Genomic DNA, 52259 nt, shown 5'->3' on the forward strand with positions numbered 1-52259 from the left:
TTTTTTCTCAAAAATGAAAAGTATCATTTTTTTTTAATTATGACAAAATTCATCTGCAACAAATGCATAAGTTTTAAGCGTATGATTCCATGAATTTCGCCAAAAGTATACACCTGTGTTCCCCAATCAGGACCCCAGTGAAGGATATGGAAATTTCCCATCACAGCAGAAAGATCCTGGCTCCCATGCCCAGTCATTCCCCAACCCTCAGAGCCAACACTTTCTGATTCCTATCACTAGACATTACTTTTCCATGTCTTTAAACATTATATAATTTGCATTATATGGTATGTATTCTTGCGTCTGATTTTATTTTCACTCAGCATTGTATTTCTTGAGATTGATCTGTGTTGTTTCATGTGTCAGCATTCTAGTCCCTGTTATTGATGAACAGGATTCCAAAGTATGAGTCTATCACAGTTCCTTTATCTACTTTTTGTTCATGAATATTTGCTTTTATTTTTTGGCAATTACGAATACAGCTGCTGTGAGGGTGTTGGCAGAAGACTGTGTTGAGGTGTTTTCGTTTCTCTCGGGTGTTGGGGGCAAGGGAGACATGGGTGCAATGAGGGCAGATTCACATGCTGGAAGCTACAGAGCCTCCAGGATGTGCCTGTGGAGACCAGCATCCAGCAGCTCATGAGGGGAGGACTGGAGATGGACACTGGATAACATCAGGGGTCTCATAGTCCTGATCATGAACCCCCATTGCTGTGGGTTGAATATTGTCCCCCAAGAGCTATATATGTTCAAGTCCTAACCCCTGTAACTGTCAACCTGACTTACTATGGGAATGCGGTTTGCAGATGCAATGCAGTTAATATGAAGTCAAACAGCATCAGGGTGGTCCCTAAGTCCAATGCCTGATGTCTTGATACAAGGAGGGAAATTCGGACACAGAGACACACACAGGATTGAAGGCCAAGTGCCAATGGAGGCAAAGATTTGACTTATGCTGCCAGGAGCCAAGGACTGCCAAGGATTTCCGGCAACCACCTGCAACTGGAAGAGGCAAAGGATTCTTCCCTTGGACCTGCTTCAGAGGGAGCATGGCCCTGCTGACACCTTGAGTTTGGACATCTCCCTCCAGAACTGTGAAAGGATCTATTTCTGTGGTTTTAAGTCACCCAGTTTGTGGCAATGTGTCCTAGCAGCCCTAAGAAGCCAGTGCAGTGAAGGCAGCACCCCTGCTGGGCACCACTGTGCATGGGATCCTGCACCTGTCCTGTCCCATGCAGGCTTCACAGTCACTCGGGGAGTCACAGAGCCACACAGGACACAAGTGCAGGGACCGGTGGAATCCAGGCAGCTTCCCCAAGCCACAGAGGGGAGCTTAAACAGTGGGCCACAGAACTGCACCTGAGTGAGGGATCGCCTTGTGCCAGGCACTGTCATAACTGTGAGCATTTGCTCACTGCTTCCTCCCTGCAGCCCTGTGAGGAGGGTGCCCCACAGTGAAGCTGCTCCTGAGAGCAGGAACTGCAGCCCACACAGAGTCAGACTCAGCCAGTAAAGAGCCTCTGTCCTCACCCTCCCTTCCACATTGCCTTCTTCCCTCCCCTTCTCCTTCCCCACTTTCTTTTTTTTGTCCAGTTGTAAATGCCACTATTATGAACACATTTGCTTAGACATTTAGGAGCACATTGAAGAAGACAGGTCAGACAAAATTTCTAGAAGCGGTATTATGAACTCTGAACTACGTACTGTTTCAACTTTATTATATTTTTTCTATTTATGAGAACGATTTATGGAATTTGTGGGATGAGGGGGCCCAGCTCCTTCCACCACCCAAGCCCTCCCCAGGTGGGGCCCTAGGAAGTGGGGGAGGTGGATCTGGGGCTTGGCCTCCACACCAGGAGTCGTCAGCATCCCACACTTTGAAAGTTTCTGAGGTCTTAAGGTCACTGCAGGAAGACGCCATTGGGTGGGGGCTGGGGAGGAAAAGAGGTTGCGTGAACCTGAGGAAGGAGTGGGCACTGCCGTCTTAATTACCAGTGGTGACAGTAACAATAATGATAATAGGGATAATAATAATTTAATTCACACCTATTATATGCCTGGTTCTGTAGTAGAGAGAAATGATCTTTAACCCTCCCAATAGCTACACCACAGAGACACTAACCACACTGCAGATGATGAAATTGGGTTCACAGAGGTCGAGTTATCTGCCCAAAGTCCCACTCCTAGAACATGACAGAGAACACAGCTCTCAGCCAGGCTTCTCTGACTGCCAGACGCCTGCTGTCATGTGGACTGGAGGCTCAGACCATGGAGCATGTGGCACCGTCAATAGGAAGGGGACGGTGGTGTTGGGGGGTTTTGGGTGTGAGGAGGTGGCTCTGCCAAGTAGGGGGATCCAACCAGGTTCTGAAAGGAGGGTTCACTGAGTCTCTTGGAAACACTCTAGAACTTTCTGGATTTTAGCCAGTTTGGGATTGTGCATTGAATAGTTTAATAGCAACAATACTACCAAAGATCTTATTGAGTGCTGACTGTGCAGCAATCCTTGCCCCAAGCCCTTTACCAGTAAGCGCTGACTTCACCCTCACAGGTCCCATGGGCCTCCTGCTGCCCAGGAGACGTCCTTGTGTGAGAGCTGGGGGGGCATCTGGGCAGATGTGACTGCAGGGTGGTGAGGGTGGGGGTCCAAGCTCATCACTCCTGGGGTGCATGGAAACCATGTATCTGTGGGGTGTGTGACCCTGTGTGTGTGTGTGTGTGTGTGTGTGCCCATGTTCACACAGCCGTGTGCAGGTGTGTGTGTGTCAGTGCGTGTGATGCTATGTCTGTGGGTCTGTGCAGGTCTGTGTCTATGGTGAGCTGTGCCCAGGCATCTGAGCCCATGACAGTCCTACTGAGGGTCCTGTCCTTCTCCCCACCCCCACCCCTGCTCTAGGGGTTTCAGCTGTGTCCCTAAATGGGACGGTCCTAGACCCTCCCACCCTTGCTCCCAGCTGCTCTTCCCTCAGCCCTGGGAAGGTGGTCAGTGCTCTCTTACCCACGAGCAAGAGGCCCCTCTGCAGGCTGTACCTGGTGCTGGAAAGGTGCACGAGCTGCCTGGGGTCCTGCAGGAGGAGGGTCTTCCCAGAGACGTGGCCGCCCCCTCTGCCCTTCACAGACCCACGTCCCAGGTCCCAGAGGCTTCTGGTCGTGTCTCCTGAGCCCTCTTGGGCTGCCTTTCCTCCCAGGGTGGACTCTGACCAGCAGGGCTGGGGCTTGGGAAAACAGGGCTCTTGGGAGTCAACTCTTATGTTTATGGCTTTATGTTGCCTTCATTTAAATTTATCTACCTTATTTTTCGATTTACTTATATTATTTTTTCAGATTATTAAAAAAACAAAACAAAACAAAAGCTTACTGTTGGGAGAAGCAGGAAATACAAAAAAGCATAGCAAAGACAAGACACAAAATTGCTCATCTTTGTCCTGTTCTTTCGTTTGGATTTCCTACGCACTGCCTCACCCACTTTTTAAGGTGCCTCATCCTGTGTTACAAGTGGCTTCTTTTCCTCAACAGTGTACTGTTGCCCAGCTTCCTTAAATATTCTCCATGGCCATTCTGAATGTTTGCAGGGCTTGTTATGGACCTGAACCAAGTGTGTATAACCTGTTCCCTGTTGTTGGAGTTTCAAGGTCATCCTAAAATTCACCTTTACGGGTAATTTTTTAGTTTAGGGAAAACAGTGTGTGGTCCTTGCAGAAGGGAGTGGAGGAAGAGGGAGTTGAGCCATACACAGATGGAACACTGTCTAGGCGTGTTGAGACCTAACAGAGCGAGAGACACAGAGAGAAATAGTCAAGTGACAAGGTCTTTCATTCTAAAATTGGGAATGTGTTTGTATTTTATTTTAATAACAACACGCACTGCTTTTTAAATTATAAAATGAATACATTTGCTATAGAATTTGGAAAGTCCTTCAAAACGAAGAAAATTATTAAAACATTTTAATAATTACTATATATTCATAAATGTAAGAATATTTATAAATCACTAAACGTATAAATATTCATACTCAGTTGGCCCTTGAACAACACAAGGTTAGGGGCACCAAATCATCCGTGAGGTTGATAATCCATGTATAACATAATGACTAATAGGTTACTGTTGACTGGAGGCTTATTGATAACATAAACAGTCAACTAGCACATATTTTGTACATTATATGTATCACATACTGTATTCTTACAATAATGCAAGATGGAGAAAAGAAAATATAATTAAGAAAAATATCAAGAAGAGAAAATATATTTATAATTCATTAAGTGGAAGTGGATCATCATAAAGTCTTCATCCTGGATGTGCTGAGCAGGAGGAGGAAGAGGAGGGGTTGGTCTTACTTCTCTAGGGTATTTTAGGGCACTTAATGGATTCTATGCATTTATGACATAACTAACATTTTCTTAATATTTTTATTGTTAGTAGACTATGGAGTTCATCTGTGAGCTTTTCAAAATTGTTACACTCTGAAAAAATTTTTCCATTGTATTTCTAGGAAAAAAAGTCTGCATAGAAGTGGATCCATGGATTTCAATCTCATGGTTGCCAAGGTTCACCTATATTTGTTCATGTACATATTTTAAGAAATATAAATATGAGAAATAAAACTAAAATGATTCATTATAATATAATGAATACAATAGTTACAAATCACTTGCCATAATTTGACCACAGAGAGACAAATCCAGCATTTTCCTCTGTATATTTTCAATTTTCATAAGTTACATGTACTCATGATGCATATATCCTTTTTTTTTTTTAACAACGTGGAATGACATCATTAAATGTCCTTCTCTATTAGGGCTTCTCAAACTTTAACCCGTAGGTAGGTGCAGGAAGGTGAATCTACATCTCTGGGTATCTAGCGCTTTATAAAATATCTCTGAGGTCTTCTGCTGTACCCTGAAACCTCATAAGAATATTTGCAGCCTATACAAAATACATCTCCATTGGTTATGATAGGAAAATAAAACATTACTTACCACTGAAGCTACTTAATGGTCCTGCTCAAGTATTTGAGTATAAGTGATGCCCCTAGAAGTTATGCAATCGAATCTTGTGTCTCTGGGTCCTCCGACACTGCCTACCACCACCTGCCCTCAGTCCTGGACTCCCATGGGAGAAGCAGGACTCTGCACCATCACAGTGAATCCCTCATGACTGCATCGCATTCCACTGAACTGGATATGGTTTGAATTATTCAACCAATCTCTAATTGAGAGCATTTAAGTCTTTTCAATTCATTTTAAAGAGACTTTTTTTTTATAATGGTTTTAGGTTCACAGCAAAATTGAGTAGAAGATGATAATTCATTTTCATTCTGGCATTATCACCTGGAAATAGCATCAGGAGCCACAAGTTAAGAGCTCAGTCCCACAACAGTGCCCCCACTTCAGATGCCAGTTCAATTAGCAGGTTGCTACCTGCACTTCTGATTGTCCAGCTATGAATTGGGGTTCCCACAATCTCATCTTTATGTTGGATTAATTTGCTAGAGTTGCTCACAAACCTCAAGGAAACATTTACTTACTTCTACTGGGTTTTCTGGTTTGTTAATAAAGGATATAGATGAAGCCCCAGATGGAAGAGATGCACAGGGCCAGGCGTGGCAGGTAGGGTGTGGAGCTTCCATGACCATGTCATGGACACCACCCTCCAGGAACCTCCACCTGTTCAGCTCCCCAGAAACTCAATGAACCCAACCCTTTGAGGTTTTCATAGAAACTTCTTAGGTATAGTTGATTATATGGTTGACCATAGGTGATCAATAACCTTCAGTCCCTCTTCCCTCCCCAGAGGTTTTCAGCTGGAATACCAATTGAAAGTTCCAATCTTCCAATGACATGGTTGGTTCCCCTGGCAACCAGCACCCCTCCTGAGGTCTTCTAGGGGCCTCCCACCGTCATCTCATTAGAAGAAAAGATGCTCCTATCATGAAGAAAATTAGAAATGTCTCATGGGTTCTGCATCAACCAGGGGTCAAAGACCAAATATTAGAACAAAAAGTTCTCCTAGTGCCCCTATCTACCAGGGTTTTAGGAGCTGTATGTCAGGAAGTAGGGATGAAAACCAAGTATGTATTTCTTAATATCTCACATGTGTGCATGGGGTGGCGGGAAGTGAGTGTCTATGGAGCTGGTGGGGAATCCCCCAGCTGGTGAGTCCGTGTGAGCCCTTCAAACCTGAGCATGGCAACAGTGCACGGAAAAGTCTCTTGAGGATATCTCGGTGTCTCAAATCAATCCTCAGTTTATTAAAGTTATAGACCACCAAACCTAGTTATTCTAAACTTTAAAGTTCAATGTACAAATTCTACATTTGTTCATAGACTTAATAAATTTTAATAATAACAGGTTGACCAAATGGATGTCAATAGAAAAAATCCTTTTAAAAACATCAGTGACCTTTACAAATGTAGTTAATGAAATTCCCATAAACATGTTATCCTGCTTTTATAATTTTTGTTTGTTTTTTACTTCAAAATTAGTTTCTGATATATGACTTGAGTCAGTGTCTAAATGTGCCCATCACCCATATGGTGTTCACTGTACTGGTTAGGTGGGTTTTTGCCCTTCCCCTCCTCTCCAGTGACTTTTACTTTGCTCTATGTACTTGCGTGCTTATCAGTGAGTTCCAATTTATTAGAGACTACACGTGGTGTGTGTTTTTCCATTCATGTGATACTTCACTTAGGATAATGGTCTCCATTTCCTTCCAAATTATTGGAAAAGGCAGTAATTCACTTTTATGGCCTAGGAGTACTACCACGATACACATATATCATATTTTGTTTATGTACTTATGAATTGATGGGCATTTTGGTTGATTCCACATCTTTGCTATTGTGAATTGTGCTGCAATAAACATTTGAGTTCAGGTGTCTTTTTATAAAATGACCTCTCTTTCTTTGGGTAGATACCCAGCAGTGGGATTACTGGATCAAACGGTAGGTCTAATTTTAGTTCTTTGAGAAATCTCCCTACTGTTTTCCATAGGAGTTGTACTAAATTGCAATCCCACCAAGAGTGTATAAGAATTCCTTTCTGTCTACATCCATGCCATCATCTAATGTTTTTGTACTTTATAATAAAAGCCATTCTAACAGGAGTAAGGTGTTATGTCATTGTGGTTTTAATTTGCATTTCCAAGATGGTTAGTGATGTTGAGCATTTTTTCAAGTTTGTTGTCCATTCGTCTACCTTCTTTTGAGAGAATTTTTTTCTTGTCTTTTGCACACTTTTTCATGGGGTTGTTGGATATTTTCTTGCTGATTTTATTTCTTTTTAGATTCCAGGTATTAGCCCTATATTGGATGGGTAGATTGAAAATAAATTTTTCTCATTCTGTAGGTTGTGTATTTACTCTTTAGCTGTGCAGAAGTATTTTAATTTAATCAAGTGCCATGTATTTCTTTTTGTTGCTGCTGTAATTGACATTGTGGTCTTGATCATAAGTTTTTTGCGTAGACCAATGTCTAGAAGAGTTTTTCCTAAAATTTCTTATCAGATTATATGGTTTTGTGCCTTACATTTAAGTCTTTTATCCATCTTGAATTAATTTTTGTGAGTGGTGGGAGATAGAGCTCCTGTTTCATTCTTCTGCATGTGGCTCTCCCATTTTTTAAGTGAACATTAACTCCACAGTGGTATTTCCTGGAGAGTGTCTGATTTACATATTGTGGGAGAGGCTACGAAAGCAGCCACAAACCCCATGGAGATGGAAATTGTGGAACCAGCAAAAGGTGAAGGGCTGGAAGACTTAGAAAAATCGTCCTGATTAATCATGATGACATTTCCATATGCAATCCTGTTTCCAGAAAAGGCACATTCCCATCTGTTCAATGCGATTGATCTTTCTCAAATCTTCCAATGGCATATTGCTTGGTAAGAAAGGTTTTCTGCATGTTTATTCATCTGCTCCTTCTTATTCATCAGAAGGTATTTTTCTATGCATCTCACATTGTCTATGATTACTAAGATGGAATTCTTTTACTTCTCAAGCTTTTATTAACTCACACTGTATGCAAGAAAGTCCCAATGTCTCCTTCCAGTTCCACAGACAAAGCCCTGGGAAATTCCAGCTTTTAGTGTCAGGGAGATGAGGTGTAAATGGCAAGAAGACTGAGATGCAGCAGCTAGGGAAGAGGAATGAATGACCAGGAGATCACAAGGGTCGGGTCCTGGTGACCAAGACAACATGGAACTTCAGGGAAGAGAGACTAGTCATTTGTTTCGAACACTGATAAATCCTGTAAGATAGGGACTGAAAATGACCAATTGAATTCCCGTAAGTGGTATCACAGTGTATTTGGCAAAAAGAGTTCTGGTGGCCTAGTGGAGATGTATCTTCATTGCAGAGAGTTCAAGAGAGAACGGAAGGGAGGAAGTAGAAACTGTGAGTGCCAAGGACTCTTTGGAGACATGTCACAGTAAATGTAGAGGCAAGAAATGGGCCTGCAGGAGAAAATGGCTACACTCGCTAAATCTTTGCCATTTCTGGCAGAATCTGACTTCCTGTCTCCCATGACACCAGATGGGCTAATTTCCATTGGGCTTTTCACTTCTTGTGGTGACAGTATTCCCCTGACTTCCCAGCGACACTGTGAGCTCCACGAAGACAAGTTTGGGTCTGATAAGACCTTTGTTCTACTCTCTCCTGTTCACCTGCACCGGGTCACAATTTGCAGTTGCATGAGTATTACTACTCTGCTTTTGTCTTCATCTCCTTCAGTACTGGAGGTCACAGGGCCACCTCTGCTTTGCACCCTGCCTGTGGATTTAGTTCCCAGCACATAGGAGTTCTCAGCAAGCTCTAGGGTTGCGTTCATGGTCAATAAATGTGTCAGCTAGGGAGGTATCTAACTTCTCTTAGACGTCGTTTCCCTATCTGTAAATTGGGTAAAATAACAGTGTTTTCCACATACATCTCTGTGGGTGTTCAGGAGAATTGGAATGAATCAGTAAGTGCTCTATGTGTTCATTAACTGAATAAGTGGACCTTAAGAAACGTTTGATGAAAGAATAGAAGGGTGAAGAAATGTCCTCTCAGAATCAGACTAAGTTCATGGACCCTCTCTGCCTTCTCAAGGTCCCCCTCCCACTGCCCCTCTCTGGCCCCTTCTCTCCTCTCCCACAGGAACACCAGAAGTCATCCAAGTTCCATAGATCCACTGACCCATCAATTTTGGGGGGCTGCCTCCACCATGGGGATGGAGGAGGAGTTGTGTTATGCCTCCCTCAGCTTCCCTAGGATGAATCCTTTGGAGGGCACCTCCAGTCACTGCTCAGAGAAGAGGAAGTGACAGGTCATTGGACTGAGTGACAAGATCACATCCTCTCTGGGAAGGAAGACTGAAGGCTGGTTCGTGGAGAATTAACTCCCCATAGTCAATGTGTTAATACACTGTTTGTGAATTTCCTGCTATATTGATATTATCTTTTGTACCCAGAGGCCTGGGAACCAATCTATGCTCTTTTATATGCTAAAAGCATGACATTGGGTGAGCTACTTTTCCCTCCATGTCTCAATTTCCTGCTCTGCAAAATGAATGCAAGATGTCCTATCTCACAGGGCTGCTGTGAGGATTAAATAAGGATGCACATGGAAAACACCAGTCTTGGAGCATAGTGAGAGTTTCCTGCATACTGGTTACTTCTCCCTTAGTGACACTTGGTCCAGAGGAACAGTGTGGACATTCATATAAACTGTATCATCAATATGTGAGTCTCACTGGCTGCTCAAACTCCACCAGTGATCCCTTCCCTGACTTGCCCTCCCACATCATCGCCCTCCACTCCTATTTTGCTTCCTCCAAATTTCCTTACAATTTTCAAATAAGTGTTCAATGAGCACCTAACATATGCCAAGCTTTTTTCAAGAAGGGCATACTGAGCAATAAATAAAAAGACACAAAATCCTTCATGAAGCTTAATTTTAATAGAGTGAGAGAATGGTAAAGAATAATTAAGTAGATGATATTATATTGATCAGTAATAACAAGTTTGCCCTAAAAAAGATAGTAAAGTTAGATAGAGAATAGGGGATAGATTCTTCACTATGTTGTCATGACCTCATTCATCACTGAGAAACTGACATTGGAGTATGCACCCATGTACACACACACCATAGGCACTTACAGAGACACAGAACTCAGACATGCAGAAAAAGACCCGAGACACACATATATAGACACAGCCACACAGACACATACATATTTTAAACACACAGCACACAAACACACCCATATCCCAGATGCATGCATATAGTCCACAGACATGCACAGAGACACAAACAACATATGCACATAGACACACACCACAGATACAGAAACACTGACAAGGGAATCATACACACTCACATTACAGACACACAAAATGGGGTATCAGCTACCTGGGTCCTGAGACAGCTCCTCCCTGGGATCTTTTCCCTGGGAAGACTGGAGCCCTGGTTCCCAGTCCAACCAGACCCAAAGCCCCAGCAGGAAACCAAAAACAGTGCTGCTGATGAATCTGAGCAACCACTTTCTGTCATCCGGTTGACCTTTTCGCTTTCAATACCCACCCACTCTGGCTACTGATGTCACAGTCTCCCTGTCCCCACTGCCTGAGGTCCAGCGGATCCTGCTGGCCTGGCCATTGTGGTGCCGGCCGGTCCCTGCAGCAGCAGCTGCATCCACACTCAGACTGACCACTGGCGGTGGGCAGGGCCCTTGGGCTTGGTCAGGAAGGTGGGGATGGCTCTGGACCTCAGGAAACACAGACATACAGGTGAGTCAGGGGAGAAGGGAAGAGTCCCCTGCACGGACACCAGGGAGTCCTGCTGCTGCAGAGCTGATCCGCTGGCTGAGTCACCACCCCATTCCCCAAAAGAGGAGTAGGAGGAGATGGAGTGTGAGGTTCAAGCTTGGATTTCCTCGGACCCTGGAGCAGAGAGGTTGAAGGTGTCTGAGGCCAAAGGGGTGAAACGGTGGGTGGGGCTGCAGCCCATCAGTACTGACTTAGGGATGACTGACCTGAAAACTGAATTTCTAGGAAAACCAATGACTGACAGTGTGAAACAATTACCTGGCACACACGGGAGGGGCGTGAGTAACCCCCGGTGCCCTGTCGGGACGGCCTCGCTAAGAGACCGACTTCGTGGGAGCCTGACTGACCGACGACAGGGCAGGAAGGGAAGGGTGGATTATCTGATTAGCTGGTTTGCAAGTGACCCGGGCTCTGACCCAGGAGGACGCTCACCTGGTCCCTAACCCGGCCACTCACCTGGTCCCTCACGGGGCGGATGACCCGCTGCCCTCCGTGCTGGCCGGGCGCCCCGCGCGGTGCCGGGCTGAGGAGCACAGACGGGCTGCTGTGAGCCACCGACGGTCCGCGGTGTGGCCGCACGACGGACGCGGAACCGGGCTCTGCGCCACCAAGGGGCTCGGCCGCCTCGGCTCAGGGAGGTCAGTGAGTCCCCCGCCTGACGGGGAGCCCCGCTCTCCGGGAAGCCCAGTGTGTGGAGCCCCAAAGCAGGTCCTCACCTGATGAATGCCGGGGACACCTCCAGACAGCTCGGGCCCGGTGGTTCCAGTCACCGTCTGTCCCGTGCGCCGCGAAGGTGGTGTGGACGCCCAACTGTCACTGTGGGTCCTGCTAGTGATTCTCACAGAGAGCGCGTCCGCCCCACAGCCAATCAGGGGCTGCATAGTCCTACTTTAGCCAATCATCAGCTGGATGCTCCTCCTCAGCCAATCAATAAGGCAGATGGACTGTTGCGTACAATGTCACGTGCCCCTGGGAGGTAGACACAGCTGCGAGAGCCAATCAGGAGCTTAAATAGCAAGTCCCTCCTCCCATTGTGAGCTTCCCAGATTCTTGAGGGCTTGGCCAATCAGAAGCCGTGGGCGGTGCCATGCCTTTTGGGCCCTTATTCTTTCATCCAGGACTTGGGGTACCAAGCTGGGAAAGTCAGTCTACTGTCCCAACCCCCCCCTCCCCCCGCCGTGACTTCCCTGTCCTCTCGATTAACGCTGCTTTGTTTCCTCTCACGGGCCCCACTGCGCACCTTGGAACACTTCTTCCTACTCGATTACACTAGGACGTGAGCTCGCTGTGGGCAGAGTGTTGTCATTGCTTTTTCTCACTCATGTCTCCTCCAGGGTCGCTGGCTCCGTCCGTGCTCGCTGCTGTGGGCTGAGCGCGCGTCCCCGACAGCCCTGCTCACCTTTCTCCTCCCCGCTCACCTGTCCCGGCTCCGGCAGGTCCTCACTCCCTCCCTGGGCTCCCGCTGGCTCAGCCCGATCACTGTAGGCCGTGACCCTGTCTCTGCCCCGCTGGCACCGCGGGTGCCCCTCCAGGGTCGGCCTCACCCCACCCGGCCCCCAGGGACTCCACTGCACAGGTGGGAGCCCGCGCCCAGGCTGCGGGAGCAGTGCGGGCCACGGCCAGCAGAGGGCGCTGTGGCGTCGCGGGGAGGGGAGGGCGAGTGTGGCGGGGAAGTCCCAGCTGTGCGGAAGTCAGAGCTGGTGCAGGAGGAGCCCCAGACCTCTCACTTCCCTTTTCTCCTTCCACCCTCTCAGCCGCCCCATCTCCCAGACTGGCCGCTGAGCAGTGTGTGGCCTGCGAGGTCCACTGTGGCCAGACCAGGCTGCTCTGAGCCTGCACTTGCAGGAACACAGTGAGCCCTCTTGATGACTCCGTGTAGACTCGCTAGGGGTGGGGGCTGGGCTGGGCAATCCTCACTGCCCCACAGGGAAATCCTGGCTCAGGACTTGAGATTCGGGCTGGAAGTGCCAGACAGGGACAGTGCAGGAGGGCCTGAGCGACTGTGCGCTATTGCATCTTCAACACAACAGGCTCCCAGTGTGACTCTAGCTGAATGTGAGTCAGGTATATAACACAAAATGTCTATTAGTCATATTATAATATCAGAAAGAAACATGTGAGACCGATTTTCATTATACCCAGAGGACAGATGCTGGTGAGGAACCACCCAGGGCTTCTGGCCTGCTGTTGGAGCCCAAGTCCTGTCTGGGGAAGGGACATTTCACACACTTGTTCTTATGGAGTAAATGTGTCTCTCCTTAATAGTTGAGAAATTATTTCTGGGACGTGTTTTGTATAGGAAAAAAAATACATGTGTTAGAATAAGGGAAGCTTGGATTCAATCCTGATTACTAAATCACTTCACCTCTCTGTGCCTCAGTTTCCTGCTTGCTAAGTCAGAAATAATAAGTGCCAGCTCACAGGGATGGTATGACTTGTACAGATCATCCTATATGTGTCTTAGTACAAGGTGTGGGTTCCTAAGTTCTAGGTTCTTACCTCTCTGGTAGGAAGTTCCTGGTGTCAATGTACTCTGATGCCAGGAGTGCCAAGTCGCTTAGTGTATTAAATGAACACATGACATTTAAGGAACAGGAACTAAAATTTTCACCAGCAACAACCAAAACCAGGGCCCAATAAAACATAACGCCAGATACTTCTAAATAAATCAGATAGGAAAGAAATTGAAGGTTATATGGTGGCTCTAAAAATTCTATGCCCCAAAATACTTGCCTCTTCTCCAGAAGCAGGACTATGGAAAGAAAGTTCAGCTGTGAAAACTCTGAAGATGGTCACTGAGACAGATATGCTCATGTGCTCACTCACCTGGTGGACAGACCTGGCTGAAATCAAAGACTAGAATTTCATAGGAGAAGCCGTACAAACCTCAGCCATACATGTCACAGGGTTAGCAGAGCTCACCGCCTTCCACCACCCAGTTTTTAGTTGGGATTTTTGAGAAATCCCACTCTAAAAAACATACCCAGCCACAGTGCGTGTGCATACTAGAAGACATGGTCTCATCAAAGCCTGCAACTGGAAATTATCTAAATAGCTCCCTAAAGTAGGAGGGTTGGATCCTGTGTGGCACAAACACACATTGCGATTCTTTTCGCAGTGACAGTTACTGACGTGTGAACTAATGGGGAGAGATTTTACAAGAGTGAGTACAAAAGTCAGAGGCAGAAGAGTACACACAGAAAGGTTGTGATTATGTAAAATAAAAATCATCACAGGGTTTGCTCTGGGGGGAGGGGCAGGAACTAGGAATGGGGGCTGGGGCCTTCCTGGTCTGCACCACTGTTACAAGAATGTTTACATTTCATGAAAATTGACCAATAATATGTGCATGGTCTCTACAGCAGAATAGTATGTTCTGCTCTAATATCTTTAATTATCACACAAATAAATGCTAATTAATGATAAAATTTAGATGATATAGAAAAACTATACGAAAATCATAATTAACTTTGATCACTTCAAGAAGAGCAAAACAACCCAAATAACCCTTTATTCACTAAGGAATTGATTTATTAGCTAATATTACATTCTACGGATCAAAATCACTGGCAATTTCTTTCCCATGTGCAAGGCAGAAATAATTCCAATTTCTCATACACTCTTCCAGGTAAGAGGGGCAGGAGCAGCAGTGTGACCTTGGGGAGTGTTTTGCTGTCTCCAGACCGTGCTGTGGGCTGCAGGGGGAGGAAGTGGGGAAGGCTCAGCTCCCAGAACCTCCTGTCTCGGGCAGCCGTGGGCCTGCAGCTTCCCTCACGTGCACAACGACTGTTTCGTCCTCACACTCTGGCTTCCTGTTGTGGTTTTCTCTAGTTTTTCCCAGCCTGTTCCTCCTCCACCGAGTGACCCTGTGACCAGACAGTCCCAGGATAGCGCCTGTGCTCTGGGTGCTGCTACCCGAGTGACTAGTCCTTTCCTCTGGGCTCTGCCCTGATGCCTCCCCCACTTGCTGCCTCTCCAGCCTCCTCCTGCACCTGTTGTCACCAGTCCCTGACCCCTGTCACCAGGCAGAATGCAGGACTTACCCCACATGCCTCCTTTTTCCACCCACCGTGATCAGGACTGGGTGTGTCCTGTGTCCTTCATTCCAAAAAATGTTGCCCTTCAGCCCTTTCTCCTTCCCTCCCTGCCTCATCCCCTCCCTCCATCCCCATGTCCTTTTCTGTCCTGGATAAGGTGCCCTCCCACCCAAAGCCCCTCCCCTCATGCTGTGCCCCTCACAGCACCCAGGCCCAAAGAGAGTTTCCTGCACCCACAGCCCACCATGCCACTCCCTGCTCAGAGCCCCCCATGCTCTCCAAGCACCCTCAGCTCACCATGTCCCAGCGTGTCCCCCTGGAAGATCCCGGATATATTTGCAGGTCCCCTCACCTGCCAGGCTGTCTCAGTGCCTTTCTCCTCTTCTCCACCCAGGATGCTCTGTGACAACTCCCCTCCTTCCACCCTCAGCTCAGCCTCTTTCCCTTCAGGGGCTTTCAGCTTTGTGAACTCATGGACCGTTTATTCATGAGTATGGGTCAAATATGGGCCTTCTGTTTGTCTTTGATTTGAGGTAAGGGAGAGACAGGCCTCCCAGCTCAGCCTCCTGCTCCTTCTGTCTCTCACACAGCCCTGACGACCCTGAACAATGGAACGTCCCTGCCCATCAGGGGGGCCAGTCCCTGCGCCTGGTGAGTGTGGCTGGCAGTAACCTCTGCCACACTGAGGTCCCAGGAGGCAAAAGCCCTGAATCCTCCCCAGCTCTCAGCACCAGGGCCTTGGAGCTGCCCCATGTAGAGGATGGAGAGGCAGGTGCTGGTCAGGTGTTTGGGCTGTGGGAGGGGCTGAGGCCTGGGGGCAGATCCTCACCTCCTCTCCGCTTCCCCAGGGGCTCCTCTGGCTGCACATGTGTGACTGGGAACCACGAGGGCTCCTGGGTCCTTGGTCCTCACCCTGATGGGGGACCCCGATCGGGGCTGGTATTCTCTTCCCCTGTGGCCTCACCTGGAGCTACTGCAGCAGGTGAACAGACCTGCCTGTCTCCAGGGAAGCACAGTAATGAGCTCCTGAGTCCCAGGTGGGGCTGAGCTGTCCTCACCCACCTGGAGCCAGAATTAAACTGACCAACTGTGACCGGAGACCAGTGTTGGCTGTGCAGGTGTGGGGCCCCCAGGGGAGCTGGGCTGGGAGGCCTGACTCACCCCTCCTTCTCCAGACAGAACTGAGATGTGGACACCAGGCCCTGAGGGACAGACTTGGGACATCACTGTCAGCTTCTCTTTGGAAACTGTCCACTAACGCCCCACCGCTTGCCCCTTTGTGTCTTGTCTGCCCCTCTCCCCATGTATGTACCTCCCACTGTCCTGCCCATCCCTGTTCCCTCCTGTTCCCTGTCCCAGTCTTCTGATGGCAGAGCAGACTTCAGGACCTTGTGCTCCCACCACTCAAAAGTTACCTTGTTGCCAGGCAGGGCGACACATTGCTGTTATCCTAGCACTTTGGGAAGCTGAGGCAGGAGGATTCACTTCAGGTCAGAAGTTTGAGACTAGTCTGAGTATGAGTGAGATCCCATCTCTACTTAAAATATAAAAATTAGCCAGGCATGGTGGCATCTGCCTGTAGTCCCAGCTACTCAGGAGGCTGAGGCAGGAGGATTGCTTGAGCCCAGGAGTTTGAGGTTGCTGTGAGCTAGGCTGATGCCACAGCACTCTAGCCTGGGCAACAGAGGGAGACTCTTCCTTAAAGAGAAGAAAAAGAAGAAAATAAAGTTACCTGTTATCACTATACAGTTTTCATCCAAACCTGGCTCATACTGTTTTCACCCAAATCTGGTTCCTATAGTATATTAGATTTGTCATTTTTCACCCTAAATCTGTGCTTTGTATTTCTGCGTTTGTAGCATCTACTATTGGCAAAGCCAGGCTCAATATTCTCAGGGGTTACTAATGTGAATGAGGTCGTTCTGCATTGAGTGACAGCAGTCCCCGCCCACAGCATTTGGGATGATAAGGGGCCCCAAACTCCTGCTGGCTGTCCTATTACCCTCCAGCTGGCCCTCCTGCTCCCTGTCCCCACAGGGTAGCCAGAGTGGACACCTGAAAACACAGATGTGACTCTGTCACCCCCAGCCTCTCATACTTAAACAGCCCTTCCCTGGGCCCTATTTCTCACTGAAATAATGTCAAACTAGGAAAGTGGCCCATGAGACTTTCCTATCTTTCCCCTTATGGCTGTATCAGTCAGTTTTCTCCAGAAAAACAGAACCCCTCCCATTATGGGGTACATATATGTACACGTGCATGTATGTATGTATGTACATGAACATACATTATCCTGAGGGATTGACTCAGGTCATCTCAGAGGCCACGATGTCCCACAGTCTGCCACCTGCGAGTTGCAGGGCCAGGAACACCGGTGGTGTCAGTGTTGGTGCAGGGCAGCAGAAGGCGGGTGTTCCAGCCCCATGGAGAAGACGGGAAGGAAGGAATCCTCCCCTGCTCCAGTTTTAGGCTATTGAGGCCTCAGAGGTGTAGGCGATGCCCATCTACCCAACTGATCCTCTGACTCGTATGCTAATGTGGTCTGCAAACCCACTCACACACGCAAAGAGAATAAGCTTTTATCTGAGCACCTCACAGGTCCATCAAGTTGAAACATGAAAGTAACTGTCCCACTGTCCTAGGAGGCCGATGCTCAGCACGTGCAGACTCACAGACACACAGACAGACTCAATCTCTCTCACACATTCAAGGTCTCTCTCTCCTCTCTGTCTCTCACACTGGCACACTCACACACTCACACAGAAACACACACACCTGGACGCTGAGCATTCTGAGTACTGAGGGGTTTCCTGCCCTTGGCCCTGGGAAGATGGGGATCCCATGAATAGGCAAATAGCTCTACGTGTCAGGTCAAAGGAAGCTGAGACAGTGTGTTAGGAAGAGTGGAATATTAGGGATGCCATTTTCCTGGATTCTTTGCATGACACTGCACACTGTCTTGGACACCTGTGTCATCAATGCATGTGTCACTCAATGATTCTCTGCTCCCTCTTTCCCAGCCTGTGGCTGTTCCCAGCAGCCTCCTTGCAGCCCAGCAGTTCAGCAGCTGCTATGCCTCAGCAACGAGATGGGCCAGCAATCAGCTACCATGTGTGATAGCTGCAGTAGCACCTCACCATCTACTGGCACTCAGAGCCTTGTGGCTCCTGCTTAAATTTCCTTCTTCTCTTATGTCAACTTCAACCTGGAAGCACATGGGGAAGGAGATTCTGGGAAATGTGCTTTAATGCAGGCTTAGTTGAAGTGAAGACACTGAAGACTTTGAATTACCTTTGACAAGTAATCCGTAATCCTTTAAATACACCATGTAGATAAATTAGTCAGGAAATTAAACCCCCAACTTTCCGTTTCCCTATTAGCAATGATTTGTGTGGGCTAATGTTTTAGTTATCTACTGCTGCACATCAAACCATCCCCACATTCAGTGGCCAAAGCGATCATTTCACTGTATGTCATGGTGCTGCCGTTTGACTGGGACTGAGCTGGGCAGTTTCATTAGTAGATTTTCTTTGAACTCTTTCAGGCAGTTGCATTGAAGTCATGGCCTGGACTGTGGCTGGATGTCTGAAAGCTCAGTTCTATTCCATGTAGTATGTCATTTTTAGGAGTGCCCTGATATGCTCACATAGAGGCTTCAGGATCCTTAAGTCTAGGGAGGAATCTTCCAGGCCTGCTTACTGTCTGATCCACGGAAGTCTCAGAATGTATTGTCCTCCACTTTCTGTTTGTGAAAGCAGTCGTAAGCCCAATCTAGACTCAAGAAGAGGAGACAATAATAATGATAAACTCCCTTGTGTAATGACAGGAACACTCTCTTGCACAGGGTGGACTGACATTGTTAGGGGCTGTATTTGGAGACAAGTTCCTACAGCTGCACAGGGTCTGAGTGTCAGATGCCCCCTCTATCTGTTGAGGGGTTTGCCTCTCTCAGTCAGGGATGTCAACAGCATGAAGTGGGAACATGTATGTAGAGGGGCTGAATAGAGCCTTCCCCTTTTCTGCCCCTGGAGCATGACAACAACCTGGCATTGTCCATCGGGCATTGCTGAGTGGGACTGAAGGACAAGGCACAAAAACACAGGCCAAACCCTCTCCCCAGTGCCTCGTTCCAGATTGACCTACACTCTCCCAGCACATCTGACATGTGGACTTCAACCTAGGGCCACTGTTCTGTGACCAGCCCCTCCCCAAGCTGCAGACAACTCCCAAATCAGGGCTCAACTCTGAATCAGCACCACGGACAGCACCTCCAGTCAGACTTAGAGATCTCCAGGAGCCAGAACTATCCCGGGCAGAAGGACGCCCCCTATGGGTGGTGACCTCTCCCACCAGGGCAGAGGTGGGGTTTTGACACACAGAGGGCAGAGCTTGGTAGCTGCCTGAGGGTCTCTAGGGCAGTGGGAGGGTGAGAGGGATGGAAACACAGCACCTCAAAGTGCAGGGATTTCTGATTTCCTAGATAATCACACCCACAGTGACTGCCTGAGAGTCCCTACTGTGTGTCCTCTGCCTGTTCCTTCCTGAGAACTCACCCTCCACTCCAGAAGAGCAAGATCCCCCCATCAACAGTCTGTGCCTCCCCATCACAGCCACCCACCCTCTGACCTTAGAAATGTCAGGTGATTTGTCTGTCTCCAAAGCAGATGTCGCTCTGCTCAAAGGCAAGGACTGGGTCTGTGCTATTCACACCTTTCCCTGAAAGGTCGAGGCACAGCATTAATGCTTAGTGCCTGGCTGCTGAGCGAGTGAATGAATGAATGAAATCTCTTCCCTCATCTCATGGGAGAAACTTTACAATTCTTCCCTATCAGATTAACACAAGGTTCCCCTCTCCCGGCCCAGTCAGACCTGGACAGACCAAGCTTGACAAAGTGTCTCCTGAGCAGATAGTTGCACATGAGACAGGGCACCCATGGGATTTGAGAAATTCAGTGAGAACCTTAGTCCACTCAGGTTGCTATAAAAATATCATAAACTGCATTTTTCCTTTAAAGAATAGAAATGTATTTCTCACAGTTCTCCGTGCTAGGAATTGCGAGATCAAGATGCCAGCACGTTTGGTGTCTCCTGAGGGCCTCCTTCTCTTTGCGTTCTCAAATGGTGGAAAGGTAGAAACAAGCTTCCTCCATCTCTCCTATAAGGACACAAATCCCATTCATGGGGGCTCCACTGTCATGATCCTATCACCTCCCAAAGACCCCACCTTCTGAAACCGTTGCCTTTGGAGTCAGGATTTCAGCATTTGGAACTGGGGAGAGGGGGCCACAGACACTCAGGCCGTAGCACTTGTCAGTCGGGACCTCAGTGCCTTCTGTCCACATTTGGGAAATGGGGCCAGAGGCCTCCCAGCCCTCGTGGGTCATAAGTGGACCATATGTTCCTGTTTGGCACAGGGTTAGATTCTCTGTGGCGTCCCGATGTCTCATCTCCCTGTTTTGATTTTCTCATTTCAATTGCAAATTGGGGACTCTTGGAAACAGAGAAGCCACACACAGCCCTTCTGACCACTGCACTGCTGCAGCTTTCTCCCTTGGAGAGAGCCACTGGTCAAAGAAGAGGTCCAGGGTGGGGGCACAGGGGGAATGAGGCTGCAGGAAGTTACACCAGCTGGAAATGCAGGAAATGGTAGTGGGGGCGGCTGTGGCTGCTCACACCCTGCACTGTCCCTCCTCAGTCCTCACAGACAAGGGATGCCCCTGGTTATGGGCAGTCAGAGCACAGCAGCGGACAGGACAATCCATGAGGCCGAGTAGAAGAAAAGACTGTTTTCTATGTGTCCCACGGTTCAGGAAACCATTCTCAAAGTCACATGATTCCAGGCAGCATGCTCAGATGCACAATTACACACAAACAAACAAACAAACAAAATGCAGGAGGATAATTAACATTACCATCTGGCATGGGCTCCTCCAGGAGGGAGTGGGGCTTGGACCACAGCAAGGGGGAAAACAGGTGGTCCTGGGTGTTCATTTCTGCAAATCACTGAGAGGTTCATTTGTGGGCACTTTTGTCTATGTGTCTTGTATTTCCTCCCAGAAAGACTTTAAACAAAATCTGACCTGGGCCAGTTTTTCCCCCCTGACAACTACCTCACTTCCTGCCAGCCTATAGCCACACAGTTTAAACTCATCTTCACTTGAATTCAAGTGCAAGTTTCTTCTCCCCGTTAACCCTGACATCCCTGAGGGTGGGCAGCCTCAAGGCTGGTGTCCCTCGCCCCGTGTCTCCAGTTCCCTGGGCCACTCCTGGGAGCAGAACCTGCAGCAAAGCTCTGAGGTAGGGGGACCCATCATGCTCTGGAGGAGCCAGAATGTGGCTGAGTGAGGTGACAGGGGTGACAAAATCTGGTCTGACAACCAGAATGTGTTGACAAAAATAGAAGTTTTTACCCATGTAAAAATATTCCTTTCCCTTTCTCACTTTCATTTCTGTAAAATTGCACTGAACAATCGCAGGTTCCCAGGCCTCCCGTGAGCCGGGCTCCCTTCTGTGCCCTTGTAGAATCCTCAACCTGAGCCCCATGTCCCTGTGCCCAGTCCTCCTGACACAACACCTTCAGCCTCGGGGGAGCCACCCTACCCTGCCTGTGTGCCCCCGTGAACCTACTGTCACAGGGAGGTCAGAGGTCCAGAGATTTATTGTCTCTCCCTGGACGGTGACTCCATGAGGACAGGACCCAGGTCTGCTGTGCTGACCTCCATGTGCAGAGGGACGGCCACATGGGGTTGGTGACAAGGGAGGAGGCTGCTACTCTCCGCTCGGGGGCCTCCCCCATCACCATGTCCCTGAGCCCCACCCCTGACCTCCACAAACACCCACAGCCTGAAACTCAGGGGTGGATCCAGATGGGACCCATTGTCACCTTTCAGAAAAGGTACCCAAAAGAGAATAGTGTTGTTAGAAAAGCAGATGTGTTTGAGCCCTTCATGGGGTGGGAATTGGGTGACTCTTGCCCTCTTGGGCACAGGGTACCCAGGAGTGGATGTGGGTGGTGACACTTGATCTGAAAGTCCTTCCCAGGCCCTGACAGTGTCAGGCTGTGAAGTTCCTCCTTGTGAGGAGGGTCATGGTTCTGACCTCGCCCCCATCTTCCTGTGGGGCCTCCTCTAAATCCTGCAGCTCTCAGTTCCCGAGAGAAGAACCCCGAGGAGCAGACTGTCCCCGGCGGCCCTGGCACCTGTGCCCGGACATGCTGCTGCTGCTGGCCCTGCTCTGGGGGATGGCGGGGGTGGAGGGACAGGGAGGGTACAGGGGAGGTTTCAGGCTGGAAGTGCAGAGGGTGGTGAAGGTGCAGGAGGGCCTGTGTGTCCATGTGCCCTGCTCCTTCTACTATCCCTGGTACGGCTGGAACCACTCTGACCCAGTTCATGGCTACTGGTTCAGGGAAGGGGCCAATCCACACCATGACGCTTCAGTGGCCACAAACAACCCAGCTGGGAAAGTGCAGAAGGAGACCCAGGGCCGATTCCTCCTCCTCGGGGATCCCAGGAGGAACAACTGCTCCCTGAGCATCAGAGACGCCACAAGGAGGGACCAGGGCTCATACTTTTTTCGGGTGGAGCGAGGAAGGTTGAAATGGAGCTATGTAGAAAAGAAGCTCTTTGTACATGTGACAGGTAAGGCTCCGGATCCCCAGGTGCCCACTGGGGAGGTGGTGGGGGCCGCAGGGTGGGCAGGGCTGGGACCCTGTGCTGGGAGGGGCTGGGGGTGAAGCGTGTGGGGCTCAGGGCAGGAGCTGGACCAGAGCCTGAGTCCTCTCAGGGCCGCACCTTGGACCCTCCCTCCTGACCCTGCGTGTCCCCCTCTCCTCCCCAGCCCTGACCCACACGCCTGACTTCCTCCTCCCGGGGACCCTGGAGTGCGGCCGCCCCAGCACCCTGACCTGCTCTGTGCCCTGGGCCTGTGAGCAGGGGACGCCCCCCAGGATCTCCTGGGAGGGGGCTTCCGTGGCTCCCCAGGGCCCCACCACCGGCCGCTCCTCGGTGCTCACCCTCGTCCCTCAGCCCCAGGACCACGGCACCAGCCTCACCTGCCAGGTGACCTTGCCTGGGGCCCGTGTGACCACGACGAGGACCGTCCATCTCAACGTGTCCTGTGAGAGCTGCGCTGGGAATCCTGGGGTCCTGCTGGGGTCCCCAGGGCAGCGGGATGGGGTCAGGGCTGCATACGGGGTGCTGGGCTGTAGGGTCCGGGGGGGAGGGTCAGGAGGGTGTTGCCTCCCCCCTCCCCCCTGATGTGGCTCCTGGGGACAGAGGCCAGCGTCCACCCAGTTGTAAGAAGTGACGTGGGGCTGCCGTGTCTCTCTGCCCCAGACTCTCCTCAGAACTTGACGGTGACTGTCCTCCGAGGAGCCGGCTCAGGTAGGACGGGGCCCTCCCTGGGCTACGGGAGCTGGGTCTCTTCCATCAGGGCAGGCGCGTCCTTCTCACCTGGACTCACAGGGTCGCCTGAGACCTCCCTGCTGGTGACCCAGGGCCCCTCCCTCCCCTCAGACACCTGCACACCCCTCGGCCCACATCAAGGACAGGGCGACACTCACAGCAGGGCCGACCTCCAGGCCCCTTGTCATCCGTGTCCTGAACACTCCTTCAGCCTCGTCTGTCTATTTCCCCAATAGCTTACGCACTTATGGGTGGGTGATACGGTCTCATGGGCGACAATTCCAAGTGCACAGCAAGGTGAGTCCTCAGAGTCCCGTCTCCTCCCCAGAACCCACCAGGCCTGCACAGGCTGCTCCGAGCCTTGGCTTGTTCACCTGCAGGACCTCAGAGGTGGTTTGACGTCAGTCGTGCAGACTGTCCCCATGCTCCTCTGGGGCTGTGCGGTGTCCCACTGCTTGGGTGCACTCTGAGTCTGTATACATCTTATGCTGTTGGGAAAGCATGGCATTATTTCATCATATCAACAGACACACTGCAAAGAATACCTTCTATCTCCTTTCACACCTGTGTGTGTTTGTGGGATAAATTCCTAAAGACAACAAATGGATCCTACATTTTCTTAAATTTTGAGAAATATGGTCAATTGTTTCTGCAAAAATGGGGTACAAGTTAGATTCTCAACAGGGAGGGGTGACAGTGTGTGTTTTCCTCCACTGCAGTCCCTGTCTGTTGTCTGTTCACTCATCAGTGTCATTCTGTGTCCTTCCTTCCTGTCTGCAGATCTCTCTGTCTCTCTGACCCTCTGTCTCTTTCTCTACAGCACCCACTGTCCTGGAGAACGGCTCATCTGTGTCAGTCCTGGAGGGCCAGTCCCTGCACCTGCTCTGTGCTGTCAGCAGCAACCCCCCTGCCAGGCTGAGCTGGACCCGGGAAAGCCTGACCCTGTACCCCTCGCAGCCCTCGGGACCTCTTTCGCTGGAGCTGCCTCGAGTGCACCCCAGGGATGAAGGAGAATTCACCTGCCGAGCTCAGAACCCTCTGGGCTCCCAGCACATCTCCCTGAGCCTATCCTTGCAGAGTGAGTACACAGGTGGGTGGGGGAGGAATAGAGAAGACACACCTGCCCCACCCTCAGGGTCTGACCAGCAGCCCTCTGAGCTACAAAGGGAGGCTCAGCTGTGAGGCCTGGAACTTTCCTGTGACCCTGAGCATCACTGTCCTCTTCCTGCCTGGCAAGGGCCCTGGGGTGGGGTGAGGGGCGGAGGTGGACCTTGGAGGGGAGGGGCTGGGGCTGGACAGGGGTGTTTGGGGAGACAAGGTCCTTGCTCTGCAGGGCTGGGACTAGGGTGAGACACATCAGGAACTCAACTTGGGTACAAAATTTAAGAAGAGAGAACGACAAACTAGTCAGCAATCAAGGAAAGTAATATTGTGATGCGATGATCTTGTTAAAACAATAAAATTGAACACAAAGAAATCAATGATGAACAAAATTTCAAAATCTTAAATAAAGAAAGGCTGCAGCAGCACTTCCATGTGTCACTGGTCCCACCAGCAGCATCCCCCCTCCTCCCTCCCATCTAGGTTCTTTGCCTCTGAGATGGGGGAGGGGAGTAGAGCCCAGGGCCCTACAGGGCTGGGAGGAGGAGAGACCCAGCCCTTGTAGGTGAGTCACCAGAGTTGCTCTCCTGCATCTGCAGGCAAAATGCAGCCTGTCTCAGGAGTGACGCTGGGGGCTGTCTGGGTAGCTGGAGCCACAGTCCTGGTCTTCCTGTCCTTGTGCGTCATCTTCATCGTGTAAGCACTGACCTTGGGGGCAGGGATTGGCGGGAATAGAGTCTCTGGGGCTGGAGTTGGAGGGAGCCTTATGGGCCATGAGCTTGAAGCAAGGACAAGAAGGATGTGAGGGATGCACAGTGACAATTTCATGAGCTCCCTTGTTTTGGGGATTTCTGGTCTATTTCAAACCTGGGACCCCCTGTATAGGAGGGGAGGTGCTATGTTCTCAGTATTGGCATCTATGGGACTGGTAACCTCTGTCCCACCAGGTCACCCCTCTAGTCCCTTACTAGGAAACAAATGGGTCACCCTGCCCACTGTGCCCTCATCTGCCCAGACTGAGGCTCTCTGGTCTGTCCTCTCAGCGTGAGGTCCCGCAAGAGGAACTCGGCAAGAGCAGCAGCAGGTGTGGGGGACCCGGATGTGCAGGAGGCAGACGCTGTCAGGGTCCCAGGCTCTCGGGTAAGTGACATGGGCCTCTCCACATCCAGCTTGCAGCCTGGACACCATCCCCTGAACATCCCCACAGGATGGCCTCCAGGATTGCTCAGCTGGGCATGGCCAAAGTTGCCGCCTCATCTCCTCCTCCATAAAAGCTGCTCCCCCTGCACCATTCCCCATGGTGCCCAAAACACAGAAGTCCACCCTTCTACATCCTCCACGGCCAGACACTGGAAGAGTTACCTCCTGTATGTACTTGCTTTCTTCTCCTATGGCCAAAAGTGCACCATGTCTTGCCCATTTTTCCCCTAAGAACAGCCAGCATTGGTCCCCACTCTCCATCTTGACCCCTCTCATTGCTGAGGCCTCAGGTTCTCTTCTTGGACTCCCTCACCTCTCTGCCTCTCACCTCCCCTTCCCTACCTGGAGGGATTGTCCAAAAGCCATCACTGCCCTGTCCCCTCTGCATTTGAACAGCTGCTCCCCCACCCCCAACACCGTTAGAACAGAGGCTGGGAAACATTTTCTGCAAGGGCCAGATTGTAAATGTGTTTGGTTCTGTGGGCTGTATACTCTCTGTTGCAGCTACTCAACTCTGTTGTTGTAGCATGAAAGCGGCCATAGACCATGTGTAAATGATGAGTTTAGCTGTGTTGCAATAAAACTTTATTTACAAAATCAGGCAGTGGGTAGAGTTTGACCCAAGGGCTGTAGTTTGCCCATCCTTTGTCTAGAGAATGAAGCCCCGACTCTCCAGCCTGCAGCTCTGCCCTTCAGGCCTTTTAGGTAACTACATGTCCCCTAAGGATTGAATTTTAGTGAGGCGAGTGAGACTCTGCAGCTAGATGTTTTGTGTACGGTAGAGCTGGGCTCCAATTTGCTCAGGAAAGCACACTCCCTAATCTGGGTTTATTTCAATTTTTATTCTCCATGGATCTTTAGCATTAATTTTCTTTTTCGTTTTTTTTGTTCTTTATTTTTTTAAATTTTAGCATATTAAGGGGGTACAAATGTTTAAGTTACATGTGTTGTCTTTTCCCTTCTCCGCCCCTGGAGTCAGAGCTTCAAGTGTGTCCATCCCCCAGATGGTGCGCATCATATTCATTATGTATGTGCATACCCATCCCCTCCTGCCCCCTCTCATCTGCCTGATGCCCGATAAATGTTATCCCTGTATGTGCACTTAGGTGTTGATCAGTTAATACCAATTTGCTGGTGAGTACATGTGGTGCTTAATTTTCTATTCTTGGGATATTTCACTTAGGAGAATGGTTTCCAGCACTATCCAGGTAAATACAGGAGGTGCTATATCACCATTGTTTCTTATAGCTGAATAGTACTCCATGGTATACATACACCACATTTTATAAATCCACTCATGTATTGATAGACACTTGGGTTGTTTCCACATCTTTGCAATTGTGAATTGTGCTGCTATAAACATTCAAGTGCAGATGTCTTTTTAATAGAATGTCTTTTGTTCTTTCGGGCAGATGCCCAGTAATGGGATTGCTGGATCAAATGGTAAATCTACTTGTATCACTTTAAGACATCTCCATATTGCTTTCCACAGAAGTTGAACTAGTTTTCAGTCCCACAAGAAATGTAGTAGTGTTTCTATCTCTCTGCATCCACGCCAACATTGATTGTTTGGGAACTTTTTAATAAAGGTCATTCTCACTGGAGATAAGTGATATCTCATTGTGGTTTTAATATGCATTCCCCTGATGATTAGAGATGTTGAGCATTTTTTCATATGTTTGTTGTCCATTATTCTGTCTTCTTTTCGTAAGTTTCTGTTCATGTCCTTTGGCCACTTTTTGATAGGGTTGTTTGATTTTTTCTTGCTGATTTCCCTGAGTTCTAAATAGAGTCTAGTTATCAGCCCTCTATTGAATGTGTAGCATGTGGAAATTTTCTCCCCTTCTGTTAGTTTTCTTTTTGCTCTCTTGATAGTTTCTTTGGCTGTGCAGAAGTTTTTTAATTTGATCAGGTCTCATTTACTTATTTTTGTTGATGCTGTGATTGCCTTTGGGGTCTTCTTCTTAAATTCTCTGCTTAGGCCAATGTCTAGAAGAGTATTTCCAATGTTTTCCTGTAGAATTCTAATAGTTAGACACTTTAGGTGTAAGTCTGTTACCCAATGTGACTTGACTTTTGAGAGAGGTGAGAGGTGTGGATCCTGTTTCAGTCTTTTACATGTGGCTATCTAGTTTTCCCAGCACCCTTTATTGAATAAGGATTATTTTTCCCAGTGTATACTTTTGTCTGCTTTGTCAAAGATTAGATGGGTATATGAGGATGGTTTTACATCTGGGTTCTCTGTTCTGTTCCACTGGTCAATGTCCCTGTTCTGATGCTAATCCCAAGCTGATTTAATGACTATAGCCTTGTAGTATAGTTTGAAGTCTGGTAAATTGATACCTCCCATCTTGTTTTATTGCCTCCATAAGAAGTGTAAAATTATTTTTTCTATATATGTGAAAAATGATGATGGTACATTAATAGGGGTTGCATTGAATCTGTAGATCACTTTGGGTAGTACTGACATTTTAACAGTGTTGATTCTGTCGACCCACGAGCATAATATGGTCTTCCACCTGTTAAAGTCCTCTGCTATTTCCTTCCTCAATATTATTTTTTAAAATGTTGCATTGAAATATTCTTCATCTCAATCCTGGGATCTTTGCCTGCCTTTTCATTTTGGACTCTGGCGAGTACCGCATTTCTTCACCTTGGCCCAGACCTTCCCTTGAGCTACTTCCTGCCTCCTGCTTGGAGCTCCACCCACACTGGGCTTTTCACTATTGTCACCCACAACAAGGTGATTAGCAACTCTGCATCTTTGCACTGGCTGTTCCTCCATCCTCAAATGCTCTTCCCTGCTCATTTCACTTCCTATAGAGGATTTTGAGAAAGAGAGTGACAACATCCTTTCATTCTTTAATTTGGTCAGAAAAAATTATTGAACACCTACCAAGAGACAAGCTCTGTATGTGCCAGGGTCCCATCCATGAAAAGCATTTAGAAATCATGGGCTCAGTGAAGTCTTCTTTTAGAGAGAGGGATATATCCACGCCAGTCCCTAACTAACCAAGCAAACAACAAATAAATGAAGGAAATGTCAAGACTAGACGCATAATTTAGGAGTAATCCAGGTTACAGGAAATAGAAAAAGCTGAGGAGATGGAGATTGCCTATGGTGTCTTGTGTTACGTATGATCTACATATCATCTATCTAGAGATTTACATATCTATGCGTCTACTATCTCTGTCTCTCTAACTCACTCTCTATCTTTTCATCCTTCCATCCAGTCATGCATGTATCTGTCTGTCTTCGTTAAAAAATAAAGCACACAACACAAATTTGAACATCTTAACCATTTTTAAGTGTACAGCTACACAACAGATTCTAGATTTTCACCTTGACAAACTGAAACTTTATACTCACTGAATAACAACTCCCCACTTCCCCACCCCAGCCCTCCTCTTTGCAGTGAAACCCTGGAGACCACCATGCTACTTTCTCTTTCTATGAATTTGATGACTACATATCTCATTTAATGATGACTACATATTTCATATAAGTGGAGTCATACAGTATTTGTCTATTTGTGAGAGTCTTATTTCCTTAACATACATCCACAGGATTCATCCACGCTGTAGGATATTACAGCATTTCCTTCCTTTCAACGAATGATTCCTAATATTCAATTCTGCATATACACACTGCTTTTTAAAATCCATTCATGTATGGACTGGGATTGGGGTTGCTTCCACATTGGCAATTGTGAATTATGTTGCAGTGAACCTGGGTGTGCTGATATCTTCTCAAGATCTTGCTTTCAATCCTTTTGGATATGTGTACAAAAAGAGGAATGATGGATCCTATGTTAATTCTATTTTTAATTTATTAATCTTTGGAGGAACTGCCATACGCTTCCCCATACTGGCTATATCATTTTATGTTTCCATCAATAGTATCTATGAGTTCTCATTTCTGTACATACTCACCAACAGCTGGTATTTTCTGTGTTTTATTTGTTTGTTTTTCACAGTCGCCATTCTATGTTGCTGAATTCAATTTATCTTCTAATTAGTGATCCAAGCATCTTTTCATGTTTAGACCATTTATATATTTTCTTCTGAGAAAAGTCTGTCAGGGTCTTTTACTTACTTTTAAACCAGTTTAATTGGTTTTCATTGTGGAGGTATATGAGGTCTTTATATATTCTGGATATTCACCTCTAATCACATGTAGGATTTTCAAATTTTTCTGCCAATGATACATTGACTAGTAGTTTCTGTTAATGATTTTTTTTTTTTTTTTTGAGACAGAGTCTCGCTTTTGTTGCCCAGGCTAGAGTGAGTGCCGTGGCGTCAGCCTAGCTCACAGCAACTTCAAACTCCTGGGCTCGAGTGATCCTTCTGCCTCAGCCTCTCGAGTAGCTGGGAATACAGGCATGCGCCACCATGCCCAGCTAATTTTTTTTTTATATATATATCAGTTGGCCAATTAATTTCTTTCTATTTATAGTAGAGACGGGGTCTCGCTCTTGCTCAGGCTGGTTTTGAACTCCTGACCTTGAGCAATCCGCCCGCCTCGGCCTCCCAAGAGCTAGGATTACAGGCGTGAGCCACAGCGCCCGGCCTTCTGTTAATGATTTTTGAGCAAAGGCATGAAGGAGGCTCAGAGTCTGGCACTCGACTGTGTGACAGTAGGAAGGGGGAAGGGCAGGGGCAGTGTCAGACACAGGAGGCTGAGCGGGGAGTGGGGAGCCACAGGGAAGGCCGTGTGGTTAGACAGAGGGAGGCAGGGGCCCTGAGCAGGAAGTGAGTGTGGACAAGCCCAGCCTGTGTGGGGGTCATGTCTGAACGCACAGCCACTGTGAGCATCTGGAGATTTTGTGTAGAAGAGAGCAGGTGTGGGAGAGGAAGAGCAGAAGCGGAGAGTCAGAGAGGAGGCTGGTGGACATTCCAGGCAGGAGATTTTGCCGCTGGAGGATGGCCATGGAGGCTGGGCTGGACTGGATTCTGGACAAATTTGAAGTGAAGGCTCATGGGAATTGCTAATGACTTAGGAGTGGGCCATGAGGGACAGAGAGGGTTAGGGATGTCTCCTGGATTTTTGATCTGAGCTGCTGGAAGAATGGAGGTGGTAGTCACTGAAGGTGAGCATATTGGAGGAGAAAGAGATCTGGGGGAGAAAAGAAGACGTTCAGTGTAAATAGGCTGAGGTTTATGTGTCTTTGGAGCAGGGAGTCAGAATTTCAAGTATACTGTTGGATCAAAGTTTGTAACCAGGAGAGGGGAATGTGATGGAATTCCGGATTTGGGGATCATCAGTATATAAGTGTCATGAAACCAACATAGTGGGTCAGATTACAAAGCAAAGTTGAAGAAGTAAAATTCTGGGCAGCTCTGCTATTTAGGGGTCAGGGAGATGTGGTGTAACCAGCAAAAGGGCTTCCAAGGAGGTGGGATGGACCCAGAAAATGTGATGTCCTGCAGTTGAGTAATGGAGGTTCTCTGTGCAGTCACCATGTGCAACTGGGTCCTCTGCTACTGCCACACCCAAGACGGGGAAGACTGACACATGGGCATTCGGATTAGCCAATTGCGGATTGTGGTGATCTTGATACTAGCTGTGCTGAAAAGTTGTGTGTGTGTGTGTGTGTGTGTGTGTGTGTGTGTGTGTGAATTCTAATCTGAATAATTTAAAGAGAATGGAGGAGCAAACTCACTTACAGTTCTGTGCACATGTTCCGGTGTTCAGGGGGGCAGCTGAGAAGGGCTCAGGTTAAGCAGACGGCCTCGCAGGCAGCCTCCATCACCTCTGCTATGGCTTCAAACAGCATAAATGTGTTGTCTTACAGTTCTGGTGCTCAGATGTCTATAGGAGGTTTCCCTGGGCTAAAATCAAGGTGTTGGCCGGCAGGGCGGTGCCTTCTGGCAGCTGTAGGGAGGACCTACTTTCTTGGTCTTCCAGCTCCTAGAGGTGCCTGCGACCCTCAGCTCTGGTCCCTTCTGTACCTGTCCCCTCTTTTTCTTGTTAAGACTCATTGATCACATTGGGTCCATCCAAATATTTCAGGGTAATCTTCCCATCTCAATGTCCTTAACTTGACTCTATCTGCAATGTCCCTTTTGCCACGTAAGGTTACATACCCCCAGGGTCCAGGGGGTTAGGGTGGGGACATTTTTGTGAACCATTCCTCTTCTGATGAGAGGGATATGCTTGTTGTGACTGGCTTGTCCCTACACCGGCCCCCTCACCAAACTATGAGCTTCCTACAGGCAAGTGCCATGTCTGAATCAACGGCCTATAATTATCACAGACCTTGCTTTGGGCCACCATAATAATTCATAAATGAGCTTTTGTTTGTTTGATGGCTATTTATTGCCACTTCCCTCAGTTACAGAATGAGCTGCAGGAAGTCTGGGCCCCTGTCCACCTTGTCCACCCAGCACACCCGGTTCCCAGCTTAGGGCCTCACACAAAGGGGCCTCCGTGGCACAGCAGGCTGTGGGGGCAGAGAACTGCCTGGGTCGGATCCTGGTGCAGCAGGGAGTTGGGCAGGCTGCTTCCTGCCTCCACTTCAGTGCTCGGATCTATAAAATGAAGGCAATTTAATATTTCCCTCATCAAATTGTTGTGAGAATTTAATGAAATTGATAAACACCTGAGGAGGTGCTCATTAAGTACTGAATGTTTATAGAAACTTGGAAGAAGGAGATTCCACAAAAATGCCTGAAGGACGAGTAGGGGAAGGAAATCATGGTCTTCCTCCCTGGCCTCCCTGCCTTGTTCTGTCCCCGTTGCCTGCTCTCACTCCCTCCTTCTCTCTTCACACAGGAGTCCCTGACTGGACCCCAGGCAGGTGACAGCCCCCCAGACCAGGCTCCCCGAGCTGTGGCCTCCCCCTCCTCAGGGCAGGAACAAGAGGTGCAGTATGCATCTGTCAGCTTCCAGAAGAGGAAGGCTCAGGACACTGCAGGACTGGAGGCCACAGGCAGAGAGTACTCAGAGATCAAGATCCGCCAGTGAGAAACTGTGGAGACCGGGCCCTGGTGGGGGGATCCCGCCCCTCCTTGCACGGGGACGCCAGAGGCTCATTCCTGCAGAGTCCAAGCCCTCCACAGCCCCTCGCTGCCCAGCAGAACCCCAGAGCTTCTTCCTCCTGTGAAACTGAAACCTTGTGCCCACTGACCCCTGTCTTCCCTTTCTGTGTCCTGCTCGGCCCTGTCTCCCAGCTTCTCATACCCACTATTCCACTTTCTGCTTCTGTGAGTTAGACTGTTATAGACTCCACATGTAAGTGTGAATAAAAGGTATTTGTCTCTCTGTGCTTGGCTTATTTCACTTAACATAATGTCCTTTAGTTTGATCCATGCTCTCTCAAATGAGAGAATCATGTATATTTCAAAATAGGTAAAAGAGAGGATTATAAATGTTCTTACTAAAAAGAAATGATAATAGGTGAGTTGATGTTAACAAACAGATCTGGGTCCTTATCTTCATGCACAATGTAAAGGCAAACATGGAAGCACCAGGTTTTTGCAGCAAGGAAGGTTTATTTCCAGCCAGCTGAACGAGGAGACAGGAGTCAGGCCCAAACCTGTATCCGTGAGCAGGGGTTAGGACAGGTTTTATAGTGACAGGGTAATGAGAGGTGACTGGATCCTGACATGGAGGTGACTCCAGGGCCCAATCTGATTGGAACCTAGATCCTTCCACGTGTTGTGCGCTTCTGAATTCAGTCCCCACTCCTCGGCCCAAGCACTTAGGTTCTGCCTGTGGTTGCATGCTCAGGGCAAACTCAGGTTATGTGATCTTCAAACTGGGGGTTCGGGGCAACTGCAAAACAAATCACAACTTTGTTACATAAAAATTGAACCAGATTGATCTGATGCAGTTTCAGTGATGGGTATACTCACTCTCCTGACCTGATCATTCCACCAGGTTTACATGTATGGAAACCTCACTGGGGCTGTCTCAAGGCCACTCAGCTACTCCGGGCAGGGCTGGGGTTTAAACCCCACCTGATTCTGAGTCTCTGCTCTCATCTAACATTGAGTCACGTAACCTGCAAGCCTGGCCCCCTTTGGCCATAAGTTAGCAGGAAATAGTATTCCTGAATGGTCTTGATATTTGCTAAAGAGGTGATAGTAAATCGTCCAGAGGCTGAGGGAGAAGAAAGGTGAAGTTGAGTAGATAAGGGATGGGAACATCTCAATTTTTTTGGCCGTTCTTCTATTATTTGTTCATTGTCACCCAGTTATTAGCTATTTTAATTGAAAGTTGTTTGTTTAATTTTTTCTTAAAAATGAAAAGTATCATTCGTTTTTTAAATTATGGCAAAATTCACCTGCTACAAATACACAAATCTTAAGCATGTGATTCCATGAGTTTTGCCAAACCTGTACACCTGTGTTCCCCAATCAGGACCCCAATCAAGGAAATGGAAATTTCCCATCATAGCAGAGAACTCCTGGCTCCCATGCCCAGTCAATCCCCAGCCATGAGAACCAACACTTTCTGATTCTTATCTCTAGACATTACTTTTCCATGTCTTTAAACATTATATATTTGGCATTCTATGGCATGTATTATTGTGTCCTATTTTATTTTCACTTAGCATGGTACTTTTTGGGATTTATCTATGTGGTTTCATGTGTCAGCATTGTAGTCCCTGTTATCACTGACCAGGATCCCACAGTATGTCACTGTTCCTTTACCTACTAGTTTTTGTTCATGAATATTTGCTTTCATTTTTGCAATTATGAATATAGCTGCTGTGAAGATGTTTGCAGAAGACTGTGTTGAGATGTTTCCATTTCTGTCGGGTGTTGGGGGCAAGGGTGGCACGGGCGCAGTGAGGACAGATTCACATGCCGGATGCTCCAGAGCAGGGGTCCTCTACTATGGCCCTCGGGCCACAGGCCACCCGCTGACGACATTTATCCTGCCTGCCGGGTGTTTTTGCCTTGGCTGCCTGTCCTGCTTAGCAGCTGACTCGTTCCGGGCTCACAGTGCGCATGTGTGGAATGTGCGTCACACTCTCCAACAGCCCTCCAACGGTCTGAGGGACAGTGAACTGGCCCCCTGTTCAAAATGTTTGAGGACAACTGCTCCAGAGTCTCTGGGATGTCCCGGTGGAAACCAGCATCCAGCAGCTCATGAGGGGAGGACTAGAGATGGACACTGGGAAACATCAGGTGGTCACATAGTTCTGATCATGAACCCCCAGTGCTGTGGGTTGAATATTGTCCCCCAAGAGGTATGTTTAAGTACTAACTCCTGTGCCTGCCAAAGTGAGTTAATTTGGAAATAGGGTCTTATCAGATGCAATCAAGATAATATGAAGTGAAACAGGATTAGGACAGTCCCTAAATCCCATGACTGGTGTCCTGTTACGAGGAGGGAAATTCGGACACAGAGACACACATAGAAATGAAGGCCAAGTGACAATGGAGACAGAGATTGGACTTATGGTGCCAGAAGCCAGGGGATGGCAAGGATTGCTGGCAACCACCAGCAGCTGGAAGAGGCAAAGGATTCTTCCTAGGACCTTCAGAGGGAGCATGGCCTGCCGACACCTTGAGTTTGGACACCTGGACTCCAGAACTGTGAGAGAATCAATCTCTGTGGTTTTAAGTCACCCAGTTTGTGGCAATGTGTCATAGCAGCCCTAAGAAGCCAGTGCAGTGAAGGCAGCACCCCTGCTGGGCACCACTGTGCATGGGATCCTGCACCTGTCCTGTCCCACACAGGCTCCACAGTCACTCGGGGAGTCACAGAGCCACACAGGACACAAGTGCAGGGACCAGGTGGAATCCAGGCAGCGGCAAATGGGTTTTAATCAGTGGGCCATAGACGGGGTTTAATCAGTGGGCCACAGAGGTGCACCTAACCAAGGGATGGCCTTGTGCCAGGCACTGTCGTAACTGTGAGCATTTGCTCACTGCGTCCTCCCTGCAGCCCTGTGAGGAGGGTGCCCCACAGTGAAGCTGTTCCTGAGAGCAGGGCCTGCAGCCCACACAGAGTCAGACTCAGCCAGTACAGAGCCTCTGTCCTCACCCTCCCTGCTTCAGTCCCTTCCTCCCTTCTTCTCTCCCCTCCCACATTCTTTCTTTGTTTTTTCAATTATAAATGCCATTATGATGAATTAATCTCCTTAGATATTTAGGATCATATTCATGAAGATAGGTCAGAAAAAAGTTCCAGAAGTCTAATTATGAACTTTGAAGTTACTTCCCTGTTTTAGGTTTGTTTTTCTGATTATAAGAGCATTTGTGCACTTTGTGAAAAAAAAAATCCACTTTACTATATATTACAGTAAGGTATAAAGAACAATATTAAAAAATAGATGGCATTGTTAATATTTAATGTTTTCCACAATTTGTGTTTGTACACATAAAACTGTGGAAAACACATATAAACATGCTGTGTATATTATATCTATCTTTGCCTATTAACCGATTTTTCGTAACTATGATCCTGTCAGATGCAGCTTTGCTCTCCATATTTCTAACTTGATGTCAAGTCTTGAGCATTTTCCGCAGTAGGAAGCATCCTTCCGCAGGTGGTTTCTCACGATGAAAGCTTAACTCAGGGTGTGCTGTTCCCTATTTAAACGATTTCCTGTTGTGGGACATTTTTAGATTGGTCTGTATCCCTGTCCCTGGCACTGCCGAGAAGGCATCTTTGCAGCATCTCTGATGATGCCATGGGGTCCAGTGCGGGAAACTGAGAAGTTGGACCCTCAGGAGCTGAGGGGGAGGAGCCTTGGGAATTAGAGCCAGAGCTCTGCTCATGGCCCGCCCCAGCCTGCATCCTATTGGCCAGCTCTGATTGGCATTTGGAGCTGCCAATGGCCATGCTGCCCATGGTGTCATCCCAAGTCCTAAGTGGGGCCTCAAGACTTCTGCCAGGAGCCTCTGTCTCCCATCTTGGTGTGACTGGGCTGATTCCCTCTCTCGACTGTCCAGAGAGACCCTGGACCCTGTCCACCCTGGCTGGTCCCAATCGGGTCTCAGCCCTTCTCCATCAGACTCCCTCACCTCCTTGCCCTCTGGTCTTGTCGTCCAGGTCTGAGGTGGACACTCAGGTAGCCCGGTGTGTCCTGTGGGGAGAAATTAGGGGAGTCACATCTCAGAGCCTCAAGAAACGCAGGAGGGTCGAGGGTAGAGAGATGAGGGGCCCAACTGTTACACCACCCAAGCCCTCCCCATGTGGGGCCCTAGGAAGTGGGGGAGGTGGATCTGGGGGCTTGACCTCCACACCAGGAGTCGTCAGCATTCCCACACTTTGAAAGTTTCTGAGGTCTTAAGGTCACTGGAGGAAGATGCCATTGGGTGGGGGTTGGGGAGGAAAAGAGGCTGCATGAACCTGAGGAAGGAGTGGGCACTGCCGTCCTAATTACCAGTGGTGACGGTAATAATAATGATAATAGGGGTAATAATAATTTAATTCATACCTATTATATGTCTGTTTTATAGTATACAGAAATTATCTCTAACCCTCCCAGCAGCCACAACACTTTTACCACACTGCAGATGGCGAAATTGGGGTTCACAGAGGTGGAGTTATCTGCCCAAAGTCCCACTCCTAGAACATGACAGAGGCTGCAGTTGTCAGCCTGGCTTCTCGGACTCCCAGACCCTGCTCTCGTGCAGACTGGAGGACTCAGACCTTGGAGGAGGAATCACTCGATTTGTCTCTTTCTATTTCTCTATTTTTTCTTTTTTAGTCTTTAAGGACATTTTTATATAATTGGCCTGCAGCAATGTTGTCCATTACAATTTTTTGCAGTAAGTCAAACGTTCGACATTTGCACGATTCAACTGGTATCCGATAGCGACATGTGGCTCTCCAGCACTTGATATGTGACTGGTGTGACTGAGCAACTGAATTTTTCACTTATTTAATTTTAATTAATTTATTGAAATAGCTACATAGGGCTGATAACTACCCTATTGGATAATTCAGGTTAGAGACCTTCACTTCAAGTTTTAAGTTAAATGTGACATTAAATAAAGTCAGGACTAAAATCTTGTTTAATGACGAATCTTTCTTTTAGATAAACTTTTTTTATGACTAAATTCGAATTTTATTAATTAATTTATTTATTTTAGCGTGTTATGGGGGTACATATGTTAAGGTTACATATATTGCCCATGCCCCTTCCCCCTCGAGTAAGAGCTTCAAGCATAGATAAACTTTCAATATAGCTTGATCTCAAAGTTTACATTTCAATTAGACTTTTATTTAGTTTAAAATTTTAAATTAAAATTAGTTTAATTAAGAGGAATTTTGATCTGCTGGACACCTAGACATATGTGAGAGTCTTCGGGAAGTGAGCTGTGCAAGGCATTATGATCTCCTGTGGAGACAATGGACCCAAGAGACCAAGGCTCTTTGTTTCCTAGACCTGGGGGCTCAAAGTAGATCCACCTGTTGCGCTTGCTCCTGTCTTAGGAGGAAGGAGGCAGCAATCTTTGGTCCTGGAAACGTCCTGTAATAATTAGCTTCTCCTTGGGCATCATGCTGAAAGCTGCTGAGGTCAAGAAACTCTGATCTTCTCTATGCTGAGAACACCGCCAATCCCTTTGTCATCTACGACAGGTCTCTAATCCCTACCTCACCATTCAGGGCAGATGTTGCTCTTTGCACCCTCCAGGTGGGGCCAAGGAAGATCCGAGGGGAGAGGTGATCTTCCCCAGGTCACCCAGCCAGCTAGTGGCAGAGCTGGGGCTTGAACCTACACCCTGGTCATCTCGCCACCCAATCTCTTCTCTCTGCATGGTGGACCTCTGATACCTGTTTCCTCAACTTCACTTGGTAAAAAGTGACTACTCGGTACCAGATACTTGACATGTGACCCTCTTATTTCCTGTCCCTCTAGGTAAAACTCAACATTCATTTTTAAATGCATCTGAAGGGAAGGGATGCTTCTACAAGAAGGGGAGTGGCTGGTTGAAACCCCACAGCCACCCAGAGGCGTGGCTGTCTCTAAGCTTCCCGCTCTCCCACCAGCTCCTGTTCCTGGGACCTGTCTGCCCCAGGTGATCCCTGACCACCCTTCCCCTGGCTTGTCCTTTCCCCTCTGGCTCAGCCTTCCTCTCTGGAGGGTGTGCCGGCCCTTGAGTCCCAGACCCCGCCAATGCCCCACCCTTGACCCAGAGCAACAAAGGGCACCTGGTTGAGTAATGTCTGATGAGAGCGTAGACCAGGACTCCACAGAGGTAGACACTGCCCAGGACTGTCAGTATGATGAGGAACACCACCATGGCTCCCGAGAGGTAGAAATCGCTGTGGACCTCAGGTAAGGGCTCTGGAGGGAGAGGACACCTGCGGTCAGGACCACCGTTCGCTCATTCATTCACTGGTTTCACTCATCCGCACCTCTGTTTCTCAAAGGCTTCTCAGCACCCATTCTGTGCAAAGCACAGGTGCAGGCACTAGGGTTTCAGTTGCGAACAAAACAAACTCCCTGCCCTCCTGGGGCTGACATTCCAGCTGGGAAGTGGACAGGGACAATTAAGCAGGAGATGCATAATATCGCAGGCAGCCATGAGTGCTCCAGACCACCTGGCAGCCTACCTGATTCCAATCCGAGGGCTCTGGGCATCCACAGAGAAGCAGCTTTGGACCAGACCCCAGAGGGTGGGAGGATTTCACCCAGAAGTCGTGAGCATCGGGTGCTAAGGGGACGGTGGCATTCCTGATGTCGGGCACTGCCTAGACAAGGGCATCGAGGCAGGAGGACTTGGAGGGCAGAGGCTGGAGGGGGCGGCCACACTCACTCTCAGCGGGAGTCTGGATCCTGATGTTCCTGTACAAGCTCAGCTGGGCCTCAGGGTTCTCCACGATGCATCGGTAGTGGCCCGTCTGCTCCCAGGCCAGACTCGGGAGGGTCAACTTTGGGTCCGAGAGGTCCAGGAGGGAGCCGTTGTGGGCCCAGTGGTACGTGCTGCTGGGGCGGGAAGTGGAGACGCACTCGACCTCCACCTGGGAGCCGAGCTGAGCAGTGAGGATGCCGTTGAAGATGTCGGGCGAGCCCCACAGCACCACGTTGTCGGGCCCATCTGCGGGGACAGGGCAGGAGGCCCGGAGCTGCTTCTGACCCCGCAGGGCCCCGTCTCCTTCCCTCAGTCCACATGAAGTCCTTCCCCAGCCAAGAGGGGCCCTCACTCTGCACCCCGAGCTGACCTAGACCCCCCAGGCAAGGCCACTGTGCCAGCCGCAATAGCGACAACGAGAGCATCTTCGTGATCAGCCCACGGCCTCCCTTCACCTCACCCTGAATGAGGTGCGGGTGGGAGCAAGCAAGTGGGGCCGACCAGGTGGCAGCACTCTTCTGAGCTCCCTCCCCACACAGCTTAAATCCCCGCGGCAGCTCATGTGATCTGCTCTACTAACTGATCCCTTTTATAGGTGCATAAAACGAGGCTCAGTGGAGAGGACTAGGGTCTCAGTCCCCTACTGAGAGGAAAGAGTTAGCAAGGGTTAGCAGACTCTGCATCCCGGGTCTTGATTCCAAACCTCTGACCTGCCAACCACTGTATGGGGGTCAGAAATCGTCCCCACCGCGACCTGGGCTCCCGTGGGCCCTTCCCCATAGCCTGCTAATTAGGAAAACTGAGGGACCATGACAATGGTGGCAGATGGAGGTGTGAAAATGATTTTAGATTTGCAATTTTTTTTTTTAAGTTGAAAGATGGGAAAGAGTTCCATACTCTCTGTGAAGAGTCATGGAATATTGGAAAGAATCGGGGTCTCAGAGTTGTAAGTTCAATGCGTTAGATTGAGAAGAACTGCTGGACACTTTGAGCAGCTCTTTCTGGGTTGTAAAGTTGTCTGGCTGGCAGCAGGAGAGGCACAAAGGAAGGAGAAAGTGTGGGATGCATCATCACGTCTTTAGGTCAAATTGTGTAAGTAGTCAGTTCAGTTTGAGGAAAGAAGAAATTATGATGATTTTCCTAAATTTAGAAGAACAGAATAAAGAAATCACCCACCAGAAGTTGAAGGCTTGAGGGAAAATAGGATAGTAAAAAAACTTAATAAATTGAGTATTGATCTCTTAAGAGATAGTGGCTATAAGAAGTCCCCTCTAGACACAAAGCCCAACCTCATCTAATCCACACTGACCATTTCCAATCTCAGAAGTGGGGACGGGGTTCCCCGTTTTCAATCAAGTGTTCCGTGGCTCTCGGTGGGGAGTGCAGTTCCCAGGCCACAGAGCCAGAGAGCCCAGCGGGGATTCCTTGCAGATGAACTTGGCCGAAGGCCGGCCCAGAAGGGACCTCTCTCCAGGTCTGCCTGGCCTGTCACCTTGTCCCTGTGAGTCCCCGAGCCCACCTGGCTTGATTCCCAGGACCCCAGGTCACTCACAGGCCACAGTCAGGGCGACCTCCTTGCTTTTCTGGACGACCTCAGGGTAACTTTCCACCGCGCACTGCAGGGTCCTGTCATAGCGGCTGACCCTGAGGATGACGAGGGTCTTTCCGTCGGGGGAAATGCTTATCCGGTTACTGCTGGATGTCGGCACAGCATTCAAGTACCAGGTGACACTGGTGACATTGGTGTGGCAGTAGGCGGCCACGGAATCCATGCTCTCCACCAGGGAGGTGGCGTTGACTGAGATGCCCGGGTTGCTCCCCAGCACTGGGATAAACAGGAAGATGGCAGATTAGGGGTGGGGTGCGCCTCCCTGTGCTCTGTTCCTCTACGGGGGGTGGGGAGTGGGGCATGCTGGAGAGAAGCCAACAGCCCAACAGTGAGGTCTGGGTCTTGGGAAGGGTCAGGCTGGAGCTGAGGGGCAGAGGGGAAGGGAGTGGACAGTGGGGCTGCCGAGGCAGGGGTCCTTCCTGGGACATCTCTCTGTGTCAGCTTCGATAATCATGGGGTCTTCCCACAGACACGTGACCTGATGGTTATTTCTGAACCCCGAAACCAGGAATCCTCATTGGAGGATCCAGGTGGCATTTGAATGACACATCATAAATGACCCAATACTGGAGTCCTATTCGCTTTACGGATATTCCCTCCAATCTTGCAACAAACTTCAATGGTAGACATTTCTCAAACTTCACAGAGGAGGAAACTGAGGCTCACAGAGGGAAGACAAAAGGCCTAGGGAGTCTGAAGCAAATACAGGACATCTTCTCTTAAGGTCCACCCTCTCCTCCCCAGCCCGTGGAGCCCAGGAGCTGTCTGCAGGAGACAGAACTCCAGGATGGCACCATGACCTTCACCCCTGCACAGTCCTCCCTCTCTAGTGTGAGTGGGGCCCACGATTGGCTTCTAGCCTAGCATGACAGAGGTTCATGAACGGCACTCTCATCACTACCTTCTTAGTGTGAGACTCCGTCTTACCAGACTAGAGAAGGACACTTAGCTGGCCTTGAAGGAAGGGACAGGCATGATCTGAAATACCAAGGACAGAGCCACGTGGCAGGTCACGCGGTGGCTTCAGGATCCCAAGAGCCTCCAACCAACTATCGGGAAGCAGACAGCGGGGCCTCAATCCCACAGCCAGAGCGACGTTATTTGGGCCACCAACCTGAATGAGCCTGGAAATAGATCCTTTCCTACTTAATTAAGGCTCCGAATGAGAACATAGGTCAGGCCAGTGATTTTTAGACTCAGAGCAGAGGATCCAGCTAAGCCACGCCCAGACTTGCGGCTCAGCTATGCTGGGACTTTGGACCCCGAGAAACTGTGTGATATGGGTGTTGTTTTAAGCTGCTACGTTGGGGGCTATCTGTCACACAGAGGTAGAAATCGCATCACTATCTGACACAGACACTGAAATCTTTAAAGGTGGCAGTGACCCGTCTCTGCGTGATACGCTGGACAGCCGTGTGTCAAGCTCGCGTGTCATCGGAGGTGGGCGGAGGACCTGGACGAGGACACCCAAGGCCCTCAGGTCCAGTCCTCCTTGGGTGGGACGTGGGCAGCCTGCCAACCCACCTTGGATCTCGAGCCAACCAGTTGCCGTGTGGGTGCCGTTGCCAGTGTCCACCCGGACCGTGTAGTTTCCTGTGTCGTTCAGCATGCAGTTCCTGACCACCAAGTTGCCTGTCCTGGTCACTCTCTCCCGGCCGCTGTACATGGGCCCAGGCTCCAGGGGACTGGGAGGTTTGTAGCTGAGAATCATACTTTCTGCGATGTCCTGTGTGCCCCGGTACCAGCGGTATTCCTGGGCATCCTCGGGGGCGTTCTCTAGGCCCAGGACACTCGAATATCCCTGGACCCCTTGGACGTGGGGGATGAAGATTTGGCCCGAGGCCTGGCAGATGCCACAGGCCAGCAGACTGGCTGAGGAAGACAAAGAGAAAAGACACGTGGATAGATCCACACCATCCGGGCACTGAGTCCCGGAAACGCTGGTGAACAAGCAGGAGTTCCCAGTTCCTGGAGGACTCCCAGCCTGTCCCTTCCTCCATCCCCTCACCCCCTGCCCTGGTCCATTTTGTCCTTATCCTCTCCCAGCCCACTCTCTCCCTGGGCACTCAGCCCCCAATCCATCCTTATGTGACAGTCAGGTAGATCTTAATAAAGCCCAAGTGTGACCCTTCTGCACTGTGCTCTAGTACCTTCAATGGCTCCCCAGTGCTCTTATGGTAAAGTTCCAACTCTTAGGCTGGCTTATGAGGCACTCTCTGCAAAAGCTGGTCTTTGTGACTCATCTGGCTTCCTTTTGGACCAACCTACCCCGTCCCATCCACACCATGTTCTCCCTCATTCATTCATTTATTCATCCTTGGATTTCCTTATGAGGAGACACGACTTCCACTCTCTGCCCCATCGTACATACGGCTCTCTTGATGCACCACACTCCCTCCTTGCTACAGGCTTTGCTCATTCTGTTCCCCATTCCTAACACACTGCTCCCTGCTTGCTGCTCCCTGTTTGCATCTGCATCCTCCTGTGACTCACTTCTACTCATCCTTCAGTTCTCATCTCTGCTGTCTCCTCCTCCCCAGCCCGGGTCAGGCAGCCTCTCTGAGCTCCCTTCCTCCCAGCCGTGACCTCTGGGAGACATCAGGGTCTGGTGACAAATCCGCATGTCACACTGGACTGAGAGCTCCAGGAGGGCAGGGCCTGGCCATGTCGGTCACCACTGAGTCCCCAGCAGCCCTGAGCACAGGGCAGAAGGCAGGGGCAGCGTTCAGCAGTGACTGTCTGGTGATGAATCCTCCCCTAAGCCTGTCCACATATGTCTGCGATTTGGTATCAAATTCACGGGAGTGGGTAGGAACCCGCCGCCACCTGAGACAGAGGCCAGGGTCCTCTGCTCTGTGAACACCAAGTGCCACCTGTGCAGAAGAGGCAGAGCTGACTCAAGGCCCCGGCTCCAGGCCTTGGGCTGTGACATGGGACATTCCCGAGACAGTGCTTGTGGCGGCCACTGAAGCCATGAGAGCTGTACACGTCAGGGGGCACGGGGGGGTCCTGGGGAAGGTGAAGGGTTGGGAGGAGATTTGGCCTGAGAGGTTGGGGAGGGCATCTCAGCACACGGGGACGCCAGGGGTGAGGGTGGGGGTCCAAGCTCATCGCTCTGGGGGAGGATGGAAACGATGTGTTTGTGCTGCGTGTGTCCCTGTGTGTGTGTGTGTGTGTGTGTTTGTGTGTGTGTGTGCCCTTGTTCACGCAGCTGTGTGCATGTGTGTATGTGTCAGTGCGTGTGATGCTACGTCTGTGGGCCTGTGCAGGTCTGTGTCTATGGTGAGCTGTGCCCAGGTGTCTGAGCCCATGAAAGTCCTGGTGAGGGCCCTGTCCTTCTCCCCTCCCCCACCCCTGCCCCAGGAGTGTGGGCTGTGCCCCTAGGTGGGGTGGTCCTAGCCCCTTCCCACCCCTGCTCCCAGCTGCTCTTCCCTCGGCCCTGGGAAGGCGGTCAGTGCTCTCTTACCCACGAGCAAGAGGCCCCTCCGCAGGCTGCACCTGGGGCTGGAAAGGTCCATGAGCTGCCTGGGGTCCTGCAGGAGGTGGGTCTTCCCAGAGACGTGGCCGCCCCTCTGCCCTTCACAGACCTGCGTCTCGGGGCCCAGAGGCTTCTGGTCGTGTCTCCCCAGCCCTCCAGGGCGGCCTTTCCTCCCAGGTGGACTCTGACCAGCAGGGGTGTGGCCTGGGGGAACAGGGCTCTTGGGAGTCAGCCCTTATCTTTATGGCACCTTCATTTATTATTCATCTTATTTTTACATTTATTTATGCTATTAATATTTTTCCTGGTTATTAAGAAAACAACACAGGCTCAATATTGGAAATACTGGGAAATATGAAAAAGCACAACAAAGATAAGAGTGTCAAGTTCAGTGTTTCACCCAATTTTTGTTTGTTATTTTGTTTAGTGATAGGGTCACACTCTGTCACCAAGGCTGGAGTGCAGTGGTGCAGTCATAACTCATTGCAGCTTCTAATTTCTGGCCTCAAGAGATCCTCCTGCCTTGGCCTCCCAATGTGCTGGGACTACAGGCATGAGCCACTGTGCCTGGCTGGCCCGATTTTTAATTTGCCTGGTCCTGTTGCAAATTGCTTCTTTTCTCCTCAACAGTGTGCCATTTTCCAACATCATTCAATATTCTCCGTGGCCATTCTGAATGGCTGCAGGGCCTGCTCTTACACACCTGAACTGAGTGTCCGTAACCTGTTCCCTGCTGTTGGGGCTTTAGGCTCATCCTGAAATCCACCATCAGGGGAGATGGTGGTATTGGGAGCAAAGGGCGTGTGTGCTCCCTGGAGACGGGGGTGAGGGAGGAGGAGCTGAGCTGTGCACAGATGCAATGATGGTAGGCATGTTGAGACCTGGGAGAGACAGTGAGAGACAGAGAGGAAGACTAAGGATATAGAGACACAAAAAGAGACGTGGGCTGAGTGAGATACAGAAAGCCCATTCTGCTCAGTGAAGTACCACAAGATGGATAAACAAGCACCACGTGTACTCACCATCAAATTGGTATTAACTGATCAACACTTAAGTGCACACATAGTAGTGACATTCATCGGGTGTCTGGCAGGTGGGAGGGGAGGAGTGGATGGGTGTATACACACCTATGGGTGCAGTGTGCACCGTCTGGGGGATGGACATTCTTAAAGCTCTGACTGGGGTGGGGCAAAGGCAATATACGTAACCTAAACATTTCTAGCTCTGTAATATGCTGAAATAAGAAAAAAAAGAAAGCAAACTGAGATAGAGAGAGACAGATACAGAGAAAGAGAGAGCAACTCAGAAATGTTCAATCAACAAAATCTTTCAGACTGTGCTTGGGAACGTGTTTGTGTTTCATTTTTATAAAAACATTTTTATATAAAATTAGTTATTAAAATTTAATGGATACTGTCTTTTAAAATCACCTGTAACAATTTGATCACCCAGAGATACATCCAGTGCTGTCTCTATGTATCTTTTCAGTTTTGGTATGTTATAAACAGTATAGTTAGGCACATAAGCATTTTTTTTGCCAAAGTGGAATCATATCATTAAATTTCCTTCTCTATTAGGCCTGTTCAAACTTTACAGCCAAATAGAGTCAGAGGAAGTTGAATCTACACCTGAGGGTGGACTTTTGTAGTAAAGAACTACATGCTGCCCAAGGACAGGTCTGGTTTTCGCTCTAAGCTGCGGGGAGGGAACTTCTAAGCCCCTGGAATGTGCTGGCTGGTAAGAGAGTCTTTGGTTACCTGAGAGCCTTGGGCTCCACCAGATGGTTTGCCAATGTGATTGATGGTGAGGACCTGGGTCACCTTGTAGCAGAGGGAAAGGCCTGAAAAGGGGTAAAATGTTTTATGAATTGTCTTTTTAACTGCATCCACTGTTTTGAGGAATTAAAACCTACATGAAAACCTTGGCAATGGTGCCAAGCTGAAAACTCCTTTCAAAGCTCTGTATTTCCACTGTTAGATAGGACAATGGTACCGTAAGATGAGCGTCTACCGTTCTCCTCATTTGCTGGCAAATTATAAACTTCTCTTTCCTTTTCCTCAAAACACTTGTCCTCGTTCCTCTGGTGTGGACTCAGGGACAAGTGCTGAACTTTCAGTAACAACATGGTGTCAACTCCATCGCTTCTGGGCTGGTGACAAAGGCCAGCCATGGGACAGTCACCCACGTCTATGTGAAAAGAACAATGTGAATCCTGGACACCAGGGCTCCAGGGGTTACCCTGGTTGGCAATAGTCTACACATGTCATCACACAGCAGAGTCAGGAGGAGGTGACGCTGTCTGTGGTTCCCCTGGTAGAGGACAGCTGGGAACTCCCCATTTGGAATCCCCTGGACTCTGCTCCATGCTCTTCTTCCATGGGCTGACTTTAATCTGTATCCTTTTGCCAGGACATTCCATAAGACCAGGATAACAACATTCAGTGAATTCTGTTAGTTCTCCTGGAGAACTCTCAAAAGTAAGGGTGGTCTTGTTGTTCTAATGGTTTCAAAGTTCTAATAATCACAGGTGGAACAAAGAACTGTCAATAGACAAAACTCCTTTTGAAAAAAACAACATCAACATTTACAAACATGGTTACTTAAAGTCCCATAAACATTTTAAGCTGCTTTCATAAATTGTTCAGAAACACTTCAATTGCATGAGCTAACCACACAATTTTCCCAGGTATTTAAATTCCTTTGTTAATATAATTAATTAAATATATCAACACAGGGACTCAGGTTCTCAACTTCTTGTTATTGTTTACTCACTTAACAAGACTCTCTCATACCACTCAACAAAATCTACAAGTGCCTAATGGCTAGTTCCATTTCATGTTGTAAGTTGTATTCATAAGGCTAATTTGTCTCTCATGTGCCACATTCTTCTAAACACCGATATTAGTTTCCTATTGCTGCTGTAACAAATGGCCCCAGCCTCGGTGACTTCCAATAACACAATGTATTATCTTTGAATTCTAGAGGCCAGGAGTCTAAAACGAATCTCATGGGGCTCAAATCAACGTGTTGGCAGTTTGTTCCTTCTGGAGGTTCCAGGGGAGCACCCATGTCCTTGTCTTTCCAAGCTTCTAGGGCCTCTTACATTTCTTGGCTGTGGCCCTGCCTTCATCTCCAAGTTGCCTCACTCCAAACTTTGTCTCTGTCATTATTTCTAATTCTCTGACTCTGACTGTCCTGCCTCCCTCTTTCACTTACAAGGACCGTAGTGGATACACCCAGCTCTAACTGAAGTCCCTGGGTTCTTGCAACCTCCCAGGGTGGAAATCAAGAGAGATCACCAGACATAGCAGCAAGAAAAAAGTTTATTTAGCTTGTGCACCAGGAAGCAAGCACTGAAAAAGGAAAATTTCAGGCTGCTCCCTGAATGAGGGTAGTGAGGGGATTGGTTTTATCAGACTTTTCTATAGGGAAGGGTTATGTCAAATCACATAGAGGAGGGTGTTTCTAGTGCCTGCACGGTAGCTTCACATACTTCTTCATGCACTGTGGGCAGCAGTGGCACTTCAAATCTTACCCATGAATGTGATTTTCACTATTAAAATGCAGAAAATTTACTATAAGTTGGAGCTTAAGCCCGACTGCTCCCGTGCCTGTGGTGGGTCTGGGGAAGTCCCCAGCACTCTAAAGCAGGAACTTGTGGTTAACAGGTGTCTGGTCTCTTGCTTCTAATTGCCTAGAAATTATGCAAAGCCTCAGCTTGAGCAAGGGGCGTCTGGACCACATCAAAGAGGAAAACATCCAGTCTGCATGCCTCACAGCTCTCGTTCTCCCTGGCAGCCTCTGTTGTTTAGGACTGTGTTTAGTTGAAAGTGATAAACAGTAATATGCAAAGTGTCTTAAAAACAGATATGGATTTCTCTCTTATGTAGAGTCTTGTGGTGTAAAGTCCTAGGAGAGTTGGGCAGCTTCACAATTGTGAGGGGCCCTGGCTCCCTCAGTGTTGTTGCTCTGCCATCCTTGTGGCTCCTCCTCCTGACCCAAGATGGCTGCACCAACATGTCCACTCAGCAGACAGCAGGAAGGAACAGGAGGGGTAGGAAAGATTCCCTGGAATGCAGGACACTTCCTGAGAATAGCTCACAACAGTGATGTTTATAGCTTATTGGCCAAACCCTATTAATGGGGCCACACTGATCTGCATGGTAAACTTTAAAATTTAGAATGTAAACTCTCTTTTAGTTGGGCTCCTGTGTGTTTAGGGTCTTTATAATTAAGGAAAAGGGGGGATGGATATTGAGGGAAAACTAGCAACCTCTGCCACAGAGAGCGTCTAATTAGACGTATTTGGTGACACCAACATGGAGCATTCCTTTTAGATGTAGTTTTGTGCCAAGTCATTGCAGAAAAATGTCCCTCCCACCAATCCTGACTGTACATGATGCCTGATCTGAACAATCAGGACCAAGGTGGCAGAAGTGGGTTTATTCTGAGCTTTGGGAGTAAATCCAGTTGTTTATTGCAAAGAGACTTATGAATACCCTGCTTTCAGGAGGTAGTGCAGGCTTGGAGGATACCTTGAGCTCCAAAGACTCACTCTCATTCCCTGAAGTCCCCAGAGCTGGACATGATCCACCCTGTCTAGGATCCCCCATAACTTGAAGCATCTTGTCCAAAACTCTGTCTGTTCATTCTGGAGTGGCCTCATCGAATGCTCCCCTAGGAGCAGGTGTCAGACTGGGGAGAAGCTCCAGGGAGTCCTCATCCTCTTCTCGGAGCCCAGCTTTGTACCTTCTTATCTAGACAGCAAAATGTCACAGTGGTTCCCAGGGCAATGGTCTGCCTGGCACAGGCAGAGTGAACAGCCACGGCAGCATGTCAAGGGCATGAATGAGGTTTGCTGTGTTGCCTCCAGCCCCAACTCACAGCAGAGTCTCGTCCTGTGTTTGTGGAGTGACTGAGTGAATGAGGACTTCACCTGAGACCTTTCCTCATCCCCGTGCCCTGCGCCCTCACAGAACCCCCAACACCTACACCGGGCAGAACCGCCTGCTCCAGGGTGTCGGTGGGGCTCCCAGTCTCCACACTGGTGACATTCGGGTGGATGACCCTTTGTTGCAGGGCTGTCCTGTGCACCATGGTGTTTAGCAGCATCCCCGCCCTCCACCCACTACCCAGCCCTGGCCAAGTTGGGACAACAGAAAATGTCTGAGGACACCATATGTCCATGGGGTAGAGTTGGCCCCAACTGGAAACCCCAGGTTTGCACAACACTGAGACTCTCTCAGGCCAGGCCAGGAAGGGGCCACTTCCTGGTGCAAACCAGCAAGCAGTAAAGTCACTGCAGCCTGGGCAGCAGGACCCTTAGGACACTCGTGTGCCCTTCTCTCCTGAGATGGAGGTCTATGGTGAGCCCCTTAAAGGATGAGGACGTAGGTGAATGTCCACAGGCCAGAAGGGTAGGACCCCAGTGTGTGATTCAGGCTCTGGTACCTGAGTGTCATGCCAAGGTGGGAGGGGGACATGGTCTGTGCTCTTTCAATGAGCAGGTCTCTGGGGTCTCCCAACGTCTCCCCACACCCCCTGGGTAAAGCCATCCTGTGACTCTGAGGCTTTGCATGAGCAGTTCCTCCTCCTGAAATGCCATTCCCTCCCCACCCCTATCTCTGCCAGCCCTGGTCACCTGCAGGCCCCGTCTCCACTGTCATCCAGGGGTGTGTGTGTGCGTGTGTGTGCTCGAGTGTGTGTGTGTGTGCGTGAGTCTCGTATGATACAAACTGGAGGGTGCCGTCCCTCCATTCACTAACAGAGGTGCTTGGTGGCTGCTGGTGTCACCTGCGCTGTCCCAGCCCTACTGTGCGTGCAGGGAGCGTCCGCACATGCAGCCTCAGGCCTGTCGTCGGGAGCTGTTGCTCTGCAGACTGGATGGAAAAGGGTGAAAATGGATAAAGAATGTGAGGCCATGCTGGGTGGATACCTGGGTTAGAGAGAAATAACTCAGAGAAAGGAGAATACCACACACTGGGGACAGTTTCCCTATGACGGTGTGAGGAGGTGGTGTCTAGGCGCAGCGTGAGGGCGGTGAGGAGTCAGGCTCTGCCTGTGAGTCAGGAACAGTGTCGCAGGAGGAGGGAAGAGGGAACAGCGAGCGCAGTGCTCAGAGGCAGCGGCAGGCTGGGTGCTGGGGACACTCTGGGGACCCGTGTGTGAGAGCAGAGGCGGCAGGAGGAGGAGCAGGGGGAGGACGGGGCTGACACCCAGGAACCCAGAGCCTTTGGGGACAGCAGAGACAGGACTGCACTTGCACCGTGACAGGTCCTCGGCTGCCCTGGTCAGGGAGACTGGGAAGGCGCCATCAGGGGGATGGACGGTGGCTGCAGCAGGGGGGCGGGGCCGGGCTGAGCATGTGTGGAAGGTCAAGCTCACAGGGTTTCTGATGGGCGTGGTCATCAGGAGACAGGGAGACAGGGATGATCCAGAGTCGTCCCCTGAGCTCCTGGAAGGAAGGAGCTGTGTCCACAGGGGCTGCGGAGGGAGGGCTTTGCAGGGCAGGGTCAGTCCTGACAGTGCACCTGGCGTCGGAGTGGGGACACCAGGGACACAGCTGGATGCGAGGGTCGGCAGCTCAGTAGGGGACTCCAGGTGGAGCGTTAAGGGGCATAACATGGCAACTGACGAGGGAATGAAAGGGGTGACGTGAGCAAGTAATTCCTCATAAATCACAAGCAGCATCAGCCTAATTCAGCAAGTGCCCTTGTGTGCATCTATGAAAGTCACTGAAAGCAGGGACTTGATCAGATGCTGGCAAACCTGTGTCCATGGCAGTTTATTCACAATCGCCAAGAAGTGGAAGTGACCCACGTCTCCAGTGACAGATGAATGGATAAGCAAAAACATGTCTATTTGTATACAAAATATTATTCTTCCTTCTAAAAAAGGAACTTCTGACACATGCCTCCAAATGGAAGGACCTTCAGGACTCTGTGCTAAGTGAAATCAGCCAGTCACAAAAAGATCAATTCTGTGCGATTCCACTTCCTTGAGTGGAAGTAGAAACAGAAGTAGAGCGGTGGTCGCCAGGAAGTCGGGGATGGGAAGACTCAGGGAACTGTAGTTGATGGGTGTAGAGTTTCGGTTTTGCAAGATAAGAAAGCTCTGGAGATCTGTTGCACAACATTGAGAATATACTCAATACCACTGAACTGCATGCTTAAAAATAGTTAAGATGTATATTCTGTTATGTGTTTTTTCCACAATTAAAATATTTAAAAAAAACAAATAATGTATTTTATTCCTTTAATGGACAAAGTAGGAAAACCATATGCAAAATCATCTGACAAACTTTAATCCGAATTTGTGATTAAAATTCTCAGCAATCCTGAAATAACAGGGCACATGTACAGTCCGAGGGTGAGATCTGCAATATCCCACTTTGTTTGAAAGACTGAGAACTTTCTCCCCTAGGATTGGAAAGAAGGCAGAGTGGCTGCTGTCGCCACTTCTAGTAAACATGCTGTAGCCTCTTCCCAGTGCAATAAAAAGAGGAAAAGAAATTAGAGCTATTCAGATCTTAGAGGAGGAGGTAAACGTGTTTTTATTCACAGACAACATGATTAAGTACAGACAAAATCTACAGTTTTCCACAAAGATGCTACTAAACCAAGAAATGACTGAATGAGGTGGTAGCATATTGGTTCAAAGTACAAAATACTATTGGATATCTATATGTTAGCCAAGGACAATTAGAAATAAAATGTTTTTGTATTATTTTTGTTTACACTTTTGTATAACATTATACACATGAAGTAAATTAAAAAAATACGTGTGAAACCTTTATTTGAAAAATACAAAACATTCCTGAGGCAAAAGGAGATCTAAATAATATATATGTCCTAAATACATACATGT

The 52259-nt window shown here is 49.0% G+C and overlaps 2 protein-coding genes and 1 long non-coding RNA gene across 4 annotated transcripts; 1 reads left to right on the top strand and 2 right to left on the bottom strand.

The window, feature by feature from the left end:
• The first annotated feature begins 21987 nt into the window (after nucleotides 1-21987).
• Nucleotides 21988-32806, top strand: LOC105874762 (sialic acid-binding Ig-like lectin 8). Of its 2 annotated transcripts, none has more exons than XM_075998958.1 (7): nucleotides 21988-22476; nucleotides 22676-22954; nucleotides 23173-23220; nucleotides 24062-24319; nucleotides 24942-25038; nucleotides 25386-25482; nucleotides 32394-32806. In XM_075998958.1, the coding sequence occupies exons 1-7, from the start codon at nucleotides 22050-22052 to the stop codon at nucleotides 32646-32648; spliced, it is 1461 nt and encodes a 486-aa protein (XP_075855073.1). In that variant the 5' UTR covers nucleotides 21988-22049; the 3' UTR covers nucleotides 32649-32806. The 2 variants fall into 2 exon arrangements, with proteins under 2 accessions (XP_075855073.1, XP_075855074.1); XM_075998959.1 differs by having other exon boundaries at nucleotides 24062-24331; nucleotides 32318-32617.
• Nucleotides 32807-33016: 210 nt separating this feature from the next.
• Nucleotides 33017-39294, bottom strand: LOC142865741 (uncharacterized). The gene is made up of 4 exons (XR_012915878.1): nucleotides 39271-39294; nucleotides 38663-38798; nucleotides 36526-36587; nucleotides 33017-33319 (listed from the first exon to the last, which is right to left on the bottom strand). It is a non-coding gene; the product is annotated as an uncharacterized LOC142865741 (long non-coding RNA).
• An 87-nt stretch (nucleotides 39295-39381) lies between these two features.
• Nucleotides 39382-49490, bottom strand: LOC105866337 (cell adhesion molecule CEACAM18-like). Its single transcript, XM_075998969.1, has 8 exons — nucleotides 49386-49490; nucleotides 46151-46213; nucleotides 45097-45205; nucleotides 44382-44597; nucleotides 42440-42787; nucleotides 40859-41131; nucleotides 39435-39552; nucleotides 39382-39385 (listed from the first exon to the last, which is right to left on the bottom strand). The coding sequence occupies exons 1-8, from the start codon at nucleotides 49488-49490 to the stop codon at nucleotides 39382-39384; spliced, it is 1236 nt and encodes a 411-aa protein (XP_075855084.1).
• Nucleotides 49491-52259: the final 2769 nt, after the last annotated feature.

This window comes from Microcebus murinus, chromosome 32 (genome assembly GCF_040939455.1).
Source record: "Microcebus murinus isolate Inina chromosome 32, M.murinus_Inina_mat1.0, whole genome shotgun sequence".
NCBI classification, from domain to species: domain Eukaryota; kingdom Metazoa; phylum Chordata; class Mammalia; order Primates; family Cheirogaleidae; genus Microcebus; species Microcebus murinus.

Bases quoted from the DNA above. Each gene is read 5' to 3' on its own strand.
- LOC105874762 (XM_075998958.1), top strand. From the start codon at position 22,050: ATGCTGCTGCTGCTGGCCCTGCTCTGGGGGATGGCGGGGGTGGAGGGA. The intron at 22,955-23,172 runs GTGAGAGCTGCG...TCTCTGCCCCAG, and splicing joins CGTCCATCTCAACGTGTCCT to ACTCTCCTCAGAACTTGACG. The intron at 24,320-24,941 runs GTGAGTACACAG...CTGCATCTGCAG, and splicing joins CCTGAGCCTATCCTTGCAGA to GCAAAATGCAGCCTGTCTCA.
- LOC105866337 (XM_075998969.1), bottom strand. From the start codon at position 49,490: ATGGTGCACAGGACAGCCCTGCAACAAAGGGTCATCCACCCGAATGTC. The intron at 46,214-49,385 runs GTAGGTGTTGGG...CTCTGCTACAAG, and splicing joins AGCAGGCGGTTCTGCCCGGT to GTGACCCAGGTCCTCACCAT. The intron at 41,132-42,439 runs GTGGGTTGGCAG...TGTTTATCCCAG, and splicing joins TGGTTGGCTCGAGATCCAAG to TGCTGGGGAGCAACCCGGGC.